We start from the raw sequence: 64,483 nt of genomic DNA, 5'->3' as shown, positions 1-64,483 counted from the left end.
ACAAAAATAAACAAACACTAATGATTTATGGTCAACGTTTTTTAAAGAAGTAGAAGTGTTCATTACAGATATAATTGATTTGGCTGGATAAACAAGTCATGTGTTCATAGATATTAAGAAGCCAAAATTATAATAATAAACATATCTAAATATTCCTGCTCTGTTTCATTCCTGTACGTTGTGATGATCTACTTACATAGATAGTAATAAACTACGAAAAATCGTATAGAAACTCAGTCTGCAGAGACATCATTGATTCTTGCAAAAGTGCTCAAGACAGAAAGTCATTTATGGAAATGACGTGGTTGTCAGACCTAATTGCTTGGCTTATGAGTGCTTATAATGGAAAACCTGTAGCCTTAGGCATGTTAAAGCATGATGCATTACTGGTTTCCAGTTTAAAATAAAACAAGAAACCCAAGCATTATTCAAGTGAATCGCGCTAATTCACATTAATATGGATGGTCTTTCATCGTGTCCCTTGATTCATTAGAAGATGCAGTTCTTGTGAGAAAATGAGATAATACTCACTTCAACTCAGTGCACAGGACAGCTGTTGTTGGCCTGTGATTTTTTGAAACACTGAAGAAAAGAACTTTTCACATGCTTTACTTTCTTCCTTGTGTCAGTGAGGATGAATTGCAACAGGTTGTTCAGTTCCCTGTATATCAGTTAAGTATTTCTTATATCCTCTTATCGCTTACATTGTGTTTGTCATTACATTGTGAGAAGTTTGGGGGTAACTTTTTTTTCACGGAAGGAGTCTAAAATCATCACACATATATGGATCATTTAAATGGCATAATTGCTTTGGGCTATATAGGTAATTATATATTCACAAAGAATGAGAAATATATCAAGACTGCTTGAAATCGAGTTACATTTAGTTGGTAGGTTTATGGGTTATATTGTCCTGGATTTGTATTACCACCTAAATGCAACAGTCTTAACGACTCCTGTTTTCGACTTCAAGCCAACCCGTTAGGTACTTTCAGTGTCTGAGAAAGATTTAAAAGTTGATGGTAGAACTTGCAGCTCCTAAATCACATTTTCTATGTTCCTTAGAATTATGTAAAGTTACAATAATGTAGCAGAATTCCTGCTACTCATTAGTCTTGTGTAGTATTTATTTGCTTGCATTATACTTACAACTTATCTTGGCAACCAGGCTTGTTTAAGCTTATTAGTAACTGCTTTGAGTGCACAGATAGGTCCGCAAAATGACTTTTTAGTTGCAGAGTGTTGCCATCACTTAGCCGGTGTGAGGCTTTGGTGGAAAGGGTGATGCAGAGCGCTCACTGGATTTCCTCTGTGGCTTAGAAGGTTAACGCTGTTAACTTCAACTGATAACTTTTCTGCAGCGAAGTGAATTATGATTGATATTTATGGGGTCCGGAAAACTAAATGCTTTCTTAGAGAAGAATATATTGGTCTTGGGGATCCCTCATGGCATAGTGTTTCCTATATTAAAATGTAGTCAACGAGTGATTTTACTTCATTAATTAACTTTAACATTGGCTTGGCCCCCGAGTTAATTTTACAGAGAAGAAGTACAATTAGAGAAGTACAATTAGAACAATATAATATTCCATTTTCCCCCTAAATGTTGAGCTATACCTAAAAGGAATAACTTTGTGGGTCCTCTTCTCAGATTTTTGTCGATAATTTTAATTTACAAAATCTTTTAAAATACATATATTTTAAAAACGTTTTATTGACCGATGCCAGAAACCTAAAGAAATTGCAGACACGTTAGAAATGAGTCATTCCTTTCTCATGACTTGAAAAGGCAACATTGGCATTTTAACAGAAATTTGTAAATGGTGTTGAATCATGTACATTTCCTTTGTGGAAGTTAGTACCCGGTCACAGTACTAATTCAGAGAAAGGATAAGAATAACGACGTAACGCAATAAATATAACTAAATTAAAAGAAAGGTAGAACAATACAGGTCAGTTTACATAAATGAAACCAGCAAATATAACCTCATAGTCCGGAATACTTTATTCAGACAGAGGCAGCCACGTGGGTATAGTTACATCACTGGCTTCCTGTAGAACCTTCAGAGCTTGGACAGACCCAGAGAAGAAGAAGATGTTGTGTTCCAAAAACTGAAAGAAGCCTTAAATGACTTTGAGGATCTGAAACCAATTAGGTCTTTTTTGTGTGTCTATTAATATGTGTGAGTGTGTATTTTGAATTGCGGCTGACGACTGTTCATGTCTATCTAGCCAGAGACACAGAACATGCCCAGAGAGAGCTGAGATCTATCCGCACGTTGGTAATGTAGAACAATGCTCTCAGACAATGCGAGGTAAACGGAGTCTGTGCTAATAAGGCGCAGAGGTTGGTACGCCAATATTGAAATCTTGACCGCGAAGATCAGCTTTGTGTGTTACCTAGCGAACACACAAAAACACACACACGTGATTCCTTCAACTGCTGCGCGTAAGGGTGGGGGCAAATAAATGCCGCGCCGGCAGGATACGATACCCCGGTCTGCGGGAGAAAAAGGAGGTGTAACAAGAGGCACCAGCAGCAGAGCTGGCTGGAAATTGCTGTCGTGTGGTTGCTATTAGCAACAAATCAGCTGAACAGCTTGCGAGCTCTAAGCACCTAGCAGGGAGGTGGCAAGGAAAGCGCCGGGAAAAGAGAGGCCACGGCTTGTTGGGCTCATTGGAGTCACCTAGAGAGCACAGAGAAGGGGACTCTGCCTTGGAACCCCGCGAGGAAGCTGCCAAGGGAAGGGAGGAAGGTACTCCAACTACAGGCCCCGTGTGCCTGGGTGCACACACCTCCAAGAAAGGAAAAAGCCAGTCCATTCAAAGAGAGACAAGATGGCAGATCCTAGCGGGTACGCTATATACACCCCCATCCCAGCATACGTGGATTGCATACGGTCCTGCATGGGAGCTGTGCTCACAGTCAACGCAAAGGAGATACGATTTCAGTGCTTACAATGTGAGGTTACAGAGTAACAGCCGTGTTAGTCTATATTCGCAAAAAGAAAAGGAGTACTTGTGGCACCTTAGAGACTAACCAATTTATTTGAGCATGAGCTTTCGTGAGCTACAACTCACTTCATCGGATGCATACCGTGGAAACTGCAGCAGACTTTATATATACACAGAGAATATGAAACAATACCTCCTCCCACCCCACTGTCCTTCTGGTACCCGCCCCTCCCTGCACAGAGGGCAAAGTTATATACACCCCACTCCGAGGATAAAGAGTGAAGTTATATACACCCTTTTTTCCCCATGTCAGGAGGATGAGCTGTTACACACCCCTCTCCCAGCAGGGAAGGTGGGTTGCATACATGCCTCTCCATTTGTAGAGGGTGAATTATACACACCTTTCAGAGCACAGAGTGGGAGGTTATCTATCCCCCTTCCAGCGCCCCTAGGGGATGGCATACTTAATCCTGTTAGGATCAGGTTATAGACACCTTTTTCCGTACTTGATGATTATTATATGCAGCCCTCTTCATACTCGTTTGTCATCGCATTTCCCTGTCCTTCCAACAACATCTCTCCACCCCCCCTTCTCCCACACACTCAGGGTGACTCACTGAGAAAATGCAACTCTGTATTTCTGCGCAGGGCGACCCAGGCCCCAAGGCTCAGCCACAAACTGGGTCATAGAATCATAGAATATCAAGGTTGGAAAGGACTTCAGGAGGTCATCTAGTCCAACCCCCTCCTCAAAGCAGGTCCAATCCCCAATTTTTGCCCCAGATCCGTAAATGGCCCCCTCAAGGATTGAACTCACAAGCCTGGGTTTAGCAGGCCAATGCTCAAACCACCGAGATGTCCCTCCCCCGCCTCTCCTGGGAATATCCCAAACTGCCACCTATGTGCACTCAAAACCCCTAATGACTTAATTCCAGCACGAGCTGCGGCCTCACAAACATCCCTTGCTAGAAAGCAGACGTCCTCCTCACCCAGTCGCATGCACAGTCCAAAAGCAGCAGAAATAATGTTCCCACGATAATTATTTTATTTTAAGAAAGAATACGTCTGAGCCCAGGGGGTTATTTTATGTTTTCTTGCTGAGTCTACACAAGAGTCAGAAATTGCATTGCAAAGGTTTCACAAGGCGCCCTGATGACATTTTTCTCTGATCATTCGAACATCTCCACCTGAAAGCAAGTCCTACGATCTGTCTGTCTCTGAGGCCTCCACTGCATCAGCAGCTTCAGAGATTGTGTATTCTCTTTTCTAGTCGATCAAAAAGTGCCTGGGTAGAGAAGGTTCCTGGCGATCATTTTCACGGAATCAGAATTGAAGAGTTAAAAATGTCAGTGCTGAGGGAAATGTCAATGATCGTTACTCTCAGCAAAGGTCAGAACAATACAGAAAGAGCATTTCCGACTAATCTGGGATTTGAGTCAGTCTGTAATTTCACCACTGTCGCTGGGAACAGCACCAGAGGAAACTTCTTAGGGGGTAGTTTTTTATTTTCTTGTGTTATTAGCTGTGCGATTTTAAATGCTTCTGTATCATAAAGGAGATTTCATTGAGTTTCTGTGTGAGAAATAGTCCCTACAGGGGAAGCCACACTGAAGTGGAAAATGTAAATAGCATGAGGTGGTCAGAGGGGGAAAGAATTTGCATTTTTTTTTTACAGCGATCAGAAATACAGCCCTTTGTCTCTGTATCTGAGGTGCGATATTCAGTAACGTGCCATTAAAATACAAGCACCAAATGGCATCTACAGTCACCTTCGTTTATTCGGGAGGAGGCCTGTATTTCTTCAAATGGCCCTTGCCTTACCTTTGGTCTGCTGGAGCTTTGTTTCCTATTTTTGCCGCTAGATGCAGGCAGCATTTGGAGGGACCTCGCTGGAAGCCAGATATTTCGGGTTAGAAGCAAGTCCCATGGAGAGCTGAGAGTGCTGGAGCTGCAGGGGTTGCTCTAAACCAGCCAATGGGCATTGCCGTCACCCCCTCCCATTCCCGTTGTGGTCAGGAGTTCACTTTCCCTCAAAACTGGATCCACTTTAAGGCTCCCAGTAGCATCGTAAGGAAGAACGTGGGGGGCGGGGGGGAGGAGACTCCGTGATTCACAGACTCTGGGACTTGCGTGTTAGTGGGTCACGGCTTCTCAAGGGACATTCTTCGTTATTAAACAGATCCGTGCGCTCTGGTTATTAAATAAGCCTGTCGGTCTGACTGTGACTTGGTTGCATTGCACTCCTGTCCCGCGGAGCTTGGAGTTATGTGTGTATGTGGACGACGATCGGTGCCTGAGGGATTCGTGTCCTCCACACAGTGTCACCCCAGGAGAACAGGAGAGGAGCAGCTTTTTCTTCTTTCCCTTCTCCAGCAATGCCCAGAGAAATGTGGGGTTAATTGATCTGCAGAGCCTTGTTTGGAAAGAATGCGCAGGGACCTGCGGCTGGGAATGGTTCTCGTTCTGGAAATGGTTATAGCTGGCCAAAATTGTTTAGTTGCTAACGGTGGCCGCTGGTAATCATTGCTGGTATGGCAAATATCGCTGCTTTGGCAATGGCTGTTCATTTGCCCAGGATCGCTACTGCAACGGGTGCTTGCTTTGGGTACCGTTACCGGGGAGAAAGATGGCAACTGGCAATGGTTGATTATTTGTTAAGGGGTGAATTTGGCTGTGGCTGCTGGTTGGGCAAAAGGTTACCCCGGGCAGTAGTTGCTACGTGGCGACCGCTCATGATCGCCACTGGCAATAATGATTTTCAAGCTACTTGTAAACAACGGTGGGGGCTTTTCTCTTGCTTTCGTTTTCCCGTTAGCTCTCCGGCTTGCGATGGCTGTGCAAGGAGCATGTGTCTTCCTGTGGCCTGGCGGCTGATCAGAAGAAACGTCAGTGCTCCCCGCAGCGTCTGTGCTTCCCGATTGCTCCGTCGCTCTCTGCCTTGTGCGCGGCCTGAAAATTCCCATTTGAATTTGGCGGTAGAGAAGTGGGACGTTCACCCGGCGAGCGGAGCTGCGCAGGCGCAAGATGGCCTCTTCCCCCAGTGTGAGCCGCCGCGGCAAGGAGCCTTGTACGCTTCAGTGGAGGCATTGAGCAAAGCCGCAGCGCACGGAGTGGGTGGGGGGAATTTGCAGATGCCACATATTTTCTTTGACGCTCACTGCTCCAAATGAAGAAGCCATGGGGGTTATTTTCACATAACCGCCCGTTAATGCGGGAAAATAATACCTCCCAGTAAGCGCGGGGCTCCTTTTCATCCCCCTCTGCCCCCCGCCCCGAAAGCACAAAACAATTCATTTTCGGCGCTTAACACCGCTAGTTTCGCTTCCTCCAAATTCGAGAAGGAAAGTGTGTGCCAGCCACCGCATGGAGCTACGGGCATCAATTTCAGTGCGATGTGCTGGTGAGAGAGAGAGAGAAGTAAGAAAGGCGCCTGGTGCATGGCTCCTATTAACATCTGTAGCGAGGCGCACAGGAACTGAAAGGGGGACGTCGTATCCCTAATTCGGTATCCAGGCTCAAGCACCAAAATCGCCTCCGTAGCTCTCTTCACGGTTTCGAGACATTTGCATGCTGCAGCCCAGCTTCAAAGCGACAGCACAGAATGCAAGTTTTCTTTCTTCTCTTCGAGAAACGAGCCCCAGTTGTATTCGTGGGTCCTCTTTTTTAGCCACGCGTTTGACATTTTTAAATGCGTACAATTAATCGGTGCATTAAATAAATATAGGCATTCAAATCCAGTAAGCACTGAGATGAGACTCTGGAAGGTGTTAGGGTTTGATCTTTTGTCTTTCTGTGAATCTTCTGTTTGGTTGCAGAAGAGGGAAGGCAAGAAGCAAATCTGGAAAACCACGATATCAGAATTTGAATTCATACGGCACTAGACCAGCTGTCCCGTTGGGGTTTCCTGACATGGTAACGATTTTAAGATCGGAACACTTAATGTCTTCAGCCCCTTATATACGCCTGTACATAATTGTAAAGGCATTCCTTGTGTAGGACCTATTAAGAAAAGGCGAAGAAAAAGAAACTGCCTATACTAAAATAAAGGAAATCCGTTTCAAGTACCCAGGGTAGAAGCAAGGACATTAAAAATTAACAGCGGAAACAGGAAACACTTATCTACGTAAACATTGTCTCAGAATTTGTCAAGATCAAAATTAGGAGGGCAGAAGGTGCTTGCACGGAGGAAAACTATCAGAGTCCTGCCCAGGTAACTCACGGTGTAGGTTGCCTTTGCTTGTCTCTGTCTAGCTAGAAAGCGGGAGCCCGTTGTATATGTGCATCTAGAAGCACCCGATCTTTGTGAATCTGTTTGGTGGTAAAGGTCGGAACTGCAAGAGCTCACTTGTGATGTTTTGAAAGGTAATAAGCAGCTACATATGACGAGAGGATACACACAATAGATTCAGGCTCGGGGTCAATATGAAGAGTCGCTTGCAAGTCATGGAGCTGTAAAAAACTAGAGTGTTCACGCTTCCCCCCCAGTATTAATCCGCGAGTGCCTTGCAAATAGTCTTTGTGGCTTCTCACTGGAAATTCCTAACGAAACAAGTCGATTCTTTGGCAGAAGTGAGGGTGGGGGATGGAGTGACATGCTTGATAGTGTTGGAGAATGAAAGGAAGAAATTTACCTGCACTTTACAAAAATGTTTATCTAACGCTTAAATTTTCTCTGCCTTTGAATTTGAAACATCAGAGTCTGAATGCCTCCATTCATTTCCAGAGAACTGAAGAAAAGCTTCTTTGAACGGAGTTATCTAAAAAGATGCCTTTTTTCTCAGGCACCTTGGCATGTGAATGAAAGAAGCTTCTTGCTCTCCTGTCTAATTAGGTGAGGCTAAAGGCTCCTTGGAGTTCACCTTGGAACTGCAATAGCTACACGCTGATACTGGCCTATTGAAAGACAATGAAATGGGTTGTTTTAAGCAATGCTTCGTAACTCAGGGGACACAATTCTGCTTGTGGGAAAAAAGTTCTTAAATACTTTTCAAAAGAGTGGATCGAGTGGACCATTAAATTCGCATGCCCCACTCTGGGTGGACACAAGTTATGCGTGGAGCAATTAGCAGCTGAACCGGAACTGAATTTTGGAGCAACGAGCAATGAAAAAACGTAGCGTTCCTATGCCTTAAACTTTATCCATGTATAGGATACATTTGATTAACATCTTTTTACAGCAAATGCAATTGGACATCGCACACTTTGGCTTATTTTCTTGGTAAAAATAATCTTTAAAATGGCCCCGAGTATGAGGAGTTTCTTGAATTATCACACTCAATGTCCATTTAATCTTCACGGCTATAAAGAATCACTTAAAGACTTACCCATACTTCTGCTGACAACAGTGCATTTTACTTGCTAAGACAATCCTGTGAAACCAGGAGAATGATTGAACTGCTTTGATGTAAACATCAAGATGCTATCTTGGATTTTTTCCAAATAAATTTAACAATATATGTGCATCACAACAACAAAACAGCACGTAGCAAAACATTTTCTAGGGAGGAACAGACGTACTACAGCTCCGTTAGATCGTTAGAGGTGCTTATCATTTTTAGAAGGACTGGATGAAGTGAAGTCCTGTGTACCGTAGAAATTGTGTAAGTTCTCAAGGGAACTATCCAACTCACATTTCGTTGCACTTATTCTTCACGGAAAGGTTGTATATACCAATATTAACTCAGTTTTTATTGCAACATTTGTCCTTATTGAACTGGTTCCAAAATAAAGAAGCTTAGTTTGATTTATGTGCAATCCAGTGTTTTGGGTTCAATGTCGGCCTTTGTTGTGAATTAAGTCATATTTTATATAGGATAGGAAACCAGGCCAAGACAATTCTCTGTGCGATTGAACTCTCTTTACTTTTAAAAAATATTTTGTTCCATTGAAGTTTAAAAAAAAGTAATACAGAGCTGGAAAGACACAATCTCTACTCCCCCTCGCCCCACCATTCCTAAAGTGTGAGTAGGACGGATATGAAGCAAAATAAATCTCCTTTGTCAACATTTGAGAATTAACCACTTAGTCCCAAGAACTACTCAGGTGAAATAAAGAACACTGCTTGTTCACTATGCATGCATCTGAAATAAATCAGCACTGTTTAGACAATTGTGTTATTTTCACTCTATGGTGACCTGGTTCTATTTACCGAAACCTGTCATACACGCACAGAGTATTTCAGTAACAGCACTCTATTTGTCCTTCGATATCACATGATTAACAAAGCTCATTTGCTATTTCTTCAATGAAGTATCCCTTTTATTTGTTTATTTCTTTGATCAACTATAAATGAAAGATATTCCTGTATATAAAACTGGACGCTTTAACTGCTCAAATGGAACTGTACATGTTTACTACAGGAAAAAAATATCAAATCTCGTTTAACAAGACATTATACATCAATAATCCCAGGGGAGGATTTGCAGTCACCTGATCTATAAAAACAAGCAGGACAAGTAACAGCAATTTATATGCAAAAGTAATGATTTAATGACTATAAGCAAGACAAAGCAATAGAATTGTGCTTCTGTTGCAGACTGGAGACAATGAAATGTTTAACTACAATTTTCCCGTACAAACATGAAACAATATCCATATAGAATAAACACCCTCACAAATGTATAAATGATGGGTGATGAACACACACGAAGTTCGACCAAAGCAAAGCACAAACTGAAAAGTGTTCCGGGCTATTCATATTTTAAGTTGAAAGTGTTCCTTCTAGTTCAAAAATAATACCTTTGGGAGCCTCTGATAAAATGCTCCTATTGGCAGAACATTAAAGAGGAGGCGTTCTCCACAGTTTATTGGAAATATTAAAGTACCTGTTAAATGTTAATGAAGTTAGTACTGTACCATATACATATATATATTAAAACAAATTTAGATAAAATGCCTTCATCCAGCAACTTGCTGGTTCCTTAAAATTTATACCACATATTTTATGGCTTCTATAATGATTTCATGTGCTTTTAAAAAACACAATCCCATCACACCAAATAATAAAACTAACCAAACAGGTAAACCACTTCCATGTTCCTTAATTTTTCTTCACTGCACCATTTAAACTATTAGTATCCTTGGGTAAAAGTAAAAATATATCACTTGAAACAAGATAAAGCCCATAAAATCCTATTAAGATTGCCAATTGCTTTCAGGTTAACAGAGATTTGTGGTAGCTCTCAAATGAAGCTTTCACACACACACTAAGTGTTCTCTGCAATATCAGCAAAATTCAAACAGGTGGCATCTGCAAGGGTCGAACCAGTTTGGAAATTTAACAACCATATCATGAGTGCATGAAACACAATATTTTCTTTATAGTATTTATAAATATATCATACAATACTGTTTCCTGTTATGTCATATACCAATATGGCATTGTACAACAAGCATAATGCCATCTGATTCTTATAAAAGCGAATCATTTAAACAAAGTCAGTAAATAAAACGGTAATACCCGCTTTTAGGCATACAAACTGTAAAACTGAAGTTTACTTTCATTTTGATCGGTTCTGCGCAGCAACAGAAAAGTAAGGATGCAACATAAGAATCAAAATGGCTAATACGCAAGAAATAGTTATTCACAGTGACATGGCTACATATATGCATTATTCTATGCATATTCTTTCCGTTTTGTTGAATTTCAAGATGAAAAAGCAGTTGCTTTCTACAGGTTCACAAAACAGCATAATAACAATAACAATTGAAGAGAATGTAATGTAGGAGTTAGTCTGGATTAACAAACTACATCCCAAGGTTTAGATCCACTTCCGGAGGTTCCCACCTCTAAATGATGGGGACAGCAATCACTCCAACTCTTTCCTAACACATCATGGTACACGTCTGTTTGCTTCCCAGTCCCTTGAAAATAATTCTTTACAGAACAATCTTTCGTTGTGATGAACGTCCATATAAACAGTCACCTAGTCCATCTTTCATAGCCAAGTTCGGTGTCACTACAAAAGAAAGCGATTTGGACGATAGTCACACGTATTAGCATCTATAAAGCTGTAATGGCATGAAGAGATCTATATAAATCAGGGCTTTCGGCAGTCTCATTGAGGTGTCAGCCCGATGAAGTTGCTGAAGAGCCATTTATTGATGTTTTCCGCGCTCTGTTGGTAAAGGAGGGTTGGTGGTTACTGGTGGGGCTGCTGCTGGTTCCATTCATAGTACTAGAGATATGAGGAAACTGAGGATGGGGAGACTGCACTGGCGTGCTGGGGCTGGGCAAACAAGAAGAGGTAGAGGGGATGCCTCCTGCTGGGCTGCTTGCCTTGTCACTCCCAGAGTCACTCTCTAATTCTCCGCTATTATTTAAGCCTTCTCTCTGCTGGCTGATCTTCATTCTTTTGCAAGTCGGTCGAACTCGATACTTCAGAGGAAGAGGTCCATTCTGCAAAACAAAGAGAAGGCACTATAAGCACACTCTCTGCACCAGGAAAGATTACAGCGTGAGAAGAGGAGCGGCAGGTATTTACCCTTCTCCAAGTGTAAATATAGGCAATATCCATTAGTGTATAGTAGTCCTTCAAAGGTTCCTCTTCATACATCACATCGATCTATTTTTAAGACATTAACCCTTCAGTTAATAAGTATCAGAATAAAATAACTTAAAGCAGAATATATTTTTCTTCCAGGGAAAAGTGGTCTTAAAGCAATATTATCAAAGGGACTTCAAAACCTTTTACTCCAAAACTGCGTGGCAGAGGAGAACTTTTGATACATACTATTTATCTGGCATATATGAAAAGAGTATTTCATTTTTTAAAAAAAAACTTATGCAGAATAATGTCCTCGGTATTTAGAGGGCAGAAATAAAATTGAAAGAATTATAGCATAAACACAAATGCTTCTGTGGGATTTAAAAGTATTTCCTTACTCCTAAAAATATTACATTATACATTTGAAATATGGCTAGTTCTTATTATTTTTTGGTTCTGAGTTAAACAGCTAATCAGAAAACCACTTTAAAATAAAACAAACAAACAACAATACAGCTAACCAGCTCTGGAAGGTTTAGAATAAAAGGACTGTTCAAAATTAATAAGTAAGTAAATAAATAAATAAAAATATCCAGGTACCTGAAAAGTATTAGGTATGTCCATTTTACTTCGGAGAAACTTCCTTAGATGCATCACTGTCATTGCTGCTGGGCATCGTAAATATCTTTTGTCATTCACCTAACAGTATAATTGGAAAAAGTCAGTCCATGTACTGAGACCAAACAGCAAATTTAGAATGACACAGTATAATTGAATAAAAGCACACAAACTTTATTAAATGACCAACTACAGTTTTAAGATTTCTATTGAGAATTCCTTATGAAGAAAATTGGAAATAGGCACGAAATACAAAAAAAAAAAAAAAAAAAAATTGCAGAGCAAAATCAAATACTATATAAGTAATTGTATATGTAAGGGTGCTAAAACAAATGAAACATCTCTACTAATGATATTTTTAAGTGATTATATTTTAAAAATTCAAATTCTAATAAATGGCATTTAAAAAATAAAAGTAAACTACTTCAGTTTCCGTTTAAAAAGTATTAACACATCTTCTATTTTGTCTACCAAAGTAATTTCTTTCTAACTATAGCTGTAAGAGGTTGCAAACCTCTGTTTAATATCTTTTTAATGGGGGTTTGTTTCTTCTGGCAGATAGATGTAATTATTTATTTAGCTCACCCACCAAACTGTCCAAAAATTAATTATTATTTTTCTGTCTAGGCTTTTGTCTCTAGTAAAGCTAGATTATTTACCTCATCCTTTGATTTCTCTCTCTCTTTATTTCCTTTCCGTTCCAATCTGGGGAAAACAATGAAACAATTACAACAAATAATAGATAGAGCTGTTAATATTGATAAACTTAAAATATTTCCCATAGAACTTGCCTATTCTGGTCAAAGAATTCAATGGATAAGCTTATTATCTCGTCATCTGTTATAATTCTTTTGTCTTCGTCTGCAACTTCTCCCCTGTCTTCATTAGAGCCATTGGCAGCTGCACGGAAATTTCCACAACAGTTTATATTTTTAAATTAAAATCGGACAGAACGGCAATTCTCAGTAATAGGGGAAACCTCAATACTAAGATAATCTATTAGTATTTAAGTAGCCAGTATTATATCTTTAATCAAAAAGCTGAATCTAGGGTGTCTTAAATGTATTTATGGTTAAATAATTTGTAAATGAAAGAGGAAATAGTTAAGATGTTTTAGCTTAAGTATAAGGTCAAGTTTACTAAAGGTTTAATAAACTAGAAAGTTTTACCATCAGCTGATGGATGAGCTGCATAAAAATCTCTTCTTCTTTTCATTTCATCTGGATGGAAAAGCATATATATATTTCACTTAATTTACTCTGTACTATAGGTAAAAAAGCAGCATATTAGTTATGTATTGTTGTTTGATTTAACTACTTACTTTTGAAAAGGCCTGGTACTAGTTTGTACACAATATCTTGGAGAGTTTTATCTGACCTAAAAAACAACAACCCCAAGATACAAATAAGCAAATGCAGCAATACTTGAATAAAAGTTACAACTCTTCATTTACAATCAATTCCGTGGCAATAAGGGATCGTCTACAAAAATAAAATGCTCAGCTACATTAAAATTAACCCACAAGACTTTACAAACAAATTGACGTTATTAAATAAATGTTAACTCTTTTGCAATTTATCCAACTGAAAATATTTTCAGTCCACTAGCAATCTGTCTGGTAGTGTTCACTCAGTCTAAATGAAGGCCTTTAAAAACGTGTAACCACCAACCAAATGAGGAGATAAATATCACAAAGGAGCAATGAAGGATAATGCTAAAGAATGAGGATTTTTTTTTAAAGTTTAACTTTTTCTTTTAAGTTTCATAAATATTTCTGATGTTTCTAAAGAGCAGTTAAGAGGTTGCACTTCAGGATGTCTGTGTGAAATGGAACATGGAGATACAAAATATGGGATTGTGATAAATAAGGAGAGGGGAAAGGACATTGTTCAACTGGTTAGTGTATTCCAAAAAATACAAAAAATTTCTGTCTCGCATCCAGTCAAGTCTTCGATTTCAATCAATCCGTGACAAGACTCCAAAGACAGAACATAGGCAAACGTTAGCATGTAAATTGACAACTCCTCTCAGATTTAAATTGTAGATGAAGAGAGAACATCAAAATATGCACCGCTAGACCCCTTTTATAAAGTAAAATTACACTTTTCTCCTACCTTATATTCAAAAGCGGTCTGGTTTTGTGAACTTGGACATCACATATAGGACAATATTTGCTTGTCTCCAAGTAACGTACGATACACGTCTTACAGACTATAAGTAAAAACACGTAAGGCTTTTAGTAATAGTATTAGGCAATACTCAAATATGGACAGAGGTGCGATTTTTACACTATGCAAGCTAATAAATGGTCCACTGTTAGAAATGCGCTGCTTAAGCTAAACTAGTTCTCTAATTAGCCCCAATTAACGTGAAACTGACACGCTATATACACACTACGCTAACAAAGACTAAGGGTTTTGTCAAATGAAATGCGAACAAATCATCTTTCGCACAAATCTGCATATTGGATGTTCTAGCTAATAGCTCCGCTTTTCCGGTGGCACGGGAAAGGTGCGAAGCAGCACAGGGACAATGCGAAGAGCCTTACTGTACTTACAGGAGTGTAGACACTCGATGATGGTTGTTGCATCAATGAAGTACCCGCCACAGAGCACACACATGAGATGGGGGTTTAGCTCGGTTATTTTGATTCTGGTTGTTCGGTGCATTTTTGCTTAAGAAAAGGCGGCTCTGAAAGACACACACAGAGGACCATTGACTAGGGGACGAGCTCAGTGTCCCAGGGACAGAGATCCCGCGTTTCCCCACCCACGCTGAAGTTGCATCCCCAAAACGCAGGGAAATATGGAAGGAGACTGAACGGGGAGAAGTGGCCAGACAGGGAATTGCGGGCGGGCGCGATGCCCGGGTGACACAGCCCAGGGAAATGTCCCGGGGCCAGAGGTGCCTGCAGCCCCGCGTTGTTGAGGACCGGGGTCCAAGCCCTCTGCCAGCTCCGGGAGGGCGAGCCTGCTGCACAGCACCTACCCGCTCCCCCGCGGGTGCGGCGGTCACTCGCTGGCCCAGATTCCCCTCGGCGAGGCTGGGGCTCGCAGCCCGGGGTGCGGAGGGAGCCGGGTCCCCTCTCCGTGGGGCGGGCCGGGCACTGGGCTGCCGGGGAGTCACACAAAGGGGAACCGGCGCCTCCCGCCGCGCCCGCCCTGGCATTTCCGGAGAGCAGGGGGTGGGGATGGGGGACACGCACCTCGGAGCTGCTCCGGCCAGCCCCCGGAGCTGCCCGCTGCCCACCCGGCCGGGGCTGGGGTCCGGGCGGCGGCCGCTCCCCCTCTCGCGCCGCGCTCGGTGCAGGCTCGGGACTGCTCAGCTATCCGAGGGGGTTGCTATAGCAACTTACACTTACACTTGGCATCCTGCCACCGCTGGGAACACACGAGAGCCAGGCGGGGGGGAGCGGGGGAGAGGATGCGGGCCGGGGGAAGCCGGGCCGGGGAGGGGGCGCGGCCCGGGCAGGCTGCGGGTGTCTACGAAGCGGCGCCGGGCAGAGCCTGGGCCTGGAGGAACCTAGGCTGGGGCTGGGGTGCAGCTGGGGGAAGCGGCTCTGGGGAGGCTGGGGGAGGTGGTGTCCGGCGCGGAGGGGGCTGGTGGGGCCGGGCTCAGCAGAGCGGCCGCAAGATCCCGCAGGGTGCAAAGGGAGCGGAGCCGGATTTGGGAGGGAAGGATGGGGGTGGGGATTGGGGCTGAAAGCGGAGCTGGTGGTGGGAGGGGTCTCCGGCGGCCAGAGAGCTGCGCCGAGCCGGTGTTGGGGTCTTAGACTAGTGGAGGCAAATGCAAGAGGCTCCTCCCGAGTCTCGGCCATTTCGGATCCTCTCAGGGGCCTCTATCCACGTCGACTCGGTGCAAGGAGCTCGTCTGAGATCGTTCCTCTTCCCCTCCCTCTCCCAGCCCAGGCGAACCGCGTTCCCAGGCAGATCCCCCGAGCTCGCCAGCTGTAGACTTCGCCTCAGCTCCCTGCGATCGCATTACCGAGATGTTTATTTAACTGGGTCTCGTTTTAACGCTTTTTGGGGTCTAAAACGAAATTCTCCCGCGGCTCGGACGGGAACGGTGCAAAGTTTTGCTAAGGTGAAAAGAGATTTGCAATAAGGGGATGAGGTGTCCGTTTGGGAGGAAGCCGGTGTGCAAATCTCAGACTGTGTGAACCAGTCACCTTTTGAGCAATAAAAGCTACTTTAAACAGTGAGGGAATGACAATATGCAAAGGACCACGTGACCAGACCATTCCTAAAGCTAAATCAACACCTTGTCAACGCTGGGCAGCGACATGAGTGAAAAACAAATGTCATGTTCCCAGCCCGCAGCCTACAAACCCCCATCGGCTGCAACGGCACGAACAAAAATCATACATAGGAAAGAATAAGAGGGAAAAGAGGAAACTCCAAGGAGAAAAAAACAACAACCACCAGCTGCGCCGATTGTACAGTAAATGATTTGCTATCAACTACAACCTGAGCAGTGTGACATAACAATGCTGCTCAAATGCATGCCAGTCACCTCCCCATTTCACTGCTCCCACTCCACGGACCAAGTTTCCGGATCTCACCCCCTCCTGGGACACAATCTAGAAGCTACCCTCGACTGAAATATCTGAATTTCTGAAACTCTCTTTGACCGTGCTTGAGATTCTCTCCAGATCCTCGCAAGCTTTGATACCGGGCAGTGAAACCCAGCGATAGCAACCAGGTTCCGAAACGCTGTGAGCGTCAGCCAATCTGGCCAGGTGAGGGGTACAACATTTCTGAGAAAGCGTCCACAGAGCCCACGAGAGACCTGAGCAAGACAACTTCCCTTGCTGCTGCATGAGGCTCGCTGAATGAGGAGGGTACAGTAGACAAACTCTCCAGTATGAAATGACTGCGAGCAATGGGCAAAGGGCTCGGGGGAGCTGATATCCCCAAGGCTGAGCGTGCCACAGCGCAGGGAGTCAAGACACAAATGTCACTGTATTCTGATTCTCCAACCTGCCACTCTTTTTTATTGATATGGACAGCATGTTTTTGTACGAGAGGATAAATGCAAGGCGGCTTCACTTCAGTCTCTGAAGTATATTACTGCAATGCTATTGACCTGGGGTTTCTTACATTGCTCAAATATGAATAGGCTGCTTTCACTGATCTATGTTTTATTTGTTAAACCCAACACCGTGTAAATCATACACATCTATATTGCAAAATAAACCGTGGCAGAGGTCACATATGACAGTTAGTTTAGAATTCTTCCCAAGCCCTGATATATCAGGGCAGTCCTTCAAAACACATATTTTTATTTCACACAAGCGTAGCCTCTTCCTAAATGGAGAATTTAATTCAACCGTGAACCTTGTTTAGTCGTAGCATCCCCTACAGGGTATTATTTATTGCCTAAAGTTAGCTCTTTTTCTGCTAATCGCATACTATGAGCTGTCTTTGAAATCTGTGATCTTATGCAGCAAACTGAATCAAACACCCAAATACTCACTACAAGCCACCTGGTACACATACACTGCTGTAGATGTGTGTGTCCATTATACATACACACATATTTTACTACAGCAAAACCTGACCATCATATTTTGGTTAGAGGAAAATCCTTTCAGGTTTTTCTACTGGTATTAACGTTAAGAATCCCCGAGACTCACCACAGCCAACACAAACTGTCCCTTAACATGAGTATATATATAGTTACACACACAACCAAAAAAACCCCCAACTAAATGTAACAATACATGATGGTAAAACTTACTAGCGGTAAACAGTGACAGCCAACTGACTGTTTAGAGGCCTTTCATGGGTTATGTCAAACTGAAGAAAAACAGAAGCACGTTCTTGTGGTTATAATCAGATAGACTATGAAAAAAATCCGAGTGCAATAAACTTTCTAATTCGGTTTTCCAGGTGTATAACAAACGTCTACCTAAAACTTCATTCTGACGGTTTTGCCTACTTTGCACCTATATCCGCTCGAAGAACTGGCTGTTCAGTAATAACAAGCCTGTCATCTAAAGCCTTATTATCTTTAGGAATAAGAGCCACTTTTACTATGAATACTATTCTTGTCCCTTCACTAAAGAATGTCCACATATGTTTTAAAGGAATTGTAAGGATAGTATTTCCCCAAATAACGTCTTGGCACAGCATAAAGAAAGAACTGAAGAATGGCAAGAGGATAAAAATCCCTCAGCCCTTAAAATCAGGCTCATAAATTTAACTAGTTGAAGTACCCAATCAGTCTACCTAAATAAACTAACATGTGAATTTGTAGGTATCGCCATGATCTGGCATAGATCAATAGTTTGCATCTCTGGTAAATTGCAACAAAAGTCTGTCTTAGTTTACGGGATGTATTGTAAATAGCCCCTCTAAGCAATTTTACTGGATTACATTTCCAGAATCTCTCTAGTCTTTAAGAGTCCTATAAAATAAAGTAACACTGGCTACTATAAACTATGCAGAAAACTATTGAATGCTATACTTGGCGTTGGGTATATAGGTCTACATTTCCCTAAACTTTGTGGAGAGCGGGGTATGACGCTTAGTTTCTAGATTCTGGAAATTTTTTTCCTTTTATATAAATTTATTTTTTCTGCTTCTCCTTTCCTGTTTACTTCCTAATATTAACAGTAAATAGCTAGGAAAGCTCCAAGTTGTGTATTGTCAAGGCCACACACAATTACATAAACATATACAATCAACTTTCTAGTGCCACCCATAAACAGCACGAGGAGTAAATCCACGGCACTTTAAAGACTTTACCAAGAAGTTCATGTTAATTTACCCTTCCCGGGCTTAGAATGAAAATACCAGTTAAAGAAAAGAAAGTATTCAAAAATACCACTATGTCCTGCAGTTACTCCATCTTCGCTATGGTAAATCTGCACACCCACTTTTCAAGGATCACAGTCAAAGTGATTGCTTCACCAAAAGTTATTTTTCAACTTTGGTCTCCCCTCTCCACCCCTCAACAGGTACAAGCCCAGAAACTTTAGCATTTTGAGCACAAATGCAAACGGAGGCATTGGAAACAACTGGGAACCGCCATCTTACAAGCCATCAAATTTCACAGAAGTGTTTGTCCAACTTAAGTTAATAAAATTTTCTTTCCGGTCCCCCCCGGTCTAACAACCCCCCCAGCGGGATCACTACCCCCCAGTGACCCTATCTCTATAAAATGGGTGCAGTATCTCACATTTTAACCCCCCCCAGCATATTTCTTTCGGAGAGGACTGAAATCACTTGACCTAGGCAGCTCCAGATTTCATGAACCGTCCCCGTTTAATCAAAATCTGCCTTTAAACAAAGGGCGCTGAGGCCGGGCTGGAAACAGGGACGGAAAATATAAATATTCTCTTAGGGGGCCATGTGCACAGAAACGTTTTAGGGGGCAGCTGGGGAAAGAAAGGAACTAAAATTTGCAAATGTGGGTGCGTAACGAAAGTGAGTGCACAGGCTGCTGCTGCTTCTGCTGTGTGAGTCTGTGTGTGTGTGTGTGTGTGTGTGTGGTTGGAGCAGCCTGTCAGCGCTTTTCGCATACGGAGAGCTTGGGGGACACCTAGGCTCCCCTTTGCAGCCCCCAAACCGGCCTAAACCCGCCGCCAAGCCCCCACCACCCCCCGTCCTTGGCAAGGAGACACCTCGCTTTATACATACCCGGAAAAAGGAGCCGGTGGGTGACGATCGGAGCGGCCAAAAAAGACAATGAAAGTTAAAAGTCGTTCAGCAGAAAATGAATGTGAGCCAAGCGGCCATCTTGAAATGAACTGCAGACGCTGTCAATTGCAATAAGCTTATTGCTGCTGCTGCTGCTGCTGCTCTCAGCTCATGTTAGTTACAAAACAACCGGGTTTTCTCCTCTCCTCCACCGACCCTTCTCACTCCCTCTGTCTCTCGCTCTCTCTCTGAGTCTGGTTTTTGGGTGGCTGAGGAGCTGGGAGTTTAAAATCTTTCTAATCCGGATGGGTTCTGTCTCCACCAGCCCATTGTCTCCCCCTCGGCCCCCTGCTCTGCCTCTTGGTCTCCTTTTTATTATTATTATTTCATAGTTGTTGGTGGGGAAACAGGGACGGGAGGGCGGAGGAGGGAAAAAATGCAACGCTGAAGGCACACAGTGGAAACTGACACCGTCCCCAAAATGGCTCAGAGTTCGCCCGCCCCGCCAGCATCACGTGGGGCTCCTCATTCCTTAAGGGTGGCCTGGGAATTAGTGTCGGTGTAGTCGGAGCCCGTCAGCCTCCCCATGACCCAATCCCACAACTCAGCCGCCTCCTCCCCCTCCTCGCACACCGCCCCCTCCCCCTTCCACTCCACACACACTCTGCCTGTTCCTCCTCCTCCCCCTACCCTGCACACACACAGACCCTGCCTATTCCTCCTTTTCCCCGCTGCACACACGCTGCCCCGGCCCCCTCCGGCCCCCCTCGACACACATTCCCCACTTCTCCGCACTACACGCTTTGCCTTTTCCTCCTCTCCCTCCACACCCCTTCGATCCCTATTCTTCTCTCACGCTGGCTGCAAACATTGCGAGCACCGCTACCCCTCCTTCCATTCACACACGCTACCCGCTCTGCACACACGGTCCATCCCTCCTCTCGACACACACCGCCTCCGTCCTCTCCCTCTCCCCACATCTACACACACCGGCTGCCTCCTCCTCTGCCCACCTTTCGTGCCCCATCTCTGCACGGCTATGGGCTGTACACACCCAGAGCTGCCTCTTCCCCACGCTCTGCCCACCCCTACACGCACACCCTTCAATCCCACCGCCGCGCTCACCACGCGGGCTCTCCCCACTACCCCGCACACTCACACGGTGCCCATTCTTCCCCCCTCCACTCCACGCATCTCCTCCGGTCCTTGCCCCCACTCTGGGCGACGGCCCGGCATTCCCCCCACTGAGCACACGCATCCCCCTCATCCCTCGACACATAGCCCTTGCCCCCCTCGGTGCACACACACAATTTCCTGCCCCCACGCTACACATCGTGCTCCTGACCCTCTTCCATCTGCAAACAGTCCCACGGCTGCCTTTCCACGCTGCTATCCACACACCGCCTGCGTCCTGCTTCCTCCACATCCACATGCCACCATCAGCCTCCTCTCCCCTATTCCACCTTCCTTCCCCTCTACACGCCGCCCATCTCCCCCTCCTTGCCCCTCTGCACACACGCTCTACCCCTTCCAGACGCACATTCCACCCTGCCCCCCCACACCCGCTCCCCGGGCCGCCTTTCCCCCAAACTCTTCCCCCTTCCTCGCTCTCTTCTGCACATCCGCGTTCCCCGTTTTCATCCATACCCTTGTTCCCCCTGCATCCTCCACCCCCAGCATACCCATCCTGCTCCTCACTGAATCCTCCACACGCCCTGACACCTCCTGCCCCCCCCCATCCCCCGCCACATGCACCCTGTCCCCAGTGCGTACTGCGCGCACGCCTGGCTCTCTCCTACCTCCCCGAGGATATTCCCTTTCCCCTCTCCCACCCCGACTGCCTCGGCCCCTCCTGTGGCTCCCCCAGGCACGGCGCTGCTTGCTGGGGCTGTGCCCATCTCCTGTTCCGCCGCTGGACACAGCCCCTGTGTGGACGGGAGCCCCATTCGTGCTGGACACGGTCCACCAGAGTAAACCTGCCCAGGCTAAAGCTCCGCTCTCCGCCCATACTGGGGGCTTGCTCGCCAGAGGGGCTGCGATAGAGGAACTCCCCCCACCTCCCGGGTCCCAGTAGGAAAGGATCATACCAGGGAGTATTGACCGACGGAGGAGGGGAGCGGGCAAGGCCAGTCCCATCTTAACCTCCCCTCCTGTGACGTCCTAGGATCGCTCCAGAGCAATAAAACCCCCTGCGTGGCTCCGGAGCTTTAGGGAAGGAGTGGCAGTCTTCACCTGAGCTCTTCAGCGTTTTGCCGGAGTCAGGACTGCAGGAGCCAGACCCGCTTTTGCATTTAAACAGGTGCTTATTCTCTTCAGCGAGTCGGTCACCCCCGCCCCCGCTCGCCTGTTGATTAAAGCCAGCGGCTGCGAGGAAGAGGACCAGTGGGAGAAGAGTTATGTATCAACACTGATTTCATACACAGGGTATAATTTCTGGAGGGACAAGCTTCCAGATAATGCGGTGGAAGGTGTGTCTGTGAAGAGGTTGTGGAGACAACGCAGGTCCCATTTCAGTTCCATCTCTACATCCACACTCAAATGACAAAGGGTGGACTTCTCAGCAAGAGCAGACCTTGACCCATTGCCTGCCTCGGTAGATTGGTGCTTGCTCTGAGTTTTTAATGAGCAAATCCGGGACAAGATCAACGAATGGCAGTTTTGCCTCCTACTGTAAAGTTTAAGTGAATTTTAATCTCACACAAGGTGCAACATCACTTGGGAGTGAAACGATACAGCAATGGGCGGACAACCGCATTACAATCTAACCAATGACAGCGATAGACCCTTAACAGTATCGCACTGAACTAGTTTTTGCCTTTTGAACGATAATACTGTTCCTCCAAGGAAACATCATTTTAAACGGAGCTTGTTTTCATCCACAAAAATAGAGAGAAGAAATTAATCCGTTTTATTATAATGTATGGAAAAAAATCAGAAAAATAATATTTCAGAAGAAAGCACAAAGTAAAATAAAGTGAATGTTTTAAAGACAAATCAATTATCTAGCACTCTGACATAAGAGTAGTTGTGATAAGAAAACAGGACTTTAACAAAACATACATTTGACTGCACAGAAAGAGTAGTTACACTTCCTAGAATAGGGACTTTCAGATTCAATAGCTGATACATAAGCAATAAGGTTTAAGTGTGTGACGACATGATATTTTTAGAAAGAAGAAAATTGATTCGTCATGTTCCCTACGAAGAAACTGTTAGGAGTCAGTGCACTTTTCTTCCTCTTGAACCCGGTGGATTGTCAATTTCCTTCGATCACATCTGAGATGCTCTTTCTAGGCTTTTTGCTGCATCTTTTAGTTTTCCAACTAAATCCTAAAAGATGGAGTACTTAATTTTAGAATATATTTGCAACAAACTGGCTATTAATAGAGACAAATACATATTAATTTTTAGATACTCAAAATGGGAAGAGCAACACTTGCCTCAGAGGACTTTTATATTTGATACAAATTATTTAAATGTCAATTAAAGTAATAACTTTTACGATGCTTCAATGCTTAAAGTGTTCCACATATATTTGCAAAAAATAGCCTTTCATATGGATCTTTTACTAAAATATTAAAGTGTATTTTTAACATGAAGATTGTACCAGCAGTGTATTCACAGTTAACATTAAAAGATACTTATCACAATAGCCATAAGCAAATTTCAAATATTTTGAAAATATTTAACGTCAACTTTTATGCCAACACAATCCTGCAGTCAAAGCATGTCAAATTTAATTCACTCAGCAAAACCTAAACCTAACCAAAATATATCTTTGCAGGTAAAACAAAGTTTCTGGGAAACATTTCACTTGAGTTTAAAATGTGTAATTGGAATATCTTTGCATCCCCCTATCCCCCAGTCTCTCAGTTTTTCCCTAATATTTTTCGGTATAACAGCCCTCCAACTACTTAATTACATGCTCAATAGCTAAGCAGAGATCAATGTATATTTCAATTCATTACTTCCTCTTTAGGTGCAATTAGCACCGATTAAAACTCCTCAGTTTATACATTTTAATCAATCATACAGTGGTTATCCAAATACCATACCGTTTTCTCCTTTATATTTGCTCTGTATCACAGGAGATCAAAGTTGTAGAAAAATTTATGGATTTCCTTTCAGATTAGCATTACATTTATAAGAAATGTTTTCCATTCGTTTCTAAAGCCTTACCAACAAAAGAGTAAAACCATGTAAATAACTTCGTGTACCTGGCAGTGGCAGCTTCACATCAGAAGTACAGATACAATAAAATATTGCATTTAATATGTTTTTACAAAAGGCATTCCTCCCAACCCCATATATTTTTGAACTGTTTACAATCTTTGCAGTTGATTGACACCCAATCAAAATTCACAGCGTTGCAGTCAAATACAGAAACAGTGATGACGAAAGAAAATACCTGTAATTGTTCCATAGTGCAACTAAAACTAACGTCAGGGTGTGATCTTGAGTCGCTGTTCTGAAGGAAAAGAATAACACCTGTTTAATTAAAATGTGTCCTGAGCCTGGAGTTGCCTTTTATCTACTTATGCTGGGAAAAGTGATATACAGTACCTCCACATTTAAGGTCACCAAATAGGCAGGTCGATAAGTTTTATGAAGTTGGTTGGTCTAAAGCGATAACAAAACACACACAAAAATCAGACATTACCACAGAGAAGGAAATCAAATCAAAGTTTCCTAATGTGGTAAGATTACCTTGATTTGATATTCCAGGCGCCAAGAAACATCGGTTATGTGCAGAGGACATCTGCCTATACTGAAAGATACAATGGTTATGTGTACCCTACCCTAAAAGTAAAGGTCAGTTTTTCAAGGCTTTTGGTCAACAAACGCTAACAAGTTTTTACGATTTCCTCAAATGACTGTTCAAAAGTTCACAAACTTTATTTAAAGAAGAGAGTGTTAAATGGGGAAAGGAAAAGTTAATATTTTGTTTAAATTTGTGTTCAAAAGTATTAAATACAATTGAACGGCTTTTGTTACTTTAATAATTTAAATAGCTCATTATAATTCCCCCCCCCATAATATATTTGAGTTTTTGTTTGCTTGTTTAAATAATATCTCTAACTGAAAAATGACTTCTGCTGGCAGAATAACCTACCTTCCCAATATGATTTCCAACGTATCTTTGTTTTTCTGAAAAAAGGAAAACATGTATTTGCCAACTTCTACTGAATGAATAATTATAAAAGGCAAATATAGTTTAAAATTGGCTTAAAACCTGATATTCGGTGCAAAATTGTTCTATTCTCTCTCTATCAAATTTACAGTCTTCTAGATATGTGCTAGAGAGAGAAAAACAGAAGTGTATTAGTCTTTGAATAGAAATTAGCAGTATAATTTAAGTAACAGCCACCAGAAAAATAGGGTAGCTTCAAAATACCTTATAGTAGATTTGTCGGCTTTGTGTTTTCCAGCCTCCAGGATACAAGTTGCAACTGCTGCATGGCAATGTTTTAATACTGTTGGGTCAATATGTTTCAAGACTGGGTGATCTAAAATAAATGAATTACTGATGATATACTTGTTCCTGAAGCCTGAAAACAACTTAAAAGGGCGTCTTCCTTTTTAAAATGAACTCTTCTAAGACGTAACAAAGTAAAATGTTTCATAATTTAGAGGGTGGCAGGAAACTAAATGTGTAGGCAATTTATTAAACCAAATACAGCACAAAAGACAGGTATTTTCATATTGTGAAAATAATTGGTAATACGTTAGTTTCAGTAATAAGTGGGTACATGCTTCTTCCCTCAACCCATTAAAAATCTTACGTATCACAGGGAAACCCTTAACTTCCCATCACCCACCCGCAAGCATTTCTCAGAGCCTTATCACCAGAGACATGGAATTAGAATCTGACCTCAATTACATCGGTGTGAATTACTCCGGATTGACACCGGTATAACCGAGATCAGAATCCGGATCATAAAATTTTAAAGAACATAAATACAAAGGTTTCACAGATTTTCTGAGTATATTAGCTCTTTTTCTCCTAATCTGCCCTTCCAGCCATCCCCCACCCCCATTTTATTCAGTTCATTTATGGAATTTAATTCCATGATCCAATTAAGAATAATGTAAATGATAAATTAAGGGCACGAATTTGCTGGGATTGCCATAGGAAGAAACATCCCACAGGGAAAACAAAACCAAACAAACCAAACAAAACTTTTGTTCCTGACCCAGGAGGACGCACGGACACAAATAGGCGGATGCCTTCCTTTTAATTGCTATATAAGTCACACAATTAAACACTTAAGTACTCGAGTTTAGTGTAAATACTCCAAATAACACTTTACGTCGGAACTATCTGCAGATTAAATTTCACCAAAAGACCGATTAACCCCTCCCCCAAGCCAACTAGAATTTTGTTCAACAATTACACTTTTAGCTACAATCACCCCCAAAGTGATTTCCATTTTCAAATAAACATTTTGGACTATATTGCAGTCACAAGCTGAATAATTAAAACAAACCCTGTTGTTCCACCCTACTGCTGTGCCAAGCTGCATGCCAAATGTCAACACACGATTACTTTGCATGTGCAATGACTGACCAGGCAACAGATTTGTACGACCCAAACTGCACTGAAAATAAATAGGGCTGGGAATTAAAAATACATACCAGGGACATCGACTAACGACTGGGACAGCAGATGCCAAAACCAAACTGGACCCACTACCACATACAAATTTGACCCATGCCATCTTCATTTTAACCTCTCCCATTGGCAAATATACCTGGCTTAACCTCTCAATAGAGCTGTTTCGAATAACCAGCCAGGACAAGAAGTGATAGTTACCCAGCTGTCCAAAACATCCACACTCCTTTCATTTAACTGGAGCTTGCAATCTCTTTTAGGCCACGAGCGAGAAATGCAGTTATTTCTGCAATGAAATAACAAAACATGGGGGAAGAACACTACGTGGGCAAGCGATTACATTGGCGTTTGACTTGCTTGGTGCAGGTGGCATCGTTTGCGTTACATTGCAGGGATCTAGGGGTCTGGCTCTAGCTACAATTAGCTACAAACACAAGTCACAATAATGTAGCAGAAGATAAAAATAGATCCATTTTCCTGTCTCTCTCCAGCTCCCAGAAAGACACTGCAGGGCTCCTTTCCTCTCCTGGCATTTACTCGAGAAGCAGCGCTTACCTAGAGCTACCTGGTCCGCCTGGGCGTTGAGCAGGCTCTGGAAAGCCGTCTGGAGCAGAACCGTGTAGGCGCTAGGAGAAAAACAGCCAGAATCGGCTAGGATCTGCAAGCCGCTCTGCACATACTCCGACAGCTCCATTGTGAGCGCTGTGACCTTCGACACACAGCCCACGTGACACCGAGGCTCAGCTGATCTCGCCGCTCCGGAGGAGCTGGAGCTGGAGCGGCGGCGGCGGCTGCCTGTTCCAGCCCAGCCCCAGAAAGCGAGAGGAGCTGCTGCTGCTGGAAGCTGGGCACCCTTTCTGCCGAGCTAGACACCACACATAAGTGCTTTTGTATTTAGCCCCCCCTCCCCCCCTTCAGCTTTTCAATGTCTTCTGTGTCTCCTTTACCAGGGTAGGAGCAAAGCCATTTTCTAACTAAAAATAATAAAAATCGAATGGACGTCCATTAATTTTATACACTTTTGGTGTTAACCCCCATCCCCCTTTTTTTGCGGTGTAAATACCACCACTGATTTATTTGTAGGGAACAGCAAAGGAAATTCCACGCACACACTGTAAACTGACTTTACCCTGGCTCTGAACTTTAAATAACTTTCCAGCCCCAGGGAATACATTTTTTCTCCTCTTTTCTGCTATATATCTTCCTATGGTTTACATTATCATTTGTGAAATGAATTACATGTTATTTACATCAATGTGCAGCTTCCAGATCTTTGTATGTCTCTCTTTCTTCTAGGAATTGCACAAATAAATTGCTGAATAACTCTACTAGTATCTTGTAGATGGACACTATGGAGAGAGGGCATTCAAATTGTCCATAATAATAATTATTATTGTTATTATTATTTATTAATGTATTATTATATACTATTTTTAAAGCTGAAATAGTAGATGTATATTTTGACCTGATACTTTCTCGAGTGCTGTGGAAATCTGAATCTATCTGATTTAGTATTTGTTCTTCCATTATGCAATACAGGCCCTGATCTTGCAAGCACTTATTCACATGCTTAAGTTTACATACTATTAGTCCCATAAGTATTTGTAGGATTGGGGCCTTAAAGTTTCTTTTGTACATACAGACATTTTGTAATATGTATACCTATAAAATGAAAAAAACTGATATCCGTGTAATGTTATGGTTGAGAGTTTACATACACAAAAATCAGAGAACTTTAGACCTAGACCCCCAAGGTTTTCCATTTAAATCAGTGGAGGTTAGGAAACTAAATACTTTGTGGATTTAAGCCTTAGTGCTATGATTTCCACAGCAAATATAACTCAGCTCTTTTTCATATACATAGAATATTCTATTAATATATATGGCAATATATTTATGCTTTAAATATATGAACTATGTAATGTTGCTGCGGGAACACTAACCATGAATTTTGTGAGTAATTTGTGTGTTTAAAATCCCATCTGTAACATTCTATTAATGTACTTTTTGTATGTCTTTACAAAAAATACAAAACCAGAGTTTTTGTGCATTTACTTGAGTTAGATCCAAATTATGATACCTCAACACAAATACACTATTTGCTTGAACATGTAATTATTAAAATAAACACGAGTGATTGTATTTCAGCGAGCATATTCAGATATATGCATACAGTTTGTGTTTATCTGGATTATTGCACTGTGGGCTTAGCCCTGCTCCTATTTGAAGTCAGTGGCAAATCTTCCAACGACTTCATTGTGTGAAGGATTTGGTGCTTGAAACAGTAAGGAAATGATGTATTGCAGCACAACTATTTTAACTCATTAATACTTTTATTTCTTAATATTTTTTCCAATTTACTAAAGCATAACTTTTCACATTAAATTGGTTTAGAGTAATATGAGTGTGAAAAAAGTGCAGCCTAAAAATTTCATAAACAGGACAAACTTTATCAGAAACTTGCTGGATGGAATTTTACCAAGCTTTCCCAGGAAGACCCAGTATTTGGGTTAGTGAACTACCAGGAGAAATGTCAACGAAAATGGTAAGTTTTGAAAAATTATAAGCAACCAAAATAAGGGCTTAAAAGCAAAATGCTCCTGTAACTACAACTATATTATCCCTATAGCAATAATATAATATGCATTCTCACATATAGAAAACACTGGTGTAGATAGATGCCACCTGATAAATAGTATTATTTTGATTGATGACCCTGTAAATGTTGAAGTGATATATTCCTAAGATACAAGGTGTTGACATAGTATGTTATATCAGCACTTTATATTTTGTTAACTTGTTATTTAAATGCTGTGTTTTAAGATTAACAGTCTATATTAAGTAATAAGGCCCTTTGATGGTATTTTGAGTCAGCTAAGGACCAAATCAGGTGATTGACTCTCATCTGACATCCTCAGTGTAAAAGGCCTTATCATTATAATATATGAATGCTGTTGTATAAAAATAAAATGACAATCCTTGAATAAAAAATAGAACAATTTGAAACCTTTTTAGACATGATACTTGCCCTGCATACCTGAATGTTCTTAGCCATTCCATGTGTAATCTAGCACTCCTTACTCAAGCAAAACTCCCACTAAAGTCAAGGAGAATTTTTCTTAAAGGGACACCATCAATTTAAAATCTAGGTAATTTTAAAATATGATTTAAAAGTATACACCTGCTCCTGAGTGTCCCTGTCTACTTTTGTGATTTTAAAATCACGTTTTCCTATTTTTAAAAAGATTTATCTCTCCTCTGTTGCTATGTTAAAGACCTACACAAATGACAGGGGAAACAGTGAAACTGTCTGTCTATGCACATTGTGCTGCCAAATGCATAAAGTAAAAAATATAAAAAGAAAGAAAAATATTTTTCTGTAATTTCTTTCAGCTTTACTCATCCTAGCTGTTATTTGTAAGAATAACAAGTAACATATACCTATATTTAATATTAAATATTATAATTAAAATCAACACAATTATTACATGAATTGAGACTTCAATTTTGCTCATCTTCTGAAGTATGTTGCTATCACTTTTTGTTTGCAGGTTGATGACAGAGCTTTCAGCAGATTGGACTTCTGCTGGGAAGCAGCAGTGAAAAAACAGTTTTCATTGGGAGTTACGAGAACCATTTATAGTTATCAAGGTAATTAAAGAATAGCATATTATCTTTTAAAAATTTCATATTGGTATCTATCTCTCTGTCTAGTGATGGCTGGATAGATAGATACCTAAAGGGCCTGATCCTGCAGTTGAAGCCAATCAGAGTTTTTCCTGAGTACAAATTGCAGGATTAGGTTTTATAGGTTTAGAATTACTGTAGTTTTCCTTTCAAAAAGACAGTCTCATTGTGTAGGCTTAATTAAATTCTTTAATGTTACTCTAACATAAATTTTTATGTTTCTTAATTAAAAAAGAAAAATAAATGAGCTAAGAGTCTGTATATGACTCTTCACATTAGCACAGCCTAAAATGTAAATGGGTAAGAAGAACAGCATTTAGTTCCGATTTTCCTTGTACTATGGGCTGTCTTGTCAAGCTATTGTATAAACAGAGTTTGTGTACTTAGGGCCCAGTCACCTTCCTAATTAGGGGTGGGGGAAGCACCCATTGACTGCAGGATCAGGCACTTAAAATATAATGTACTGTATACATACCATACTAGGCTTCAAGATAATGCATTCATACTATTGGAAAATAAAAATTAGAAATCTGCTCTGCATTTTGAAGCAATATTTCTGTTTTGACACATTGGCTGCAAAGTGAAAGTCATCGGTGTTATGATCTTTGAAGCCTGGGCAGACAGGGATCTTGGTCAGTTTCCTTTTGCAATAGTGAAAGACCACAGAAAGAAGGGGAGAGAAAAGAAGGCTATCTGTGCAGCTGTGTCATATAATAATAGTATATAGTGACTGTTTTACACACATATGAAAGAGACTATATAAAATGGAGGAGAGAGGAGATAACATAAAATGGAGGATAGGTCAGAAATATGAACATAGAGTTACAGAGGAAAGAGATCACCGGTATAAAATAAAGGATAACTACTGAAAGAAAGATTTTGAAATACACATAAATAGCACAAAAGCCTATTACAGAAATTCATACTCTAGAGTTTTCTTTACATTTACGACATTTTGAAAACTAAATTATAATTAACAATGTATTTCCTTAAATGCCTGAAATTCATGAAAAGATTATACATTAGTTTAGTTTATCTTCATTGCAAAAATCATATTTTTAATTTAATCCGCCCGAATATCTCAGTCTTTTTGTCTTTTCAGATAGGAGGCCAAGTTGATTCACAAATTTGTCAGGTTAATGTAAGTGCTATTTTGTTGCTCTCGCATAATGTGTGTGTGTGTGTGTGTGTGTGTATATATATATATATATATATATACTAAAAACTCTATTGATTGTATTTTCCAAAAGAAAACTAACCTGAATATTAAAAACGGTACAAAGTAAATACATTAAGATTAAAACAATAATTAATGAGTCATACTAACTGCCACAACCCATTTTCTATTTTTTTCAGCTGTAAAGAATTCATTAAAACTAACATTGCAATAATATTCAAAATTGAATGATAAATCATTTAGCATGCCTAGAATAGTTATTCATGAATTGTGCGAAGTTGGACCAAAATAATATGTTCTAGGTTTGCATCTTGTCTTCTGCGTAGTCTTCTCCAGTGGAAAAGAAGATATGATAACCTAGGAAGATATCCTGCCATTGATATTATGCAAAACCGTTATTGACATCAGTGAGAGTTTCATCCACAGATTGACTGAATGGAATTTTGCCAGGGTAAGGAGTAAAAGATAGTGCCCACTGATTATGTAACAATGAGTGTATTCAGCATGTACAAATAATTCTGATTTAAAAATACAGTTTAGGATCCTGCCCTTTTCTTTTAGGTATGTACTGAGTTTTCCTTTTATAAAGCATATTTTATTGGAAAAAATACTTGAAACAGATTATAAGAGAAAAAGAAAAATAAGGAATAAGTAAATAGTAACAATGAAACATAACTTTCATTTGGTGCATATCTAAAGAGAAATCCATGACAAATATAGGCCTTGTTTGCTTTCTTAGATCAATCAGTGTTGTAATAACGATGATTGCAATGATAGACTAAAAGAACATACACACCAAAATGGCCCAGGAACATTTCTCCCATCTACATTAACAGAAAACAAAATACTGCCCTGAACCATACCATGACCCAGATTGTGCTGTTGATAAGGCTCTTGGAGGTATTTCTTTCATAAGGTATAAGTATAGAACTAGTCACAATATATTTTCTAAAAATAATGATGCAGCTTTTCTGGCAATTTTTTGATAAGTATTGAATCCTTGATCCAATACAATACATTGTCTGGTTGTAGAAAGGGCCTCTCCAACAAAACATGCCTAAAAGTGGCCCAGAGATAGTGCTAATCAATAATGTAACAAATCAACTTTTAAGTGAAATATATCAAAAACATTAAGGATGTATTGTATACTTTCTGTAACCTGTGATGAAAACTATTGTAGTTTAGTTTATTTCTGATCATGTATTCAATATACCTTATTCCAGTTTTACTGTGAAAACTAATGTTGCCAGTTTTGTAATCTTGCTGGATTAAGTGGGATTGGTGTTTCATTTACAAAAATGAAAAAGAAGCATTATCTATTTGCTATTAATTGACTTCATTTTGACTTAGTCACAAATTACTTCTATTTGTCAAGAAATAAAGTTAAATCTAGATCTGTTTTTCCACTTTCCCTTGGCACATGGGAACAGTCCCATATGTCCAGAGAACAAAAACCAAAAATCTTTATGAAGGTCTAGATTCTGCATATCTGAATTATCCACTTTTTAATCTTAACATTTTAGTTATTTGAATTTTTTTCTTTTAATAAATATTCAGAGGTAGAAGTAGTCTGGGTAATTGCGCTCTTTCAAAGAATCAAAGTCAGTTCTCAATTATAACAATACAAGCAAGTGTTTTAAAGCATAAAGGTTTTACATTTCCCCCTCTTTTTACTTAAAAATGTCAGATCAATTTACACCAAATTTCACTATAAAATTGATTTGAGGCTGAGACCTCATATGTCAAACAGTGGCACAGAGATAACTTGTATACTCATATGCCTGAGCTCCTAGAAAAGGGGTTATTAATTAAAATAATATAAGACTTATATAGCTGTTTTAGCAGGCACCATTGTAATATATAGTATAATATAATAAATCTCATATAATAGTAGTTCTGCCTTTTTGTGAGTTTCAGCATCATTTTTAAGTCTTGCTAATAAGATGAATTACAATTTATTGCATTCTCAGCCTCCCACTTTCTCACACACAAACAAAGCAGTCTATGTAGACATTTGATATTTCTTCAAGATAAAATTCTAGCATATCTTACCAGATTTATGGAGATTTATTTATGAGGCCTATATAAAGGGTGCAAATCTTTAGCAGTGAACAGAGAAGCACAAAAAGTAAACCCTGCTGCATCAGCAGAAATGCTGATTTAGTTTTTGTAAATTTTAGTCTTATATTGCAAATAAACACCATTTGAAATACTTACAAAGTACGATACAAAATAAATCTTTCTGGGTTTTCATATTTTTATTCTGTATTTATGGAGAACACACATTTAATTGCAGTAGTCTTTAATACGAACATTTTTGCTACCATTCAAATCACAACACTGAAATGATTTATAGAAATCTAAAAGTTGTGTATATAATTTATGCTTCCCAAGAAAGGTTCAAACACAGACATGCATTCACTACAGTGAGAAATTGTCCTGCACATTTAAATTTCTATGTGCTTTAGTTTTATTGAAAAGAATCTCATTTTGCAAGTATTTTTAGAAAGCAAACCAAATACATTTTAAGACATGTCAATGTTTTAAATCAGTCTTACTTTACCTGTTTATATCTCCTTGTTGCAAAGATCATAGCTTTGCTGTTGGAAGCCTATACAGAAAATATTATGTTCTGTGGTTATTATTGTCACCATGCATTCGCAGTCTGTTACATTAATACTAGGCAGCATATAGAAGAACAAAAAAGGAGTAATTTGTGTAAGATGGCATTCAGCAAATGTGAGTTATAAAATAGATAAACCCCTCAAAAGAAATTAAGGCAACATGTTTTTAGATATCACTTTTTCTCCAGGTGCTTAATATCTGGCCACTAAAATCTGATTTCGCGTGGGGCCAAATTGATAAAATAATTTTATGTTTGTGTAACAAACAGGTGTTTTTCTTAGCTCTGTATCTAGTTAGCTTCTTATCAAGGAAGATAGATACTCAAAATATAAACAGTTATCTACATTCTAACATTTACAGAGATTTTTTTATGGTAGTTTTACTTCTATTCACATGAAAGATTCAGCAGTTGCAAGCAGCAAAAGTATTTGTTTAAGAGCCACAAAGATAGTATGTGGTCTGTAACAATGATAGGAAAGTAACAAATGTAGCAGGTGCCAGAATGAAACTATATTGTATTTTTGGAGAATTAAAAGTGTTGAAATTTGGGGAAGAAGGGGGGTTTAATTGAAAGTGTTTGTTTGACAGATGGCCCAAAATGGTGCTTAGATACCAAAATGATAGGTACTTTAGAAACAGCTAGGGTAGACAAATAAATTCTGTGGTCCTCATACAGCAAAATTCCGTTACAGTTAGTGGGGAATACCTGAGCAATTTTTAGAAAATGTAAGGATTTCAGATTATTTAAATTAGTGCAGCTTCCTTGAATTACTGGAGTTACACCAATTTACAACAGTTGAAACATTCCCCCATACAAATTATCTCAAAAAAGGGTATCAGCTACCATAAAACATACTTGCATATCCCAAAGCAAATATAGTTTGAATAGCGTATTGATGTTTTCTTGAAATACCTACATTAACCTGAGCAATGTGTTCAAAATTGGGCGAATTTATGTATGGTGTCAAATTATTTTGGTTTGATCATATCAACAATTACATATTGCATTGGTCACTTTTAATAATCCATGAAACTATAATAGTATATGCAAGTTAATGTTGATAAGGAGAACTGACAACTTGGGAGCTCTATTTTGCTCCTATTGACTTCAGTGGGGGAAGCATCAGGCCCTTGCATTGAAACAATTCTGTACATCAAACAATTCACAGATTGTGTGAAGGAAATGTGTTAGATTTCTTATAGTTACATCCCATATTTCAATTCCAATGCCTAGCATTTCTGACATAACTATTGAGCTCATACAGTGAGATCCTGCAAACACTTAAGCAATTAAATCCAAATCTATTCATGTGCTGAAAATGATGGTTGTGTTTAAGTCTTTGCAGGATCAGAGTCATAGTTCTTAGATTAAAATTCTGTCCTATATAAACCAATATTTTCAGAGGGATATAAACTAACAATTTATAACATCTTGATCTAGTCTTAATTTTTTGGGCTCAATTCATAAAAGAAGAAAGATGCCAATTAATAGAATTTTAAGCAGTAATCAGTGGGTATGTGGATTATCTCATTTATTGGCTACATATACTGGATCTGATCCTGCAACAATTACAGAAATAATCCTTAGACAACTAGTACCATTGAAGTCAATGGAATTTTGCCAGGTTAAGGAATAAAGGATAGTGCCCACTGATTATGTAACACTGAGTTTATTCAGCATATGCAAATAATTCTGATTTCAAAATACAGTTTAGGATCCTGCCCATTATTAGATAATATTTACATGATGGTCAACGTGGGAAAGCAGAGAAGAACCCTTATGCTGATCCTAAATATAATAATTTAGCAATGCCACATAAAAATACCAGTATTCATGTACTCTCTGTTTCATGCAAGATTTATTTGTTTGTGAGAGAAAATTACAATGGTTGGCTGGTGAATTAGATCAATAAGCAGTGGTGTAGTGATAGGGGAAGGTTCTTTTACTCTTGGGGATTTTGGCATCCTAGCACCACATTTGAATCGATAGGAATCATCAGATACCCTAATCTCGCTTTACCAACTAGCATTAGGCCTGGGGTGATGGAAAAAAATGGAAGGAGAGTCTGGGAAACTGCTGTTTTTGTATGTTATTATACACTGGAGAATATGACGGTGTTGATACCGATGTGGATGTTACCTGCATATGAGCTTAACTGTATGTACACTAATTATAATGGTCTCATAAAATTAGTATTAACACTTACTACAGAAAATGCATGTTACATATAAGGCTTGATCCTGAAGTCCTTGATCAGCCGAAACTTCCATTGAATTTCAAAGAGAATGTTGCCTGAGAAGGGACTTAAAGATTTGGTCCATATTGTTGAAAATCTTTTTGCAGATTTGTCAATATTCTGTCAAAATGAATACTAACAAGAGCCACAAAGCAAAATAATGTTATTACACCAAAACCATAAATGTTAGGATCCTATCTTGCGATTTCTTACATTAATTAATATAAAGCAATGTGGATGTAGTAGAGATGATAAAAAAGCAGAGCTAGATTTACAAAAGAATCCCAAGGATCCAAAGGATATGAAGGAATTTGAGGATCCTATAGTTTGGTTATAAAGTGATTTCGGGGTGTGAGGGGAGTTTTTTTGTTTTATTTTGTTGGGTTGTGTTTTGTTTTGTTTTATAGTACAGATTGCTGATGATTTTTTTTTAATTAGTTCATCATTGAGATATAAGGCCTAAATCTGCATCGCTTGCACGTCCCAAATTCCTACTAACTCTGGAGGGAGTTTTAGGTGAACACACATTGCAAGATCAGGATTTAGAAAGCTGAGGAGTGGGGCTTTTCTAAAATAACACTGTCTTTTTCAACAATATGGTTTTTTTGCTATAATTTTATTTAATACAAGATCAAAATATATTTCTTTCAGTATTTGTCAATGTGCACATATGAAGAATTTGAAATAATAAACAGTGTTTTTATGCATATGGTATAATCAATAATATTTAAATGTGATACCCTGAAAGTGTAGTTTATTTTATACATGAATATAAGTATCGAAAGCACACCCTGAAAAGGTATAGTTTATCTTATACATGACGAATTTTCTTATTTTAAAATCATCTGTCAGTTCTTTGTTTAAATGGGGAAATTACGTATAGAAGCACCTTTTCTCTTGACAAAAGCTTTAATATCTTATGCCCTTTGTTCAAAATAAAAATGAGATACTCCTTAATTCCAATATTTTCACACATATCACAGCATTGCAATGTCTTAAGCATATAGTCGCTGTATAAGATCAAGATATATGTTTATTGACAGAGTAATTGATCGTCTCAGCCAGAAATCCTGTTCTCAATACCTACATGTAATACACATCCATAGAGCCAAATCCTGAGGTCATTATACAAGTTTTAGTCAGGCAGGCTGCCATTGAAGCCAATGAGAGGTTGCCTGAGTGAAAACTGAGTAACTGTGTCAAGATCTGACACATAGCCTCTTGGCTGCCAATCTCTGGGCCCCCAGTTTGCGTGGCTACTACCCACTCATTAGTGACTTGGACCTTTGCCCTAGAATATAGGTGCCAGGCAATAACAGTTCATGTAGTCAGCCTGTACAACAATGCAAATGTGATTTTTTCAGCAGAAAGTGTGGGCCTAATACTCAGTAAAACTGGGCACTACATGTCTTCCTTCACTTGATTCCAGAGGTACTGGAACAAGGGAGGAAAGAAAACTATGCAATTACTGGTGCTTGATGGTTCCAAAAAGACAAATAGATCTGGAGCAGGTGCCTTGGAAACCCATGGAGGCCAGCTGAGAGGTGTCAAAATGTGCATAACATGAGCAAACAGCAGAGCAGGCAATGTCACAAAGGGGCTAGCTGAACCACAAAGGAGTGAATCGAGCAGAGCTCCACAAATGCACTGTGCATTGCCCTAAGAAGTGGGCAATACATGCCAAAGCGGCATACCCCTGAGTGGTCAGCACCAGCGTGTGTGCATGATGCCATTTCATGTGGAGCAAAGGAAAACAAAAGATTTCCATGGTCTTGTGCCTGGGAAATGCCCATGGTTATGATGAAAATAGTCAAATCAGAAATGAGATGATTGTCTGTCACTAGTCTCATTCAGCCTGTGAATTGAAGTAGATCACTTGAAACTTCATGACCCTGCATTTGTAAATGCCTAATTGCAAAGTGTAGGCAGGTAGAAGGAAGAAGATTATGCTCCCTTTTGCAGTGCCTGTCAAACTAATGCCCATAGGCCACACTTGTCCCTTGACCTTGTTAAATGTGGCCCACGTGCTGGAGGGAGTACAAGCAACTTTTCTGACACATTCCCTTCCCATGTGCTTTTACTTCACTATGCTACTGTTGATAGTTTTCAAGAACATGGGAGTACAAGTGACTTCCTCATGTGTGCTTTAAAGCTAACGGAGCTACAGCAGCTAAAAAGCACATGGAGATGGAAAAGGAGCATCAGAATTAAAAATATTTTCCACTGCTTGTGCTCTGTGTTCACGTATTCACTGAAAACACCTGGGAAGCAGAATAGGAAAGCAAGAGCAGAAATAAAAAAAGAAAGAGAGGACAGGAACAGGAAGAAAAGGAGAGAGAGACACAGCCAGAGAGGAGCAAGGAGGAAGAAGAACAAAAGAATGCTGATTCAGGGGACAAAGAAAAAGGAGAGTGTGAGTGCTAGAGGGAGACATATTGAATGAAAAATGAGAAAAACTAAGACAGACAAGTAAGAGAGAAAGCAGGAAAGGGAGAGGACAGGGACTGAAAGGCAGAAGAAAGCTATGCAAAGAACACGACAGCAGAAAAGGGTAAACCCTCATAGGTGTGCATGGTTTTATTTTAGCTTTTAATGGTGTGTTTTGTGTGTGTGTTTTGTTTTTTACAAAGCTAGGAAACTGGTGTTTTGGACATTCTCTATTGCTGTTCCTCCCTTCTTTAGTCTCTAGCTACTGATTCTTTGTTTCTGCTGCTGCCTTCTGTCTCAGTCTATCTTCTGTCCCCGTCCCCCCTCCCCTTTTCCTTCTCTGTCTCTCTTTCTTTCAATGACAGTGAATGGGGATGTAGTCCATTGGTGTGTGAACAGGGCCAAAATTTTCTCCAACCTGCAAGTAAGGATGTTGTTATTCTTTTAGTATTTTCTCTGAGAAGGCCCCGTTGAGACAGCTTGAAGCCATCAGTGTAGATCTGAATTAGCATATGGGATCAGTCTGACTTTTGCTCCATGATAGGCAGGGGCTATGGCAAAGCCTTGATTTCAAGGAGCTTTACAAGGAACCAATGCTGAGAAATTTTGAACTTTAGTTGATGAAACCCGAGAGAAAGTGCTGAGGGGGAAAAAAAAAGTAAGAAGAAGAAGAAGATAAAGATAAACCTCGGTTATCCTTACCTCTTAATTTCCCTGAATGTTGTGCCTTCTGTGTGTGCATCATTTAGACTGCAAACTTTTCCTGGCAAGGACTGCTATTTTTTCTGCAGTATATAGCTCTAAGCACGTTGTTGGTGCTAAACACATAATAACATTTTTATTTATATATTTTATTATTAAAATGAATTTTGTCCTGAATAGAAAGTCCTTGGCTTTGAACCCCAGAGTAGTGACAAACCAGGGAAGTGGCAGTGATGGGGCTGATGATCCATAGGCTGCACTGATTGTGGGAGTTTTCCCACCCTGTGATATGGGGCTGCTAGTGCCAAAGAAGTTATTCTGTCCTTATGTTGGAGTAGCAGTTGTAGAACCCCATCACAGCCTAGGAGGCAGATTTCTTTGCCTGCTCCCAAGCACCCAGGCCAGTTATTTAGAGGGGATAAGAAGAGGATTTGAGCCATTCTGCTAGACAAATTTCTGCTAGAAAAATTTCATCAGGATTTTGGGCATGTGGATAAAAACAAACACATACCGTTTATGTACAGTTTATGAGATTAACAGATTTGATTATGTAGTTGTGTCAGTCTATATTGTCATAAAATGACAGTACTTTACACAAATGAGGCAGAATTCAGAATATATTGTAATGGATCCAAGAGAGCTGTTCCTTTAGAATATAGTTTAAGAAATAGATGGCTCACCAATATAGCTGAATACCTGATTGGCTCTAAAAAGCTCTTTTTATCAGGCCGATAATATGAATTTTCAAATGTAGAGACTTACAAAGTACCTATTTACCTAATCCATTATGTATTACAGTCTGCTAGTCAAATGTTATGAGCCAAATTCTCTGCTGGTATAAATGGTTCAGCTCCAGTGAAGTCTGTGGAGTTGTGCCAATTTGTGCCAGCAAAGAATTTAGCTCCATCTCTTTAAAATCACATGTTATCGATATTTTACAGACTAATTACCTCAATTAACCAATCAATCAAATGTTATTGCTTATGTTGACATTTTTGCAAATAAACAAGTTACACAGAATTGAAAAAGAGTTAAGATTAAATAGTTAACTTAAAACATCAGTAAATGAAGAAAAAAACTGTACCCCAGAATTTAATTCACGCTGAGATCTAGGTTCATTAGTTAATGTCTGTACAGCTCACTGAAGGTAAAAAGTGTTATATAAGTTCTAAGCAATATCTATATTATTATGGGAAGCTGGCTTCAACCTTACCTGTGAAGAGATGATGCTTCCATAATTGTTTTGTAAATATATGGTTTTATGTGGTAGACAGATGAATAAATAATATCTGATGCTGCATCAGTCATTCAGGCAAAATTCCCTTTGACATCACTGGGAGATTTGCCAAAGGGCTGCAGGATTGGGCTAATAACAATAATAACAACCAATATGTAGGCAACATGAAGGTTATGACAATATTAACCAAAGGAAGGGAATGGAATGTTAAAACTGAAACTCTCAACCACCCCATCCATAATTTATCCTGTTACGACTAGTTACTGCAGTGCCACAACAAGGCAAGTCCAGGGCTACATTTCAGCCCTTATTTTGAATTCTCTTACTTTTAAACATTAATATTATTTAAGCCTGACAGTTTGTTTTGGGGCATTAATATTATACCAGTACAGTAGTTTCCGATTTGATGGATTACAAAATGTGTTGGGTTTGGTCACTATTTTATCACTGGTTAGGAGAATAATCTTTTTGATTTGCCTCACATAGCTATTAAATAGCTACAGAAAGATTGATTATGGTACTATGAAGTACTTCATCATTAGTAATTGTAGGAGCCAGGATATAAACAGATTTCATGACTGTGTGCACTCTTTATTAGAATATCTGAAAAAAAGATCTGTGCATCAGTTTGTTGTGGAAATTTCTGGCCAAACTGATTTCTTTGGCTTTCCAGTGCTTCATATAGCAACGTGCTGTTATGTCACCAGCGCTGCAGTAATGAGGACTTAAGTCACAATCATATTAGCAGTAAGAGACAAACACTCAATAAAACAAAATACTGTAACAATTGGAAGAATATATATGTAGCACATAATGAGCCTGATCTTGTCCCCATTGGAGTTCATGGGATTTTTAGTTGTTGATTTCAGTGAGAACGTGATTAATCCCATCATGTGTGCTAATAAATTTAAATATTGAACTTGATCTTTCACTTTTCATGTCGGCAAAACTCCTACTGAAATCAGTGAGAGTGTTCCTGAATATGTAATGCAGGATTGGGCCCATTGCTGGTAACTTATAGCTGCTATACAGGCTTGCCTCTAGGAGAGCAGGCAGTGTCTGCATTTGGACTGCCAAATCAGATTGTGTCTGTGATCTGTGTTCATTCTGCATGCTTGCTAGAATAATTTATTATGATACTGTACTTCCAAAGAATACATTCACTTCCAGGCTCTCTATAGTAATACCATATGGTTGGTTCAAAATAAACATTCCAAACCAGTGCATTTTTCATCTTGAAAAGAAAATGGCAATGCCAAAGCAGTTTTGTATTTATTCAGTACCTACTGTCATTGCATTTGACACTAGGTACAGAATTAATATATTTTAAAATAGTAATTACTCTCTAGGCCTTTGCATTGATTCCCATTTATTCTTATTCTTCATTTATTTTGTTGACCAGTGCTGTCAAAATGAGAGGATAACCTGCTCATAGTATTAATTTTCATGAATTATTGCACTATTTGATATAAAACTTTGTTGTTTATTTTTTCATATTTTGAATAAAATGTGTCTGGTTTTATCTGAAGCAGAATCCATTTCTAGAATTCAGGTTGCTCTTGATGTTACCTTCCTGATACAGAAGTATACTGCTGCTGATGCACAAGCTTAACTAACCAAATAAATATTCAGTGTATGTCAATCTTTTGTGCACTATTAGAAATGTATTACTTTGTATGGCTGCAACATTTTGACTGACAGCTCATTTATTAATGCTGCTTCTATAGAAAAAGCAATGCAGCACTCTAAGGGTCTAGGGCAAAATGACCATCAAAGTCATGGGTATTTTGGCTGTGTAAAAACTGCAGGATTGTGCCTACAATGGGCCAGAATATGCCATCAGTTACACTCCCGCAGCCCCCATTGACTTTTGGCTCCAGTGAGGTGGCACCTGTTTAAATGACAAAAGATTTAGCCCCCTGTCTTTCTTTTTGATAGAGTGTTAATCTTCACTAGCACAAGACTCAGTACTTCTACCTTTATTTAGTATAGCTTTTGATTGAAGTAATATCCTACATCTGGTACAAATCACTTAACACCCCACCTTTCTAAGATGCATTCATTCAAATTAAGCATTCATACTGGATAATCTTGTGCATATTCATGCTTTCTGAAATGGTTTTCTAGATAGATGGACTAATTACTTAGAAAAAGTGATATCTATATGACAGTGCTCTTTATTCAAAACTAGCTTTGTTTGCTATTTCCATTTATAAGGAGTGGGAAAAGTTGGATATTTTACCTGTCATCTGTTATAAAATGAGAAGCAAGACCTGCTCTCACTCCCAGTGGTGTAAGTGGAGGTTTGCCACTGACTTCAGTGGGAGCAGGAATAGGTAATAGTAGTGAATTATAATGTCACATATAAAAAACACCAATGTGTACATAGTTTTAAAATAAAGAAACACCTATATTTTTGTATTTTAATGTAGTCTATGGATAACTAGCCAATGCGTATACAAAGTCTGCCTTTAATTAAGAGAGGTTATTATGGTGTCCAGTTATAAAATTATTTTATATAAATGTTAGGGATGTCAATCGCAGTTAACTCAAGCGAATAACTCAAAACTAATTAATTACAAGTAATCGCAGTTTTAATCACACGGTTAAACAACAATTGAATACCAGTTGAAATTATTATAAATATTTTTGGATGATTTTCTGCATTTTCAAATATATTGATTTCATTTACAACACAGAATACAAAGTGTACAGTGCTCACTTTATATTATTTTTATTACAAATATTTGCACTGTAAAAAAGATAAACAAAAGAAATAATATTTTTCAATTCACCTCATACAAGCACTGTAGTGCTATCTCTTTATCATGAAAGTGCAATTTACAAATGTAGATTTTTTTGTTACATAACTGCACTAAAAAAAAACCAGTGTAAAACTTTAGAGCTTACAAGTCCACTCAGTCCTACTTCTTGTTCAGCTAGTTGCTGAGACAAAAAAGTTTGTTTACATTTATGGGAGATAATGCTGTCCACTTCTTATTTACAATGACACTTGAAAGTGAGAACAGGCATTTACATGATACTTCTGTAGCTGGCATTACAAGGTATTATGTGCCAGATATGCTAAACATTCGTATGCCCCTTCATGCTTCGACCAATGTTCCAAAGGAAAATGCTTCCATGCTGATGATGGGTTCTGCTCCATACCTATCCAAAGCAGTGTGGTATGTAGAAAACACCCAAAAATATTTAAATGAATGGTATTCTGTTATTGTTTAACAGTGCGATTAAAAATGCAATTGATCATGATTATTTTTTTAACCTCATGATTAATTTTTTTAATAATTTGACAGCCCTAATAAACTTTACTACACTATCTGCAGAATGACAGGTTTCAGAGGAACAGCCGTGTTAGTCTGTATTCGCAAAAAGAAAAGGAGTACTTGTGGCACCTTAGAGACTAACCAATTTATTTGAGCATGAGCTTTCGTGAGCTACAGCTCACTTCATCAGAAATGATGAAAGCTCATGCTCAAATAAATTGGTTAGTCTCTAAGGTGCCACAAGTACTCCTTTTCTATCTGCAGAATGTGATGGTGAGGTTATTTGCAATGATGGAATAATTAGAATTTATATTAGGTTTCTAAACAAATATATAAATGTGTGAAAAATGCTGAATTATTACTTGAAAATAGAGTTTCTTGATGCATTATTCATATTCTTCTTAATTTTGTCTTGGATTAAAGAATAATGTTTTGTTTTGTATGCTACTGGTCCAATTTGTTAAATTGTGATGTAGGTTTGCTTCTATTTGAGATCAGTATTGTGTAGTTTATAGGAAAACTAAATAATCTCTGTTGCCACAACTGGAAGTTACTACTATAAAACTGTAATATTATGCACAGTATATAAAAGCATTCTCTACCCAAAAATGTTATATTGAGGTTACACACAAATTTTTATTAGAAATCGCAGTTTTTACTTTCTCATAAATCTCTCCAAACATTCAACTTTTGGGCTGAAACTTGCTGTGGTTGCCTGGCCCCCGTCACAGTAGCCCCTGGAATCAGTGGAAACTGACCCTTATGCCATGTGATTGCATAATCTTTTATAACTCGGACCAATGTCATGTGACTGGAGCAAAGAACTAAAGATTAGTTTCTCACAATACTCCTGCATATGGTACCTTTATTATGATCCTAAAGGTGATTTTTTAAAAAAGAGCTAAATCTGTTTACCTGTTTTTGAGTTAGCTGAGCATGATAAAATATATGTTTTAAAATACTATTAAATTTAAATCCTGCTCTCCTTACTCACATGAACTCAATGGGACTCTTCAGACGTGTCGGGCAAACAGGACTTGGCTCAGTCTGGTTGCCCTTGAAATCATGATGATGATGATTGATTTCCAGTGATCTGCTGTGTATCATTTATCTACTGTACCTTCTGCTACTGAGATTTTGTTTAAAAATCCTTTTTAATAGTGTTGTTTAATAATGATTCTTCTCTTCTTCCTAACTGTAAGACATATAAAAGAATGACAAGCTCTTAGCATCATTTCTCTACATAGCATTCCAGGAAATAGATAATTATACATGTTTGCTGATTGTCTGAATCCCAGAAAAGGGTATTCTTACAAGTGTTTTCTGTACATGACCACAAAAACCTATAGTGTTATATAAATACTGAATAATAGAAAAAATAAAATTGTAATAAAATGTTCTTGTATGAGACTCCAATAATAAAGCATTTCCGATTCAAGGTAGAAGGCTTCTTCCTGATACACGTGGATGCAGACATTCATGTTCCTCCCCACCTCAAATATTCCTTTCATGTAAGGCTCCTTTCATTGTGAAAGAGCACTGGGTTTCCCAACAGCTGATGGATAGATTTATGGAACTGACAATCCAGTTGTTCTTGAGGAACCGGATAGATGCCGCAGATTGGATTAATATGTTATGGGCTGGATTGCGACTGGCCTTTACACAACAGAACTGGTATGATAGTATGCAAGGTCCAGCGTCAGTTACAGAACCTGTGCCTAGGGGAGCCCAAGGGTCTCTCCCTCTATGCATTCCTGGGAGATGGACATCCCCTCACATGGAGCAAGGAGAAGGCAGGGTCATGACTGTGTCTCCACTTTTGTACCACCCCAGGATGAGCAGGCTGTGCCATCCTAAAGGATGATGCAGTCTGCTCACTACACCCACTCCTTGGTCTGCTTGGAGAGAGATTATGTCTCCTTTAGATTCCCCTAGTGTGGTGTTCCATCTCCAACAAGGGCAAGTGCATCCAAAGTTCATTGTTTGGTAGCATGTTGTTAAATAGTCTTTTTTATGTTATTGATTAAACATTGTATTCTTTCCTTGCTCCTGATCCTGCAGTCATTTCTCAGGCAAAACTTCCATTGATGTCAATGGGACTGAGAACTGCAGGATCAGGTCTTATGTTTTATTTCAATTTAATACATTATTTTAACTGAATTTTAGAAGATCTCTGTTACAACAAAATGTAAAGACAATAACTGAAATGGTTTAATACTTCAAAATGTTGTTTTGGTTCGGCTGGGTGCAATGAGACAACGAAGTCCCAGAATATTCACACAGACAATATAATTGATTTATGAAACCTTGTCAATCTTGCTCCCATTTAACTCAATGGCAAAATTCCCATTATCTTCAGCAGCAGCAGGATTGGATCCAGAGTTAGACCATAGCTGGCAGCAAAGAAATCCAATAGTTCTTAACGGTTATTTCTGGTACACAGTCATTTGTGTCCTCTTCTTTGTGTGACACAATTGCATTTAAGATTGATGTGCAATAGTAAAATTAAAGCAGCACAGAGTACGAGAAAAATGTGCAAATAATATTAAACATAAATTTCACTTTTGAAACTTGAATCTTATATTAAAAGGCTATGAGGTTATCTCTCGTAACTTTGGTACATGTCGTGTTTTTAAAATAGTTGCTTTAGTGTTGCTGTGACCTTACATTAGAATAAACTTATTTTGCTATAATAGGCTGCAGCCTGACTTTACTCACACTGAAATCCATGGGGTCTTTCTTTCTTTCTTTCGTTCTTTTGTTCTTTGCCAGTGAGCTATATGGGAGGTATATCTGGTTTTTATTTAGGGGTGTTTGATAGACTGCGATGTATTTTTGTTTCATATTATTATATTTATAACAATAGCTTGATATTTTATAATTGTAATAATAGTATATGTATCCAGTAACGTTAATGTGTAATTGTTATGTTTTATGTATCGCAGAGGATCTTAACAGAGCCCTTCCCAGTGACCCTCAGAGAGCTAGACTTCTGGTTCTAAGCCCTTGATGCACTGCAGCCAGGACATCTGTAGAAGGAAAGTGGAGCTGCCAGTAAAGGCGACTGTATTATCAAAGGTTTCAGAGGAACAGCCGTGTTAGTCTGTATTTGCAAAAAGAAAAGGAGTACTTGTGGCACCTTAGAGACTAACCAATTTATTTGAGCATGAGCTTTCGTGAGCTACAGCTCACTTCATCAGATGTTTACCGTGGAAACTGCAGCAGACTTTATATACACACAGAGAATATGAAACAATACCTCCTCCCACCCCACTGAGCTGTGCTGAAAAAAAGCCTCCTCTTTCTTCCCCCTCCAAGAACAGCCACACTGTAGACTCAAGCCACCAGCCTCCCCAGCACATGCCAGAGGCAAGGGAGTCAAAATAAAGGCCTTGTCCCCAGGCCAAGGAGGTACTTTGAGGAGGGAAGAGAGAGGAAATAACCAGGGGATTGGTGAACAACAGGACTAGACAGGAGGAAGAGAGAAATCAGGCACTGGAGCAAAGGAGCTGCCTAGAAGTCTGGCAGGAGGAAGCAGTGTGGGGTTGGGTGGGAGGAAGGAGCGTGATGTCTGAGGGAAGTAAGGAGATTGGTAACAGAGGAGAGGAAGGGTCCAGATGGGAGAAAGAGCACAGAGTTGGGAGGAGCCAGGAAGCAGTCACTAGTGCACCCAAGGGAGGTCGGTGTATGGGACCTGGGGAAAGAGCTGGAAAGTGGGATTGGGGTGGAGATGGAGGAAAGAATTAGTGTCTGGGAAGAGATGCACTAGGCTAGAGGGGTCAAGCTAAGCTCAGAGGACAACAAACATATTGTGTGTGTGTATTTGTGTGTTTTGTGCAATCACAAATTGGAGCATGATTTGGCAGGGAGGTGGTCCAGAAGATGATTGTTCTAAGGACTGTTTTATGCTACGAACCAATATGCATTGCTTCTGCTTTGGACCTGCTGCTCCTGATCTCGTTGAAATCAATGGGAGTTTTGCAATTGACTTCTTGGGAACAGGATCCATGTCTTTTATGTTTACAAGAGACTCAAAAGTAGCAAAAGGTATATTTGGTTCATTTGTAGTTTTTTATTAGTAAAGTAAAAAGTCTGTGAAATTCAGACCTTTTAATGTCCCTTCAGTTTAAATAGTTTTTAGAGGTAATTATTTTAAGAACAATTTCACAAGATGTTACCCGAGGCAAATCATATAAATTTAAAACAAAGAGTCTGTCAAATTCCAAGTCTGTAGGAAGTTTTAAAATTTTTAGTCTTCTGGAATTCCGCTGGTTCACGATTTATTCTTGATATATGCCAGAAGGAAATATAAGGCACTGAAATATATACAGAAATAAATGTAATTAAATTGAAATAATAATTGTAATTATTTGAAAGCAAGCACAATTCAATATCGATTTTAAATGTCATGTAAATCGTAATCAGATTAACATGATTTAAAAAAAATCTGAACTTTGTAATAGAACAAGGCGTCTCTATGTATTTTTAAATTATGAAATTTTGCATTCACCTAAAGCTTAGAATAGGAACATGTTATAAAAATAAACAAGTAACAAAGACTAGAAGTTAGTGCATCACAGACTATCTCTTCAGATAATGGATAAAAGTATAGTTACTAATCACTGAGAAACAGCTGTACTAGTTATTTGATAATTTCTTAAAAAATAATATACAGATGAAAGCTTCAAGATTTAAAAAAATACATGTTTAAAAAGTTATCAGTGTGCGCTAGTTATTTTAAGTCTCATAGATGGTTTTATGGTTAGATACCTACAGTTTGCTCATATAAATGAATTATGTTCTTTTCTTTGCCGCTCTGTCTGGTATATAGAAGTCTTGTTGTCAGATGTGGGGCCAGATTTTGTTCACCTTACACGTGTAGGTAGTCTCCTAACTTAATATGTTGGTCTTTTTGTGTAAGACAAACAAGATTTGGCTAGGGATTTCTGTGCTCTTTGTTAGGGCTTGATCCTGCAAACACATATGTGAGTAGCTTTATTCAGATGACTAGTATCATGGAGCTCAGTTGGACTACCGGTCTGAGTGAAGTTACTCAAGTGCATAAGTATTTGCAAGATTGCATCCTTAAAATGTCAGAAGACTTGTGTGTGACTCATACATCTATGCAAAGAGTACAAATTTGAACTGAAAAGAAAAGGTACAAAAGAGAATGTTTGTGATAGTTTAATTGATAATGTACCTATAAATGTATATACATTTTGAAACACATTTTATTTACATGTACCTTGTGATGATTGTATGTAGCTGCTAAATTTTATGTTTCAAAAATAGGAATTAAGTATTCATTCTAAAAATCTTTACAAATACTAGTTACTGTGCATACTTGCAGCCAACCCAATTTTTAGTTGCACAAGCATAGTTCAGAATAGTAATCAATTTCCTCACTTGTATGACATAAAAATGAACAAAACATATTTTGCAAATGTCAAGTAGAGAAGATTCTCCTGGGCTGAGTCCTGGTGTGCCAGCTTTAGTTAAAAATTGGATTTATAATGGAAATGCTGACACAATCCTCTATCTAGACTACTAAACTCAGATTTAATGAACACCAGTCTATGATCTTCATATTATTAATGTCAGTCAGCATACTTTACATTTAAGGCAAAAGTTCTGCTTCCTTATTTATGCACATAATCCCATTCAAGTCAATAGATCTACCCACATGAGCAGGGTGAGCAGGACTTGACACAAAGTACAAAGGTAGTGTGATGAGTCTCCTTCTACTAAATGCACTATAAAGCTCTTGAGTCTAGGACTCAATCCTGCAATGTTTACTCACCTGAATAAATCTTTAGGCAAATAGTCCCATTGACTTCTCTCAGAGGAATAGGATTGCAGGATCAGGCCCCTAGATTGATTTTCCCCCCAAATTTATATTATATTAAATGGGAATGAAGGGCTCAATCTTGGAACCCTCCCTGACATGAGTACTTACACCAGTGAAAATTACTGAGTCAGGTTTCCAGGGCTGGGCTCTAAAACCTCTGTAAATGTATCTAAAAGTATTGATAATATTAAATGCTAAAATAATCAGTTCCTTTATACATCCCTCTTCCATTGTTTTTTACTTAGGACAAACAGTAAGCATTATTGAAATACACTTAAAAATGCGGTGATATGTTTTATAATTAAGGGTCTACTTAGATTATAATATTGCAGAAATTGCAGATTCTGCAACATTAGACTTAGTTCCACCTCAGTTTTGACAGCAGGAGCCCCGCTACGTGCATGGCTAACAGTGGGAACCCCAGACACTCTGGGGCTGAGAGCGGGAGCCCCCGCTGTCAGTCCCAGGCGGCCGCTGTCAGCCCTGGGCCCCCGCTATCAGCCCTGAGCAGCTGTCAGCGGGATCCCTCACTCTCAGCCCCAGGCAGCTGACAGTGGGAAACCCAGCTCTCAGCCATGGTCGGCCAACAGCAGAAGCCCCCCGCTCTCTGCTCCATGTTTCCCCTGTCAGCCCTGGACCCCTACACTTAGCCCTGGGCAGTCGACAGCAGGAGACCCCGCTCTCAGCCCCAGGCAGCCAACAGCAGAATACAGTATCGTGGAGAAGTAATAACGGACTTTATTACCACAAATAATAAGGTCCATTATTACTTTTCTGCAATTTTCCATGGCTTGTCCAGAGCTCAGCAACAATTTTTTGACAATCATCCCTCAGTTCAAGTAGGGCCTTATTTATAATATAATAACAGTTGAAGTCCCTGGGTGTTTTGCATCACTGAATAGTTTTATGCAAGGATATCTGTATATAAGTGTAATCTCACATCCATTCTCAGCACAATTTAGCTAAATTCATGATATATTAAGCCACAACTGGAGGAAGAGGAAGTGAGCAATTTTCCAATTTATGTAATTTAAGAGAAATATGGGTTGGGGAGTGGGTTAATGGCTTTTGGCTGTATTAGATAAAAATACATCTATTGACTAGACAGCGAAACCCTGTTAAAGGTGGAAGAAGCCCCAAAACATGAATTTTTCAATGCTTCTGTGGTTCTCTATGGCCATGTAGGACACAAGGGCTGGGTGTATTTTTGTTGAATAGGGCCCTTAGATATTTATAGAAGATCATAATTATTATTATTTTCTGTATTGGTTTTATATTAATGGGTTGTTCCAGCTTATATTGTTTGGCTTGATATTTTAACAAATTTAACCAAATCATGTATTTAAAACATATAGAACAAATTCAGAAAACAAGAGCTGTTTTAGGGTTGCTTACTTATCTTTTTGGGAGTGGAATGTTTTGAATTGTACAATTGAATGGATTATTTTAATTGAAGAAAAAAAAAAGATTAAAGGTTTCCAGGTGCATAAACAGGCGCACACGTCTTCTGTGTAAGCAGGTTAGCATATTATTTTTATATATTGCAAAGAAAGCAAAGTAAAATCTGTGAAAATCTGGAAATTCCAAATACATAAAGAAACCAATTGTTAAAGCAATGTAAATGTTATTACAATGTTTTAAATGCCAGTTAACTGTGTAATGGCAAGAATAGCAGGGCCATAACATTTAAGCCATACGTGGTCATATGTTTTTCATGTTTTGTATTTCCAGTGAGGTAAAGTTTCTCCTGGACACTGATCAGAAGGTATGTAGCGTAGCAACCTGCAATGTGAGAAAAAAAAACAGTTAATTACAATCCTTTTTAGTTAATATAAGGGAATGAGGAAAAAGGAAACAATTTTGGATTATGTTCTTTTGAAAAATTTGTGTTAAACATAAGTATCCCAGAGTGTGATCCCGAGGTGCCTACACAATGACCGTGGCTATATATGCCCTTTTGTATTTCATTTTTGCTTTACTGAAGTTGAATTTCAGGTATGTAAACTGAGCACTCAGTTATAATATAATTCAAATAGGAACCTCGGGAAATTTAGAATGGACTTCATATAATGACAGAAAGAGGAGGAGGGAGACTAAGGGGCCCCTCCTGCAGCTATAGGGCGCTCCTGTGCAGTTGAGCAGGTGTGGTTCTACTGCCCAAGGGAGGGAAGCTGGCTGGATGCCAAGAGTCACAGGGGGATGTACATCTCCTGCCTGTTATGGAGCTGATTGTGCAGGGTCTCTGCATCACAGCATGTAGGGGGAGAGTGGGAAAGCTGGGTTTGAGCCGTGTCAGGGATTTGTTGCTCTGCAGATCCTGCCATTCTCCACCCCATAGGAGGGCTGTGCCAAGGGCTGAAGAATGTACTCTGCAGCCCTGGAGTCGCTTGGATGGGAGGATCCCTTTCCACGAGGCCTTGTACATTTCAATGCGGGTTGTGGCTGCTTGAGCTAGGTGCTGATGTCTGGATTTTAGCCCAAATGTATTAAGCAGCAGAGAACTGATATTTCCTATTCTTAAGCATTAAAGAATCTTAATAACCTTCTTTATTTTTGTATGCATAAATTCTTCTTGGCTTACTGACATGAGTTGGCCTGTTGAAATGAGTCGAACGAATTGTGTGAAGTGAGAAGGATTTAGATCATTGTTACCTCTGTAATAGATTATAACAGGGACTAATAATGATAGTTAATAATTAATAACATTCCTCTGAAGTCCCCCATGGGAAAGTCAACAGAGATGAGAAGAAAGGACTATGGGTCATTATATAAAACACCCTTACCTTGGCTTGTTTGCCTATGGACCTGCTCAGCTTCACTTAATGTCCAAATGCTTTTAGGACTCTTAATATCTTGTACATTACTTTCAGACTTTTAGACATTAGTAATATACCCCTCTTTCACCTTTTGTCATTGTTTTAGCACATGATGCTACAAAATAACATCAGCTAATTTCAAAGGGATTGGGATGAAACCTAAATATCACTCCAGTTCCCTTCCTATAGACATATTTTTATATTAAAGTCTAAGGCTCCAGGGTGTTCTGTAAGAGATTATCCAAAAAATGATAGCTCTTCTGTAAGACCCATCAAAGCCCCGTCGGCAATTTGTAGTAACTAACTACATCTCTGATACTGTCATTGGATTATTGAGTAGCCTGGGTAGTAGTGAAGTATTGATTGCAAATATTTAGGGATGAAAAAGGAAATCTAGCCTCTATTTAAGGAATTTACAGTCCTCTCTCCCTTTTTAAAGTGATTTTCCTTTTGTTGTATTTATCTTATTATTATTATTATTATTACTATTATATTATCTCACTATTACATGCAGCAGTCTGGTGTGTCCATCTTATGGCATCAGCAATGTGGACAAATTAGTGCCTCAGTCAGCTGACACTGTGGAGAGGACAGACCTAGATCGACAAATAGAAGAAGAAGAAAAAGAAAGAGATGAGAAAAGTCCTTTTTGCATCCAAATCATTTTGGATATAACATTCTAGAAAGCAAAACTAGATTCCTTTGTATCTATATTTTTGTTAATTTGCTATGCACAAAAATTCATCCTGAATGTCTTTGCAAAGCAGATTTTGAATTCTGAAGATGGACTTAATTACACTTCAGTCTTTTCTTCTCCCACCCTAGTCCATACCTGCCTGCTCTCCTGGTTCTATTTACAGTACAGCTGCCAAAAAAGTCAATTCACTGTATCTAAATATCCATAAAAACTGCTAATCCAACCACAGAACTACATTATGCCAAAAGGACAGGAGGACATATCTGGGAGAATTTTTAGCATGTTGTTCCATTAGGGGGATATTTTAAAAGGTATTTTTGAAAAAAATAAAACAAGAAACAACAAAACAATTCCCCCCCAAATCCAGCAACCTACCTCTTGTTGTCCCTTTCCTTAGAAGTCCCCATGCAACTACATTGGTACATGCAGGTGGTTTTCTGCATGGTTAGTTAGTTCTCTGCCTGGTACTTAAGCTGAAATCATTAACATGTGTCTTGTACATTACCTGAATGAAAGGCCCGTTCCCAGGTTATTATAGCCCATTTTTTCCCTTTGCTCCTGCGCTTCCCTGTTTCGATTACAAATCCCCCTCCAGGCACAAAGCAAGCTGGACACCTAGGGTGCAGCTAAAGAGTTATTTGTTTGCTAGGTAGACATTAATGAATGACTGCAGTGCTACCCTGAGCCCAGGGTTTCCCACTATTAAAAGTTTAATAGAAAGATCTGAGAAGCCAGGGGCCAAGAGAAGGAAGAGGGGGAGGCTTGACTGTGAGTAAATCAATAGGTACCTTGTCTGTTCTTTTGCCTTAGTGGAGACGCCACCATCCAAGAAGGCAGCAGTAACTGGGGCATTAAGAGAAGCTAATTCCCTCTGTATTCTCTCCGTTTGCCATCAATCCCACCAGAGGCTGCTGAAGCTGCAAAAATGGCATCTTTCTATTGGCAAAAAATCCAAGGAAGCAAGAATATGGCACTGCTAAAAAATTGATCTTAATATTATACTTCCTTTTTATGTTTTTCCTTTGCTTTTTTTCTCTTGGTTCTCTCTGTCCTCTTTTCCCTTATATCTTTATTTTCTTCCCTTCTTTTGTTTTCTGCACCCTTTTCTTTCTCTTTTCCTCTTTCTCCAGGACCAGTCACTAAAGACAGATAGATAGTGTGATGGGATCCCCGGGGTGCAGCTTGGAACTGTGGGACCGCTGTGCCCCCTGAACGCTCTCCAGCCTGGGCTGTCTCTCACAATGCCTTGCTAGTGACCAGCAGCAAACCCCTTCAGGCGCTGTGATCACTCAGAACAACAGCATGTGGAGCCCCACACCCAGCTAGATTGCATGAATGCGCCCAGAACCACTCATGAATCACATTGAGAAAGGCATTAGAGCCAAATGCCCCCACACACACAGCTCCCAGCAATGTACCCCAGGAAGATACCGTCTTGCATTGCTCAAGATGAGTAGTGCTAATTTATTAATTGGTTCACCACTTCATCAATGGAAAGTGGACATACACCAGTCTTTGCAAAACCTGAGCAGATTTCCCACACACTTCATACAAACTCACAGGTAGAGATAAACAGTTAAGCAAATTTATTGACTATAAAAGATAGATTTTAAGTGATATTAAGTGATAGGCAAAAAGTCAGAGTTAGTTACCAAAAGAAATAAAATATAAGCATGCAGTCTAAACTCTCAATCCTGTTAGACTGGGCAGCAACTAGATTAAGCAGTTTTTCTCACCCTACTGGATACTGCAATCCTTAATATACAGAATTGTCCCTTAAATCTGGGCCAGTCTCCTCTGTTGGGGTCTTCAGTCTTCTTCTCAGTGTCTTTGTTGCTTGTAGCATAGGTGGGGTCAGGAGAAAAGGCCCCCTCATGTGGCCATTGTCACAGTTACCAACTTTCATGTGGTAAATAAGCACCCCGACTTGTCACAAAAATCAAGCTAATCCCATTTCAAAACAAGGCCAAAACAAGCCAATCCCTAAGAACCCCAACACTCTATGTGACTAGATCCCCTGGCGTGCAGTCTGGGACTGTGGTGGCCCCGCTGTGCACCCCTGACTCTCTCCCCCCTTGCCCCTGCTTGCCCCCCCTACCCCTGCTTGCCAGGAGCCAATCAAGAAAAAAGAAGCAACAAGCTACAACAACTTGAGGTGAGAGTCTAGCAATATCCAACCCAGTGAATATACAATATCCAACCCAGTGAAGTTGGTGCATGAGGATCATTGCTTCAATCCTTGGCTTCAGCAAGGATGCTGGCATTAGTACGGTGATCTTGCCACTTGATGCGAAGGGTCTTCCAGAGATATCATTGGTGATACCTCTCCAAACCCTTGAGGTGCTGTTGATAGGTCACGCTCACTCAATATTGAGAAGACTAAAGTGCTCTATCCACATGCTTCAGGCCTTGCACATGACCCACCACAAATCACCATTGAGGGTCAGACTTTGGAGAGCTCAGTAGCCAACTTTCTCAAAATGCAGAAATCGACAGTGAGATCCAGCACAAGATCCAGTGCGCAAGTGCTTCCTTTGGGAAATTTCTCTGATGCATTTTCACAGACCGTGACCAATGGCAGGACACCAAGATCCAGGTCTATAAGACAATTGTTGTTCCTACACTCCCCTATGGATGTGATATACATGTAGGGATAGAGAAATGACTTTCAGCAGATCATAACCTTTCCCCTTGCATAATGACAGGTTTCAGAGTAGCAGCCGTGTTAGTCTGTATCCACAAAAAGAAAAGGAGTACTTGTGGCACCTTAGAGACTAACCAATTTATCTTAGCATAAGCTTTCGTGAGCTACAGCTCACTTCATCGGATGCATCCAATGAAGTGAGCTGTAGCTCATGAAAGCTTATGCTCAAATAAATTTGTTAGTCTCTAAGATGCCACAAGTACTCCTAACCTTTCCCCTGATACCTTACAAGGCATGCTTTATATGCAAGATCACAATCATATGTAAATGAGGAATATGGGGCTTACAGAGTCCTCCCCCAAGATACAGAATGTCACAGATAGATACATTTAATTTTAGGACCCAGAGATTTATTTTTCATTCATTATCTCTTTATTTGCTCCAAGACAGAAGCACAGAAGAAGGAAATCACTTCTTTAGTCTTGTTACCTTACTGCCTGAATCTCTGTGCCTGTAGATCTAACTTAGAATGTCTCCACAAATCCCTACATATGTTAAGTCATCATAAAGCAGGATTCATTTTAATTCCCAGAATTATAAGAAGGAAAAGTTGCTTTTTGTCCTCCATTTAATGGTTTTAACTATAAATGTTACTCCGCACCCACGTCCCATTTTTGTCCCCTATCCTTCCTAGCACTGAGAAGACCATCAATCTCACTTTTATATATAGGTATGCTTTGGGCCTCCATTTCCATAGCATCTGTGCCTCTCAGAAACATGAGAAGATGTTTGGATGCAATCTTCACATTGGTTTTATTCTGATGTTTTCATTCATTGGATTAGCAAGATGTATTTTCACCTCAGATTCCTTGTCAGCAGATCATAACCTTAAGATTCCTTGTCTTAAAGGGCCTATACTGACTTAATTAATTCAAATATATAGGTCTGGATCACAGTTGCCAACTTTCACTTGGTAAATAAGCACCCCAACTTTCACAATAAGCCAAAAATCAAGATAATCCCATTTCAAAACAAGGCCAAAACAAGCCAATCCCTAAGAAACCTAACACTCTATGTGACTAGATCCCCCTGGCATGCAGTCTGGGACTGTGGTGGGCCTGCTGTGCACCCCTGACTCTCTCCTTCCCCTTGCCCCTGCTTGCCCCTTACCCCTGCTTGCTGGGAGCCAATCAAAAAAAAAAAAAAAAAGACGCAACAAGCTACAAGCCAAAAGCCCAAAACTAGCCAACAAGCAACTCACAAGCCAATTAAGCCAAAAACAAGCCAAATTTCTGTGTTTTTTTGCAGGTTTGGCATGTCTGATCTGGATCCCTTTTCTTAGTCCGATAGACATTTGGTGCTTGATCACTTTCCCAAATCACAAAGCAGAAGCAGGAATAGTCTCTTGCTTTTGTCTGGGGACTCTAAATACCTTTTAAAGAATCCTTTTGGGAAAGAAATTATGCTTCCTGAGTCACATCATTTCTGCACTAACCATGGGAAGCAATATTTTCTTGCAGGTTTGGGCTATCAGATTTCATGCTGTCCTGGAGTTCACCAGGATCCCTCTGGTGTTACAAGTGACAACTGAGGTAGACAGTGATGGAAAGGAGCTTCTTAGCACTGCTTCTCAGGGAGAGAGGATTCAGGCAGAATTATGCCAGGGCTAACCCCAGGTAGTTTAAGATTATTTTCACAATAGAAGATTAGATTAAATGAAAGTTTGGGCCCCCAATTTTGACAGCTGAACTCTCTTATCAGAGAACTGTAGGCAGCCCAGAAGGCCTAAAATATATGGAGTCCTTAGTGTGGTTCTTTAGACTCTGTGTGTCAGATTATACAGAGACCTCCCTGGAAAAGGCCTTTGATATGCAACGCAGGAACCACATAAGGGTGTAAATGTGCCCATAAAGAAGCATTAACACCTGAATTTGATGTTAGTCTCCTCTCTTAAATTTCCTGATTAGGCAAAGGCCTCAGGAAAGGGCCCATCATGTTAATTAGACTTGCCATTTTAAATTCCCTGAGATTGTTGGCTGGATTACCAAAATTTTTGAGCTGGCAGAAAACACCCTTAAATAGATTTAAGACACTAGTTGGAAATGTCTGTAGTGAAGCCATAGGGCTATCTGCTTTTTCCCCTAATGTGGTTGGCCATGTTGCTTAATTTTGACAGGAGCTGAAGTAGATGCTTTTGGAAATTAGTTTATTAAGGATTTGGGAATGTATCTATAGACTCTTCAATCCACTGAATCTTTTTTGGCAATGCTGAAATTAGTGGGGAATATTGTTTCTTGGACTATTAAGATTCAAATTTTGGGACACTTTGGATGAAGACCTATCCTAAAACATGGTAAACATAGAAAAAAACTGAGTAGGACTCTTAAAATATGAAGGATTGATTAGCATCTATAACATTATGTAACTGGACTCTTATGAGTTGGCATGCATGATGTAAGTAATGTACAACCAAAATGGGAGATATCACAGCATTTGTGTTAGGCAGTCTATATTGAAGGATGTCACTTATAATGAGGGGAAATAGAGAGGAATGGTAGGGATGCTTATCTAACCATCCAACATATCCTGGCTCAACCATACAGAAACCAACTGGCAACCCAATTTTAGAGGCTTTCCAGAAGGGAGATGAAGATGCTCATCCTCGACTAAATGCCAGGCAATCAACCTTTTAGGAAAAAGTGTTTTTTCTCTTTATATTTTTAATTCACTTTGGGCTTATCTATTGAGCAGAGTGACAGGTAGAGTAAGGGTACAAATCCACTTATTTTTTTCAAATTGAGAGAAGATTTTTAAAGTTCTAAATGTTTGAATCTGCTGTAGAATTTGTCCTCCCATCATTACCAATTTAAGAAAATCCTACTGTAAACTGTGATCTACTCCTAATTAGACTTCAGTGGGACTTCAGCACATGCTTAGGTGCTGTCCTGAATAAGCCTACTTTCCTGGATGCAGCCAATTTTTGGATATTGAACCTCAGAGTGCTGGACCACCAGGAACCTTAGAAAAGCTTTGCTGCCTCTGGAAGCGTAGAATCTAGGAATTCATCTGCCTCCCTCTGTGTTCCATAAAACATTCAGTCAGTAGTGGCTGCACTAAAGTTGAGTAGCATCAGACTTATTTATCTCAACAATATTCAGTATTAATTATATTTCACGAGCTATTCAAGCTCCAGTAAGAAACTTAGCGATAATAGCAATGTTGCAAATTTAGGATTTGTTGCAAACCACAAGAGATTCCCTTTTTAACTCCTTCTGAGTATATACAATTATTTGGTTTTATGGCAGTTTCTACTTACACAGTGAGGCCCCTAATAGAAAAAAAAAGAAAAAGAAAGAAACAATGTTCCAGCCAAAAGGATAGCAACAGATTTCAGCTTTATGATCTTTTGTTATTGAGCTCTGTGGTGAGGTATAGAAACAAAGACAGTGAGACATTTCCTTGGAAATAAGGGAATCTAGCAAAATAATTCTGGTACATTTGTCTTCAATACTACTTATAAACCTGAAGCCAAATTTATCTCAGGACAGTCAAAAAGAATAGTCATTTGGAACTCTGAGTGTTTGGGGGCAGGGGGCAGCAGCAATTGGATTATCAAAAAATAAAGCTACCAAATATTAAACAGAAAAGAATAACTTCTCCACTTTGTCTCTCGTAGCTCTGAAGCAATTTGTAGAGCAAGAAGTGATAAAAGTAGATTCAGTTCTACAAAACTGCAAAGACAAGGATTACCCTTTCCAAGGACTGTCAAACAGAATTGTGTGTGAGACATGTGGAAGCTACATCAGTGTAGCCATCACTGGCATGATTCATACTTTTTGTACTAGTGACCATTTTTATTCCTCTTCCCATTTTTAAAATGCTTTTCTATATTTGAGGAGTTTTTTTTAGTGCTTGTGAAAGCTGCTAAATTGACAGTCCTAAAGACTGAAGTGCTCACATTATCCACAGGACAGGTATATTACAAGGAGTGGCAATGCAAACTCCCTTTACTTTCTTACTATTGTGCCTCAGATGAGATCATGCCTAGGAGTAAGCGGAAAGTTCTCTCTCATTCAGTCCTTGGCCCCTCAGCTGATATTGCCGGCCAGGTTGTGAATTATGGCCAGTAGTAGTGGGTGTTCTGTGATGTTGACACTTGACTGTTAGGAAAGAACTGGGCTGAGACGACCAACTCAGTTCACATACTCTCTGTCACTGAATGGCTGTCACATGGTATTGACTGAGCCTTGTGATCCAGAACCATGCAACTTACCCCATTTTCCCTTCCTATAAAAGATGACTCTCTGAAACATTCTGAACAATGATCGACTTCCGATGTTACTAAATACCCTGCGATTAGCAACAGCTAATAAAGACCCAACATGTATTAAATCATTTTCAAAATTCATGACTAACCAATGTTTATTTAAAATAATACAGATAAAAATACAAAGACTATGGATGCCATTCACAAATACATTTTACTGGGGGAATAAAAATATTTTTCTCAGTCAAGAAAACCAGCTTGCTCTTTAATCGTCCTCAGTTTTGAATCCCTCTTTTGAAACCACACTTTTCTATGATTTGTTGTTGGGAGCTCTGTAAAAATAAAAGTTGGCCCATGGGATTTCCAGAGGGAAATCAGCCTTTGATTATTTTTTGTCATAGAAACTTAGTAATTGCCATATTGGATTAGACCAGTGGCCCATCTAGTTCAGTATTCTAGCTCTGAGAGTGGCTGGCATCAGATATTTCATAGAAAGGTGCAAGAAACTCTGTAGCATTAAGCTATATCTCCAAGCTTCAACTCCAGAATAAGCAATTATTATGTTTTGGAAGACATGGGAGTGGGTGTTTCCACATTTGCAATGTCTAGAAGGCTGTTTAGCTGGGCTCTAGAATGGATGGCACCCTGAAAGCAGCTAGCTTTCAGAAAATGATGTATAGAATGATAAATTACTCTTCTAGGTCTGTATACATCTAAAGCAAATTGCAGAAAGGACGCTTCCCAAGAAAAAGTGTAGGAATGTAGTTAATAATTTGGTAATATTATTGTGTAATTGGGAGAGCCCTCTGACTCCAGCCCCCATAGTGCTGAAATTACATGTGAAACCTTTTCTCAGTTTTCTAGATCATCAAACTGCATTTTTTTTAAGGAGGGCACAGGGTATAGGATATGTGTAAAGTCCGTTTAAATAGTAGCCAATCCCTTCCCACTTCCTACATCATCGCTCTCTTACATGCAAGCTCCAACACTCCAATCTTCTAATGGCTTATGTATGCCCATTGAATTCAGTAGGATTACCCATGTGTGTAAAGTAAAACATGTACGTAAACCAATGGGATCAAGGCTCAAAAGCACTCCCAAATTACTGATTAGTACCATGCTGGTCCTGAGGATATCCTAGGCCTCAATTCAGTAAGTTATTTAGGCACATGCCTAACTTTAAGCACTTGGGTTGTTCCATGGAAGTCAATGGGAGTACTAGCACCTAAAGTTAGGCACATGCTCAAGTATTTTACTGAACTGGGGTCCTGATATGCTACCTCTGCTGTTCTGGTCTTTGCTGTGTGTGTTTGTGCATGTTACTATGCACAGCAGGGCGAGGGAGAGCTGATGGGACTCAGACATGTAGAGAACCACCACCAGTATTCTTCACACTGAGAATAGCCCGTTTATCAGAAGCAGGAAAGCACTTGACAGGGTGCAAGGTGCCTTAAAAATAATTCATTTTAAAAGGTTATTTTAAATGCTGTTTGGGGCCTGGGTATCATCCCCATCTCTCTCTCCACCCTCCTAATAGTCATAAAGATGCATGAAAGGTGCTACCAACAAAAGTACCAACAGTGTGAAATTGTACACAGAAGAACAGAGTAATAGTAACTGCACTTATATAGCATCTTTAGCCAAAGTTCTCAAAGCCCTTTGAAAAAGTGCCTCTTTTGCCTCTTTTATAAATGGGGATTCTGTGACACAGAAATTAAGTGATTTTTCCCCAAGGTCACACAGTGGGTAATGGCAGTAGAGAGTAAAGAACCAAGCCCTTACAAGATACCATTCCATGACTCCAATGCTAAACACAAAAAAATTACAGGATATCACACACATTCTGAGAGCTGACCATTCCTGGGAATGCAAACTCATGACCTAATCCAACTCTCAGTCAGGTCAATGAAGAGACTCCCATTAATTTCAATAGGAGATGGAGAGGGTGCCTCAGATCCCATTCTGGCTCCTAGGTAGCCAGAAACTGGGAGCATTGTAGGTGCACAAACTCTGCAAGGAGATGAGTTATTACCTATTATCCCTGTATGGTGACTCTTCAGACTGATTGACTAGCTTTAGCTTTACTTGGACAGAGACAGGTTTGCCCTCAGGCAAAACCTTAAAAGGGTGAGTGAAGATAAGGAAAAACTTCAAGAGTGTTTTAGAGGTGTAGGTCTTACACTAGGAAGGTGTGGATGTGGATTTATTCCAGGATATCTGGTATGGATTTGGTTAATAATGTAATATGTAAAATAAGGGAAATGTTAGCTTTCCCTTTCACTGGTGTTTCTGACCACTAAATTAAAACAAAAATGTTGCTTTTGTACATCTAATAAAATCCTGCCTTTTCAAGAATCCCCAGTCAATTAAAATCACACTAGTGAAAGCTCTAATAAAGCACATTTGGAATGCTATTCAGGAACAGCTTTTGGATGTGTATGCATAATGGATGAATCAGTAACGGAAGTAAAAATCTTTATTTCCCAGCGAAAGAATGTTTCCTTAAAGGGAGAGCTTAGAAATAACTCAACTCTTATAGATTTCGTACAAAAAAGAAAACCTATAATACCCTCCCTTTCTCCCTACCAAGTAATTTCATGCGATTAGATTTAACAGTCAAATCCTGTGTTTATTTAAATTTTGCCTACGTTATTTTATAGAAAACCAAGACAGAACATTTTCCTATGATGGTGTCAGAGACTTTACTACTTATCAGCATTTCTGGGAAGCTGTTTGCTGTCGGAGTCTCTGTGGCGCAATCGGTTAGCGCGTTCGGCTGTTAACCGAAAGGTTGGTGGTTCGAGCCCACCCAGGGACGAGGTTATTTTTGCTTCTCCCTGCAAGAGCCGCCCTTTTGTGCAGGTGAAGGGGGCTCGGGGCTTCCTTCGAGCCCGCGGCGCAGCAGCCGCCCCTGTGTTCCGGAGCGGGGCGCCCACCCCAGCAGGGGAGGGAGAGCCCGGGGCTGCAGCAGCCGCCCCAGCGGCAGGGACGGTAGCTGATTATTGCCCGTCCCGCACCATCCCTGGGGAGCGGGGTGGGATGCAGGGGCAGCCCCCGGCCCGGATCCTTCCCCCCCCCGCCTTCTCCCGGGCAAAGACTCCCCGCCCCCTGCTTGCTGCCGAGCAACACCCGCCCTGCCGCGGTCCCCCGGGGGGTGCCGAGGGGACCTGTCTCTACCCCTCTTCCCCCCCGGTCTCCGCCTCCTCCCTCCAGGACCCCACTGATCCCGCCCCTCCTGCTTCCCCACCCGGCACCGCCGCTGCCCATCTCCCCAGGTTTCCCCACCACCATCCCCAGGGCTCGCCTATCCCCCCCCCCCCGGGCTGCTTGTGGCCCCCAAGTCTCCACTTCAGCTGCTTTTCCGTGAGCCACGAGCGTCCAGCGCCTTAAATTCCCTGCCACAAACTCTGCCCCGGGGCTGCAGGGGGCTGGGGTGGGGTGGGGTGGGGGGATTTATTTACTCTCCAGTCCGGTCTAAAAGAGGACAAGAAAGTCCCCTTTTAAATCTATAGTCGTGACAGTCATGAATAAAGTACTGATCATGAGTCATTAGGATCGGGGCGTCAGGAAACGTTGCATTTAAGTCAGTCTTGTGGCTGGCCTGCTCCATCTGAATGATGTACGCTGGAGCCGAAGCCCGAAGGGGGAAAAACCCCACTTGCAAAAGGGATTATTAGTTATTATCTTGTGGAAGTTAAAATGGTCAGCTAGGGAGCTGGCCACCCTACGAAGGCAGCAGCAGCATTTTACAGTATTTAAAATATGAGCTCAAATAACCAGCGGGGAGGGGGAGCAAGAAGCGAAGATGCCAAGGAAACATCTTACATAAGAGGGTCGATAGGAAAGTCGAGCCAAATTCACTTTCAGCTGCAAATGTCTCCGCAGGAACATTTGAAATCGGTCTGGACAGTCCCCCAGCAGCAGTTCTGGGTTTGTTAAACTCTCCCAGAATACGTTTGAATCCCCTCTATACGTTTTATACCGGAGCTGCAGCTATTTTCAGGCCCGATTTCTTCCCTCCTTGAGCACCAGCTCATCAGCCTTCAACTGGCCGTGTGAAGTGTTTTGCATAAATGAATGTTAAAAGCAATTACGTTCGAAGCTTCACCTAAACGTATCAATTAGGAGTTGGCACCTTTACCAAATTTTAGCCCGTGACCTGATTCAAAGAAGCTTTTCACTGGGTGGAAATACGGCTGTTTTCGAGATCAGCTTCTGCAAAGTCTGGAATGATCTACTTACAATTTCTAGACAACAGAATTCATATTAAAAATTGCCTACTTCCACGGTAAAGTTGTACTTCACAGATCTTTCTTTTCAATGTGTCTGTTTCAAATAAAAACATACAGTTTTCTCAAAAGTCATGTCGTGCAATAGATTTAGACTTGCAGCTCTCCAGTGGTGACAGGATATGGCCCTAGCTGGATTTGACGTTGACAAAACTGTATTTTTAAACAATTGAAAATCAATTAAAAAGGAAAGCAGTCAAAAACTTTAAAATATATCTAAAGCAATTTGCT

The 64,483-nt window shown here is 40.0% G+C and overlaps 2 protein-coding genes and 1 non-coding gene across 7 annotated transcripts; 1 reads left to right on the top strand and 2 right to left on the bottom strand.

Annotated features, from left to right (window-relative positions):
- Window positions 1–9,420: 9,420 nt before the first annotated feature.
- Window positions 9,421–27,011, bottom strand: BMI1 (BMI1 proto-oncogene, polycomb ring finger). Of its 5 annotated transcripts, none has more exons than XM_048837920.2 (10): window positions 26,871–27,011; window positions 14,617–14,750; window positions 14,174–14,270; window positions 13,381–13,436; window positions 13,229–13,279; window positions 12,851–12,959; window positions 12,719–12,764; window positions 12,042–12,140; window positions 11,439–11,519; window positions 9,421–11,353 (listed from the first exon to the last, which is right to left on the bottom strand). In XM_048837920.2, the coding sequence occupies exons 2-10, from the start codon at window positions 14,726–14,728 to the stop codon at window positions 11,024–11,026; spliced, it is 981 nt and encodes a 326-aa protein (XP_048693877.1). In that variant the 5' UTR covers window positions 14,729–14,750; window positions 26,871–27,011; the 3' UTR covers window positions 9,421–11,023. The 5 variants fall into 5 exon arrangements, with proteins under 5 accessions (XP_048693877.1, XP_048693876.1, XP_074982014.1 ...); XM_048837919.2 differs by lacking the exon at window positions 26,871–27,011 and adding an exon at window positions 19,703–20,209; XM_075125913.1 differs by lacking the exon at window positions 26,871–27,011 and adding an exon at window positions 15,421–15,559.
- COMMD3 (COMM domain containing 3) lies at window positions 22,588–27,055 on the bottom strand. Its single transcript, XM_048837925.2, has 8 exons — window positions 26,871–27,055; window positions 25,098–25,209; window positions 24,936–24,999; window positions 24,816–24,850; window positions 24,410–24,470; window positions 24,266–24,322; window positions 24,111–24,170; window positions 22,588–23,032 (listed from the first exon to the last, which is right to left on the bottom strand). Exons 1-8 carry the CDS (start codon window positions 27,007–27,009, stop codon window positions 22,973–22,975), a joined length of 588 nt encoding a protein of 195 aa, XP_048693882.1. The 5' UTR covers window positions 27,010–27,055; the 3' UTR covers window positions 22,588–22,972.
- A 35,652-nt stretch (window positions 27,056–62,707) lies between these two features.
- On the top strand, window positions 62,708–62,781 carry TRNAN-GUU (transfer RNA asparagine (anticodon GUU)). The gene has a single exon. It is a non-coding gene; the product is annotated as a tRNA-Asn (tRNA).
- Window positions 62,782–64,483: the final 1,702 nt, after the last annotated feature.

This window comes from Caretta caretta, chromosome 2 (genome assembly GCF_965140235.1).
Source record: "Caretta caretta isolate rCarCar2 chromosome 2, rCarCar1.hap1, whole genome shotgun sequence".
Taxonomy (NCBI): domain Eukaryota; kingdom Metazoa; phylum Chordata; order Testudines; family Cheloniidae; genus Caretta; species Caretta caretta.
This window is presented reverse-complemented; position numbering and strand designations above follow the sequence as displayed.

Coding starts and splice junctions, on each gene's coding strand:
- BMI1 (XM_048837920.2), bottom strand. CDS start 14,728: ATGCACCGAACAACCAGAATCAAAATAACCGAGCTAAACCCCCATCTC. Junction 14,271..14,616: donor CATCGAGTGTCTACACTCCT/GTAAGTACAGTA, acceptor TTTTACTTATAG/TCTGTAAGACGTGTATCGTA. Junction 13,437..14,173: donor AGACCGCTTTTGAATATAAG/GTAGGAGAAAAG, acceptor GTTGTTTTTTAG/GTCAGATAAAACTCTCCAAG.
- COMMD3 (XM_048837925.2), bottom strand. CDS start 27,009: ATGGAGCTGTCGGAGTATGTGCAGAGCGGCTTGCAGATCCTAGCCGAT. Junction 24,323..24,409: donor GCCTGGAATATCAAATCAAG/GTAATCTTACCA, acceptor TTATCGCTTTAG/ACCAACCAACTTCATAAAAC. Junction 23,033..24,110: donor GCACTATGGAACAATTACAG/GTATTTTCTTTC, acceptor TCCATCTTTTAG/GATTTAGTTGGAAAACTAAA.